The sequence below is a fragment of the Populus alba genome, chromosome 1 (genome assembly GCF_005239225.2).
Source record: "Populus alba chromosome 1, ASM523922v2, whole genome shotgun sequence".
NCBI classification, from domain to species: Eukaryota; Viridiplantae; Streptophyta; class Magnoliopsida; order Malpighiales; family Salicaceae; genus Populus; species Populus alba.
The window spans coordinates 13,382,732-13,437,165 of record NC_133284.1 but is presented as its reverse complement, the minus strand read 5'-3'; the positions used below and the strand labels follow the sequence as shown (position 1 = coordinate 13,437,165).

Here is a 54,434-nt window from a genome sequence, read left to right as displayed (position 1 = left end):
CCACTAGGTTTGCCCCCTTCGTCGCTGTACATTTCCTTGCATTTCACTGTTCACTTCGAATATAATTCACATGAACAGTGAAATGCTATTTCACTGTTCACGTGAGGCCTGCTGGTTTCAGCCCAGCCACGTGGGCCCAGCCCAAAAATAAAAAAAAATTCTTCAAAAATTATTTCAAAGAATTTGTGATTTTTCTGTAATTTTATCACTGTATTTTGATCAATATTGGTTTGTATTTTTATACTGTAAAGATACAAATCTGGTATTAAAATACCCGGTTTTTGTCAATAAAAAAAAAGGTCTATTAAAAAAAAAAATTTTGTTTTCATGCATACGGCCTAGTCTCTCAAATATATATATATAAATATTATAACATCATATTTTCACACAACAAAGAAAATTTCAAAACAATATATGTAGTAGCATGCATTTTGGCTTTAATAACCAGTTTATTTAAGCCATGAGAACTAGGCCAATATTTCAAAAATTTCAAAACAATTATTGTGTTTTCTTTTAGTATTTGGGGTTACGATCATATACATAAAACGTATTCCGAATATTAAATTTTTTTTGTTAACGTCAGAATTACCCATTAAGATAAGGATCCCCTTACCGAGGAGGACTTTTCTTGAACCATACCAAAAACTAGGAAAACACGAAAATACCTTAGATTTTATCAGATAATAAAACAATGCAGCTTACCTTAGGTAAGGTATATTTGGGATGTTAATACCTTCCATTTACGCAACTAGTCCCCGTACCCGATCTCTAAGACTAGTTAGAGTTCCTAGTGAACAAAATACTAGGTTTCAACTCCCATTCCATTTTCCACCAATAAACGACAAGAATTTCTTGTCTCCCCATATTTGCCAAATAGATATAGATAGATTTACATTTTAGATTTAAAATGGGAAGAACATGTTATTTTCGCCGCGATGCTGCACACGTGCGACAATTGTCATCGATTCTAACAAAAAAAATGATTGATTTTTATGTCAACAAGTTTTATTTCATGAGGGGAGTTTGATCTAGGTGTTTTTTTTATATCATTTTCTTTGCCTGGGAAGGTAGATCTGACCACATGAGTAGTTTTATCTCTAACCTAATTTTAGTTCTTTAAGCTGTTTTTTGTGGTCATGGATAAATTTATTAAGATATTTAAGGTATTTTCTGCGTGTTATGGTTCAAAATGGGTTTTTAATAAAAAACATTGAACCCCTGTTTTGGAATCTATATAAAACATATGACACATTATCTATTGTTTTTTTTTTTAAAAGAATGATGTTATTTGCCTTTTTATAAAATAAAAAAAACAAGTACACACAAGCTGGTCTCAAAGGCCCTATGTCTAGGCTATATATATATATATATGCCAAGATTATGCAAGTGGGACCCTTTTGGTTTTTTTAAAATTAATAAAATAAATTATTAAACCAAATTGAATTTGTAGGTTTAATGGTTTAATCAACAACATCTGGCTATCATTTGTTTTTCTTTTCTTGTTTAATACTTTTTCTATATCCCAATTTTTGTAAAAAAATAAAATTCACCATTTGTTATCGATATTTTTTTTATTTAACTCAAACTTAAAAAAATATAATTTCATTATTTGTTGTCAATGATCTACCTTTATTATCTCGACCTTAAATGCATGTTATGGTTTTTTCACTTTAAAAAATATTTTATTTCATACAAAAAAATATCATTCTCTTTATTATCATATAATTAAATAAAAATTAATTTCTGGGATAAATTTTTTTATTAAATCTAATAAAATACATGACTTTCATCCCGAGTTTGTTTGGCTGAGTCGAGTTCACTTTGTTTTTTACTAATTTAATCCTTCATCATTGAGTTAATTCAATATTAAGCATTTTAATTTATTTTTTAAAAAATTATTTTTATGAATTTCATAAATTAGCTTAAGTTAATCTAAATTGATTAAATATTTTTCGATCTTAATATTAAATCAAAATATCATTTAATTTATGGTTAATTTTTTTTTAAAACATGTTTTTAATGCTTAAATATTTTTTTAAAAAGCTTTAAAATATTTTTTATTACAGCCCGCGGCGTAACTTTGAACAACAGGGCATGTCCCACTAGATACAAGCTCGTGTTCGTGCAAGACTTTGCACCGTAAATATCCTTAAAACAAAGCAGAACCTTTTGCACTAAACGCATGAAATTTTCAGCAGTAGGAAGTGTAATTTATAAAAAGAAAAAAAGAAAAAAAAAAAGGGAAAGAGTAATAGAATTTAATTTTTGTTAAAGATTTGTGGGAATATTCACTTTGAAAGGAGGTTAAAAGTGGTTTTTGAGCTTATGGAAGGCTTTTCTTGCATATTCTGTGGTCTGCAGACAACCGAAAGCAACTTTTTACAACTGAAGTACCCAAAAAACCTACAAAAGCAAAAAATCAAAATCAAAATAATAAATCAAAACTCTGCCCTACAAAAGTCACAGAAGCCCTGTCACAGAAACCGCACTTAAACGTATCTCTCTCTACCCTTGAGGAGTTTTGGCTGTGTATACTCTATATACGAGCCAAGGCAGAAGCTGTAAGAGAAAGAAAGAAAGACTTTTCAGTCAAGAAGAGACCTTCTCTATCATATATGCTGTGAGTAGTAGTACTGTGCATGCACAATATAAAAGCTTATGTAGAGATCAAAGTATATATATGATGTTTTATTCCATTTTGTGTTTTTGGAATAGCTGAGGTATGTTGCATTCACTCTGATGTTTCGTTCATGTGATCTACTGGGGTTTTGTGATGACTTTGTTGCTACTGTTTGCATGCATGTCCGGTTTTAGTTTATACATAAATAGCATCTTGTCTCCCCTTAAAGAATTCCCAGTTTTGGTTTCAAACTTTGTTCCCTTTCTCTCCTTGTTCCTTCCTTTCTCTGTCCATGCTTTGGATTTTCCAGTGTTTATTGCCGAGATCTTACATGGTTCTTCTTGTTTATGTGTTGTTTTATAGAACTAGCACAAACCAAGAAGATCTTGATACTTTGAGCAATCTTTCTGTACTTATAGCTGATACTGTAAATGGCATGTGCTGTCTTCTACCAGTTCTTTTATCCGGGTCTTTTTCTAATGATCTATATAGTGGTGTTAAATATATGATCCAGCCATCGCACCATGACTGATCAAGATTCTTTCTTGATTTTTTTTTTTCTTTGAAGTCAGGCATTAGAGTCTGAACATTGTTCTGTTTTCAGTGGAGACTTGTTATGTGGGGTTTTTAAAATGTTGAATTTCTTGGGTTTTTTTTAGTTCTCTTCAACTTGAGTTTTTTGTTGCTTAAGCAACAATAATAGTTTCAATTAAGGGGCTTTCTTTGTTCTTTTTTCTCTTACATTAATTACTCAGTTCTTTGTTTGGCTTAACAGTATAGTATACCAGATCAAGTAGCGATGAATTTGATGTGTAGTTCATGTTCATGTAGATCGTGCAGAATTGGTTTTGTTGCTGATAAGGAGTGATATTGGAAACTTGTAGGTGGCCTGAGAAACGATGCCAAGCAAGCTATGGTTTGCACCACTAATGATTTATCAGAATGGAAGGATTTTCCAAAGGGCCTCAGAGTCCTTCTCCTTGATGAGGACAGCATGTCTGCTGCCGAGATAAAATCGAAACTGGAAGCAATGGACTATATTGGTTAGAGATTTTGTGACTCCCTACTTTCTCAAACCATTTGTTTTTCCTCGAATAGCAATTTCGACGGCATTGTTTAACTTTCGTTTCATCCTACTTTTCTAGCTAAACCAGTCCCCATCTTTATCGAAAAATCAAAAAGGCATCTCGAGTGGTCCATATCTTTAGATAGTCTGTATTGAAATATGGTTTCGGGATTTATAAATTATAAAACGGATACTAATTAATTGTACAGTTTGAAATGACAGTGACTGACATCTGTAAATGGAAACCATTTTCTTGCAATGATCAAACGTGTTACCGACAAACTGGTTTCTTTTTAAATGAGGGACAAAAGCAAGAAGTCCTCTTTACCTCTATGGAGGAGCTTTTTCGGACGGTAAACAGAAGCAGTAAGATTTAATTATGTTTAGGCATTTTCATTGCCAGTGTTTCAGAACTTTATAGATCAATTAGTGGAAATTGGAGAATGTTTTATCGTAATTTTTTTTTCAAAATTTGGTCAGTTTGTTATTGCGAATTTCAACATCCTTCAACCAAAATTTTAATTTGGATCTTTTACAATGCAAATTACAACTTTAGGATGATGTTCATACCGCATTATATGATATTAAAGCTACATCATTTAGACTCTAATCCTTTAAATACTTAAAACTTGTTTGTTTCTTGCTCTACTTTAAATGTCTTATCACTTTTGTGTCCTTTTTCAGTGTTATGTTACAGTGATGCGTTCTCTCGTGTTTGAATCTCTCTGCTTAACCTCACCGTACCTTTTTCAGTTTATACATTCTGCAATGAGACTGAAGCGCTCTCTGCAATTTCAAATGAACCTGGAAGCTTCCATGTTGCTATAGTGGAGGTAATTCCCTTTAATCTAAGCCGGAAGTTCTAATTTTTGGTGAAAATTCAAATTGACTGCACTGCTTTGAGAAAACTATAACCCTTGAAATGACACTGCTGTTTCTTTGATAATCTCGTGTCATTCATTAGCCTAATGTGACCAATTATCATCGTTTTCGCTGTAATCACTTCTTCTAAGTGCGTTATTGTGGATATAATATTGGTTAAAGGTGGTTGGATTGGCCAAATTGGAATGATTATCTAATAGAACCTATGGTCACAGGTGAGCATGAGCAATAGCAGCAGGAGTTTCAAGTTTCTAGAAACTTCTAAGGACTTGCCAACCATTAGTAAGTTGATATAAAACGTCAATATTTCATATACTTGAGAGTAATGCTTTTAACATATACATCTTTTAGCTCTTCATGTTTTGTTTGCTTTCCCATGTGTTCTGTCATTTTCTTCAAGAAACTCTACTATATCAACTTGGATAGATTTTCATCAATATAATTTACAGCTTCTAATACAGTATGAAATTGTGTTCCTTTTCAGTGACTTCGAGCATTGATTGCCTGAACACCATGATGAAGTGCATAGCGGTAAGAATTTTACTAATTAGTGTCATGTACTGTAATGGTTGAAGACACTAAGTTTTCTCAAGTTCTAACTGTCTGCTTTGGTTCCAATTCTTTTTAGTTCAGCTATTGAAGAAAACTCCATTCAACTATTAGCGCTTTAATTGAATTTTGACTTGAGTTTTTGCTCCGTTCATATAAAGAGAACCTGGAGGCATTCACCATTTGCCATTATCATGTAATGTATTTATGTGGCAATTTATTTTCAGCTTGGTGCAGTTGAGTTCCTTCGGAAACCACTGTCTGAAGATAAACTGAGGAATATATGGCAGCACGTGGTTCATAAGGTTTGCTTGATTTTTGTTTACTAAACACAGGAACTTAATTTTATGATCTCAATGCTATGAAGAGAAAGTTTCTGACATCATGGATCCTGAGCAGGCATTTAATGCAGGGGGGAGTGTTCAATCCAAATCACTGAAGCCTGTCAAAGATTCTGTAGTTTCCATGCTGGAGCTCGAAGATGGACTTGAAGAAAATGAGAATGAGAACATGGAGAAAACAGAAAATGTGTCTCAGGCTCAGGAAAGTAATGAGCAGCAGTCACCAGCTAGTGACAAGTATCCGGCTCCTTCAACCCCTCAATTGAAACAAGGAGAGAGACTGCTGGATGATGGAGATTGCCAAGACCATATTAACTGCTTAATAGAAAAGGAGAGTGTGGAGCAAGAGGGAGATTCTAAATCTGTTGAAACTACTTGTGCCATGTCTGAAGAAACTCTACAGGCAGGGGATCCTCAGAGCTTTACAGAGACTGTGATCAAAGAGGAGGATGACTCAACTGATGGTGTCAAGAGTGAGGATAACATTTGTCCCAATTCACAAAATAAAGACACTCTTAACCACTCAACTGGTCCTGCTGAAAAAGCTTCTAGCCTTCATAATTCACATGGGACTAGAGCTAATAGAAAGAAGATGAAGGTGACTGATTATTCTGTATATCAAATACTTTTGATGTTCCTGATCCTCTCCTGAGGCATTATCATATTACCCTTTTCCCCCCTTCAAATCGTCTTACATTTATGAAATGCTTTCTCCACTTGTATGCTACCTCAAAATGCTCAAAATTTTATTCTCTCTCTCTCTGTTTTTGTTCCTTCGCACATTTCCCTCCAGTAAACACTTTCAATTATTTGTTGATTTTCATTTGTTTATTCTTGACTTGCATCAGAAGTGTGATGTCGCAAGCATTCACTTTTCCCATGTTTGGATTTCTTTATTTACATAAGGCGTATGTTTTTCCTAATTTCATCAACTTGATTTCTTTGTGGTGATTGTTTTTTGTTCTGAGTTTCAGGTAGACTGGACACCAGAGCTTCACAGAAAGTTTGTGCAGGCAGTAGAAAAACTAGGTGTAGATCAAGCGATTCCTTCAAGAATATTAGAGGTAATGAAAGTGGAAGGCTTGACGAGGCATAATGTAGCAAGTCATCTGCAGGTTCGTTGTGGGCTTACCCTAACCAAATTTGTTAGCTTCTGCTCCGACAGAAGTCATTTTTTATTTGTTAGTTAGAAGTCATTTTTTATTCGCTGTCCTTGTAAAATCTGTTGCTAGCTTCTAGCAGCAAAGACATTTTATAGTTGACTTTCTCTCGTTCATCTCGTGGTCTGATCATTTTGTGACTAGTTGTAGTAATTTTCATAGGACTTGCGCAGGGAAGAGGGTAAAGATGCATTTCCCATTGTCATTGCGTGTTTGCACTTTGAACTCTGTTTCATAAATCCATGAACGTTGTTTTACAATTTACCTAGTGCAGTTCAAAATGAGCCCCAGTTCACATAAATTCATACTCTAGTTATTAATTAAATAGCATTGCCTGTTTCCTAGCAGAAATATCGAATGCATAGGAGACATATTTTGCCCAAGGAAGATGAACGGAAGTGGACGCAGCATAGAGATCAAGTACAAAGGAGTTACTATCCACATAAACCTATCATGGCGTATCCTCCATATCATTCTAACCACGCTCTTCCACCTGGTCCGGCCTATCCTATGTGGGGAGCAACAGGCAGCCACACAGCGGGGGTGCATATTTGGGGCCCACCCGGCTATTCCCCATGGCCCCTGACAGAAAGTTGTCATTGGAAGCCTTATCCAGGGGTAGCCCTTGTTATATACAACACCTTGAATTTCTTTTAGCGTGCTTTAAAACTGATGGTTTAAGCATTTTCTGGAGAGCTTTGAATGCGGCTGCTTGATTGGATCTCTTTTTTATGTTTCAGATGCATGCAGATGCGTGGGGTTGCCCTGTGATGCCACCACATAGTCCTTATTCTTCCATTCCTCATGTAAGTATACCTGTGTATGGGTCATAATCTGTTTTTGTTCGTGTACAAGCCTCTTATTGTATGTTCTTTGTTTGGAAAATGCAGTATGCATCTGGGTTTCAGAGTGCCAGCATGGTCAATAACAGCTGTGGCATGCCACAAAAACTGTTTGACGTACAGCCGGTATGGTAACATCTTACTGCACTTGATTTTATCTGATTTTTAGTGAATTATTTGTATAGTTGTAGATTGCATTCAAGACCAGATGTTTTAGAACTTGATCATAAAATGTGGTCTAGTTTATGTAGCAAGAGCATGACAGTATGACTGAGGTGTCACATTTCCTAGGAGCTTTTGGGATTTCTTGTGATTACAGAAAGATAAATTGTGGAAACATATTCCATGAAGAAAGCATTTTAACCTAGCAGCTTCAAATCCTTTTGGTAATCAATTTTAGGACAGTAGTGAATAATTCGTGCTTCCCGATGCCCATGCAAAACATAGTAGACGTCACACACTTGAAGGGCTATTTTGTTCTAGCAATGTCAGCAAAAGATTGCAGTCGTTGGTTTCAGATGTTCTTCAGAAAAGTAGCAGTATGTCGTTTGCATGTCCAAGTTCTTAATAGTACCCACGTAATAGCAATAGTCATCGTTTCTGATCTTCCACGCAGGCCGAGGAGGTAATCGACAAGGTAGTGAAAGAGGCAATCAACAAGCCATGGCTACCGTTGCCCTTAGGCCTCAAGCCCCCGTCAGCCGACAGCGTCCTAGCAGAGCTCTCCAGGCAAGGCGTCTCGTCAATTCCTCCCCGCATTAATGGCGGCTCTAATTCCTTCTAATGTGGTGCCATTTCATCAGATTATGCTAATAAGCCCATTCCAGTTCACCGGTCCTTCATCAATCAAAGATAGACTCTACCAATCATAACAAATTTTTCGACCTGTATAATTTGACAGTACACAGCAGATTCTCAATTGGTTTGAGACCATCAATGTTCAACAGACAAGTCACGTGTCTTCGAAGTGCATGCGCAGGAGCTGACATCAGGCCCCATAGCCAGCAAGGTCTCACCGATCCCGTCAATGGCACAGCAAGCAGTCATGTCCGTAGAGGCAACTTAAACGGCTATGAAAGAGCCATGTAGATCCACCACGCACCTCATGTCAAATTTGTGGTTGTGAATGGATCATCCTAAGAAAGGGCGCGTTGCCCTTCTGGGTGCTCTGTTTTCTTGTAGATAAAAAGCCTGAGAGCTTCGATCCAGGAGTGGCCGGTGGGGTCTTTGTTTGGTGCCTGCTGTAATAATGGGAAATGAGGTTGATTGAGATAATGCTCTGTGCTCCATGGACTTTTCAATAAAGTTGAGAACTTTGACATGGAATCTTTAATGCTTGCTGGCCTGTTCTTATGTCAGTATCAGTCTTGATGGAGTTTTAAAAGACGGTACCAGTAATTTGATGAGAAATCAGAGTGACTGATGCAATCACAGCCGTACCAAAGGTGGGATTTTGTTTCAAAATGTCCTTTTAAAAAAAATATATATTAAAATAATTTTAATATTAACACGATTAAGACATGTGAGTGATTATTGAGCAACTTTTGGGTAGGAGGTGATAACCGGATAAGGTATGATCTACTCTATCTTACTAACCTCTCACACGTGCCCGTTTACCAGCTTTTCTTGATCCTTGAGAAAAGTCGTTTAACTTTATTTCTTTTTAATTTTTATCTTTACAAGTTATATAATAATGTTTTTATGTATATCGATTTGTCTTTATTTGTATACTCGAGTCATAGAATATTCATTTTAGTTCTGAACTTTCATATGGGAATTTTAGTTTTTTGTTAAAAAAAAAAAGAATATCAAAATTAAACAAATTAAAGCATTTTTTTTCAAAAATCCCAGCAAGCATCAATTTCCTATCTCGAAATGTAATTTATTTGTTCTTCATGTTTTAGTCCCTCAATCTTTAAAGAGGAGATTGAAAAACATTGACAAAAAAAAAGAGAGTATTTGAATGATCATGTTTCGATGATAAAAATTATTGAACTTGGTGTTAATAAATTGTATTAGAGACAAGTGTTCGACAGAAGAGGGTTTGCGCAACGGAAAAAAATAGATCAAGACAAGCAATTTTTTAATTTGATTTGATTTGATCTTGGATTTTAGTTTGATTTGAAAAATGGTGTTTTTTTTATGCAACATGATTTTATAGCCGACCGGAAAATGCTTCCGCAAACGACACAATGTTTTTCAAAAATAGATGACGTGTCATCCGATAAAATAAAATAAAAAAACACTGAAGCAAACATTAAAAAAATAAAGTGTTCCTAACATTCATATTTTTTTTACATTGAAAATTAACTAAAAATCATATTCATCAAAGTGAACGTAGGTGCACTGGCTAGTTATAAGATTTATAAAATTGTTAATTTTAAAATTTATAAAATTAATTAAGGTATATGTAAATTAACTTGATATTTATATTAATTAAGGTATAAATTAAGGTATATGTAAATTAACTTGATATTTATATTAAAAAAAAAATTACTGTCGTTTTCAGTTTTGAGCCAGGATTTTTTTTTTATAAACGTTGTTGGCACGTTTTTAGTTTGCTTTCTAATACTCCGAAAGAAAATTGTATCTGTGTTTGCAATTTAGATTCAAATTCCAAAAGCTGGTTGTGGTGAATATTATTTACCTACCAATCATGCTATTTCCACTCTTAGCTTATCTTAATTACATTTTCTTCTATGAAATACTCGTAATCAAAGACTTCTCTCACCAACTTCTTTCTCGTAGGTTTTTTTTTTTTTTTTTTTCTACTCTCACTATTTTCTATTATTATTTTTTGGATATATTATGATGATTGACGACGGGCACATTTTGCATCTCTCATTTTTTAAATATTATATTATACATATAAATAGATTTTCTTAGATTTTTTTTAATAATTGACATATTTATCATTTTACACTTTATCTATTTATTACTGTTTTTTTATCTTTATTTTTTATATTTTTTTTTGGTTTTTTTTTTCTTTACACCTTTTTCTTTTTAAATATTATTTTTTATTCATTACACTTAGAATATGTATCACTATACACTTAGCCTCTTTATATATATATTTTTTTTATCTTCATTCTTTTGTAAATTTTTTTATTTATATTTTTAAAAAAAACATATTATACAAAACTAAAAATAAATGGTGTTTCACTGTAGCAATTAGAACATTGTCTTATTTTTCTACTGTATTAAAAATTAATTTGAGATTTTACATGTTTTATGAATGAATATAATCATTGTTTTATTTAATTATATATAAGTATAGATTTTTTGATTCATGGTTAAATTTTTTAATTAATATAAAAAAAATATTAAAAAAAAATAATTTATGACTTTAAAAAGACACGGTTGGAGCAATGAATTTAACCAAAAAAGTCAAACTCCAAACTAAACCCATCTCTAACCCTCAAATAAAAACTTTAATCAATACCCTAACTTCAAATCTCAAAAACAAGCTCTAAATCCCTACACTAATCACTAACCCTAAAAAATAAAATTGCCGACCGCATTTATTAAAAAAAAAAAATCTTTGAATGATGTTGGACCACGACTTTGTCAACAACCGCATTTATTTAATTGCCGACCAATCACTAGCCATTGGTTCCATTTAATCCAGTTATATTTTATTTTTTTCCAACACTTATCCTTGCACGCCGACTAGTTATACCTGTTACTATGAACTGGGATTTTTTTATATGATATTTTATTGTTTATATCTGAGTTTCTTTACTGTTTATATAAATAGTAAATTATTTTAATTATTTTAGAATAAATCCAACCGTCAACTCATAGTCTTGAGGTCACAAGTTTGAGCGCTGGTTGTTGCAAATTGTTTTTAAACATGACAAATAATCTGTCATTCATCACATTCTTTTCAAAAAATAAAGAAGGGTTAAATGTACGGGCCTCGTCTGGAAACGTGAATGGACCTAGCCTGGAAATACGAGTGGGCCAGATGTTGGGTGTGGCCCCTTACTGTTTGTTTTTTTTTGTTTTTTTGACAGTTTAAAAGATTTTTCAAATTCACTTATGTTCTTAATAGCATTTTGGAGAAGCTAAATGGAAAGTTAAAAATAAAAAATTAATATTTTAGCTTTTTTTTTTGTTTGTTGTGCACATTCCAAGAGAAAAGTCAAATAAAATGCTAAAATGTCTTTTCTCTCCCACAAATGCTATTTCTACATATCTTTTCAAATAGCCAAAACCAATAAAGTGGGGCCACTAAAAAAATAAACCAATTAAATATAGCCACGTGGAAAAACAAATAACATCAAATTTATTAAAAAATAATAAAACATTTGTTTCTTCCACTCTAATATAAATGGCTCTTCAAATAGCTTTTTTCTATTGGAATAGATATGGTAAAAAAAGCTATATTTATACTATTCAAAATATTATTTTATTAATTTATTTTTTTAAAATAGCATTTTGCATTTACTATAATAAATTTTATTTTGATTTTAATATATATATTTTTTAATTTTATCTGATCTTAAAATAATAATACTAATACTAAATTGTTCATAAAAATTCAATTGAACTTAGTTTTTTATAAACATGTATAATGATTTCAATTAAAAATATTGTACTATATAAAATAAATAGGAGATATATTAATAAAAAAATTATCTTGATGAAGAAAATATTTCAAAAATAAATATATTTTTAAATTTAATAACAAAATCAAAACATTTCCTGGGATTTATATATATTTTATATCTAAAAAAACTTGAATCTCCCGACAATGCAGCGTCGGTACACAAACTAGTAAAAAACTAAAAGAGCCAGGATTTTCTTATTCAACACGCACGCAGTTACATCATGGATTGGAGCTGTACGGCTGAATGACGTACCTCTTCTTCTTTTTTCAACATTTTTTATTCCAGGCAACAATCCATTTTTTTTTTAATTTCATCCTCTCATGCTACAGTCCCGCGAATTTACATGTCATAATTTGTTTTGTGAAGCATGCTGTTGGATTTTGGTGGTGTTGAAAAACATCACGGAATTGAATCGACGCTCAATGCTTGATTTTGCTAATTAATAATTTATTTTTAGCAATATAGAATAATTGATATTGTTTTTGGCTTTGGTACATTGAAAAAGTTTTTATGTTTCAATTATAACCTTTATTTTATTTATGTTTAAATCCTTAAATTTAGGAGATTGAAGAGAAAATGTTTGAATATAGAAGAAGAGAAAAACAAATGGTAAATTAACCATATTCTAACAGCAAAAACAATAAAATTTAATATTAATAAATTTCAAATGATTGGAGAAGTATCGCTGAGATACTTTTAATCTTTCATCTTATTAGAATACCTAGTTAAAGGTTAGAAATGTTTTTGTTTGGAATGATTTTTCATTATATTTTTTTTTATTGATTATAGGATGTTTTGAGCCTAAAATAAGTTTATATAATTTTATAGAGTGTTTCTTAGGTATTTTCGAGTGAAAATAATTTTTGGAGTTAAGGGCATCAGACATGATTTTTTAGCTACTAGAGGTAGCCAGAGATGCACTTATTGGTGACATATCACCTGATCTCATTTTATTAGATAAGAGTGACATGTCATTCACCCAGTTGAGAAGAAGAAAAACCTTGGGCATACGTGGTTAGTCTGCAGGCCCATGTGTGATTGACCATTTTGGTTATGCCCCTGATAGCATCTCTAATAAGAAATGTTATATTAAAGAGCTAAATTAATAAAATAGTTTTTTGAATAGTATAAATATTTTTTTTATTATTATGTGCATTCCAATAATAAAAGGTTATTTAGAAAAGCCTATTATATTTCAATATATTTCATGTTAAATTAAGCCTATTATAATTATAGTTCAGGGCTGGAAATGCTTTTTGTTTATGATGATTTTTCATTTTTTTAATTGATTATAGGATTTTTTTGAGCCTAAAATAGGGTTATAGAGTTTTTTAGAATGTTTTTTAGATGTTTTTAAGTGAAAATAATTTTCAGAGTTAAAGGCATTGGACATGATTTTCTACTAGAGGTGGCTAGAGATGCCCTCCGTATCGGCTGATCTTATTAATGACATGTTCATTCACCCATTTGAGAAGAAAAAAAATGCTAGACATGCATGGCAAGTCTTGTAGGCCCGCATGAGGCTGGCCAATTTGGTTATGCCTCTGAAGCATTGGCCAACCTCTGCTCGTGCACTTGAGATTTTTTATATGAAAGTTTTTTTTTTTCTTGTTAAATTCTAATTAGACATGATTAAAATAAAACAGTTGCAAAACATAATTATGCATTGTTTTTTTTAATATTATTAATTTTTGCATTATTTTTAAATAAGATTATAATATTTTTTTTCATGGTGTTATCAAGCATATTTTTTTTTTGTACAACCTTTGTTTTTTTTTCATTGTTTTTTCTTAAAAAATGGTTCATTGTCTCTATTACGAGTACCTATTTTTATTATCATATAATTAAATAAAAAATTATTTCAACAAGTTTCATTAGTTAACATGTAATTAATATATTATTTTTATATTTATTTTACTGATTTCATGAAATATATATTTTTTGTTTTTTACATTAAAACTTGCTTTTGTGATTATAATAAATTATTATTTAAAAAATAATTTTTTTCTTTGAAGAAATGTGGAATAAAAATAGAAGCCCATGAATAATATAAATGAATTTTGAATGTAGAGATACCTTCTTTATTCTCATTTTTTATATATATATTTATTATAATTGGTGTAAGTCTTATAGTGTAGCAACCTGGGTTGGCTCAAGGTAACATAAAAATACAAAAAAAATATTATTATCACAATTTAAAAACTCAACTTGAAGGTTAACTCGAGGTAAGATCTAAGTCATGAGTTGGGAGAGTCAACTCGGGTTGATCTGAGTCAATGCAATGATAAAAATATTTATAATTATAGTTTTAACTTTTAAAATCTAATTTAGAGGCCGACTCGGTATAAGGTCCGAGTCACAGTTTGGAAGGGTAAACCTGAGTTAACCCGAATCAATATATGAATAAAAATTATTATTATTATATTTTTAAAACATGACTTGGTGGTCGACTAAGAGTAAAGCCCATATCATAGATTATAAGAGTCAATTTGAGTTAATTTAAATTAAAAAAATAAAATGAAAGCAACCTTATTTTAACAATTTATTTTTTAAATACTCGATCTTTATTTTATATCGAGTCGATTGGGCTGTATGTTGACCTAGATTTTTTATCGTTAAGTCAAATCAATACTCCTTTTTTTTTTTTTTTTAACTCAAACTAGCCAAAGACTTGGGTTAGCTAGATATCATCCAGTGTCTACCGATTATAAAACAATATAAATTATCTAGTCTAGTTGAAAGCATATCATAGCGTGTGTGTATAACATTTACAATTTAGAGATATTTAAACAACAGCTATACCGTGGCAGAGATTTAGAAATATTCACGAGTGAAATTCACTATGTATATGGTCAATTTTTAATCAAGGTGGAAAGAGGAACTTAGGCTTGATTTGTGAAGGATAGATAGAGATACTTTTAGTATAAAACCTAAAAAGAAAAAGAAAATCTTTTGAAATTATATATCAAGGCTCATCGAATAAATAACAAAGATGCCTTATGGGGATTGATTTATTTTCTTTTTTAATCGTATAATAAATTCTCAAACATCCGTTTTAGGATTAGGATGGAAGCAAAGGCATTGGATCCCACTCAACGGTGGTTTTGAGAAGAACATTCTCCTTCTCCAGCGGAGTAAAAGAACACGCAGCCTCTGGTCTACGTCGTCGTTTCTTGCCCCTCCAGGCTCCAAAGCTTTTTGCCGCCTCCTCCGCACCGAACGTACAAGGCAGCAAGCCCGGAAAATTGACGCTTTTACCCCGCACCCCTTTTCTTACAAAAACGATAGAATTCCCATCCGGCCGCATTCAGTCCACACTTTCACTACGGTAGCGTATACGTTATTGTCATTTTATTAATGATATTAATTCTACATATTATTTTAGTTATTAGTATTCATGTTATCATTTAATAAATACATCAATATTTGATTAACACATATAATTTATTATATAAATAAAAAAATAAAAATAAAACACTAAACTGTGAAGCACTCTGAAAATTGATTTATCCCGTGTAAAAATGAAAATCAATTTGATATTCCTCGGCAACAGTGATGACGGGAAGGGCATAGATGTCATTCCAGAATCTTGTAAAGAAAAAGAAAGAGGGGACAAGCTGCCAGCTCACCCACGAGGAGCAAAAGAAGTAAAGGTGTCCTCCCCTCATCCTTCACCCTCCTCTGATCCTCTCCATCTCCATTTCTCTGTGTTTCTACCAAAATTAAAGCTCCCCAAAAACAATCCACCGGTCAGTATTCTAAAACTGTTAGTTGTTATTTTCTTAAAATAATCCTACTATCGCAACACGATTCACGCTGATTTTACCTCACCTTGATCTTCTTTCTATCAAATAAATTAATTGGTAAGGCGGATTTTAGCTCTATCATTTTGATGGTTATGCTTTTTTTCATTGACGTTTCTGTTTGGTTGCTGAGAAACGATTAGAAAAAAAAAGAAATTTTCTTTTCTCAATTGTATATCTGGTAGTTGACAGAGCAAACTGGTTTGTGTATCCTTATAATTTCTTTTGACAGAGCAAACTCTCAAGTATTGGATCTACCTTATAATTTCTTTTGATTTCTGATTTTTTTTATCTGAATTATTTCTATAATCTGTGATTTTTTGAAGATTTTTCTTTTCTGATGTATTGACGAAAATATGGTGTTTTAAGTAATTGTGTTGTTAATGTGGGTTTCGATATTGAAGTTAGAAGGTGAGTGAGCTGATGATATAGAAGACGAGATTCAGTGGAAGTTCCAGGGATTTGATACGGAAAATGGCGTGTAAAGGGTGCTTGGAATGCCTACTGAAGCTCCTTAACTTCTTGCTGACTCTTGTGGGTCTGGCTATGATTGGTTATGGGATCTACTTGTTTGTTGAGTATAAAAGAGCGGATGACAATGTGGGACTAGTGTCGACGCCGAGTGATGGTCAGGGTTTGACGCTTCTTGGCCGCCCCATGCTTATTGCTGTGTCTCTTTCGGAAAGCATCTTTGATAAGCTTCCAAAAGCTTGGTATGTGGCTTTTTTGTTTCTGGTGATTTTGATTTGCGCTTTAAGGTTGTTGTTGATAGCGTAATTGTGCTTGAATTTGTGGTTGATAAACCTGTTGCTTGGTTTGAATCGTAAAAAGTAAGTTCATAGGAGATGGGTCATTGAACTTTTGACGGGTTTGATCCTTGTGTAAGCTCCATCGGGCTCTTGAAAAGAATCAGGGAACATAGTTGAAGTGGTTGAAAGTCTCTACGAAGGGAAGCCACTTTCAACAAGTTTTAACCCTCTTCCCTCTCATTCTCTTGAAGATTGACAGATAGTTAAATTCTGTTTTCATTATGTAATTTTATTGATGTGAAACATCATGAACTTAGTTTCTTTTATGGCTTGTTTTCCACTGATCTCTTGCAAAGCATTGCTAGATTTTGTTCCGGGGCTTTTGTTACTAGGTCTTGGTTGAATTGTTGAAATGTGGGTGGATCCTAGTTTTGATTTCAATAATCAGAAAAGTTATTTGGAAATCCAGTTGGCTGCCATCACTTAACTCAACTGTAGTGCAAAAAGTATGTTTCTTAGTTTGAAATTTACAGTTAACAAATATCCTACAAGTTTCATTAACGCCATACTATTTCATCTTACCACACTAGATTGTTTGTTGCATCACATAATTGATACAGACCCTAAATCAGCAAAAACCATGTATAGCATAGGCGATAATCCTGGACGATCGAAGAATTAAATTGTTTTGATGGTGTTCAAGGGACTGTGATGCTGGTATGCTATTGATAGTAGTGGTGCACACTGTAGTGATGGTGATTGTATAATAGTGTTGTTGGAAACTGGAAAGTGGTGGTGGGGCAGTTATGGTGATGATTATAATATTGGAAAGCAATAACATACCATACCCATCTATCAGTTTTCCATCCCAACTCATTATTTCTATTTCTGATCCCAGTCCTCTGCATTTTGCACTTGGTTCTCAGCACTCTTAATTCAATCAAGAATAGGACTCCCAAAAGAGTAATACAAACTTATACTACTTTGGCTTGAAAATATCATTATTTCCATAAGATGTGCCCTTTACAATTAAAAGTCTCTCAGAAAATGATGCCTGTAAAAAGATGTACCTTTTTTCCCCTTCTCGAGGTTAGTTGTCAGGGTATTGCTAAATTTTGTTAATTAAATGCAAGTTTAGTCAATAGGTTTTTCCTTTACCAAGCGCAGGGGAATTGTTGGCAATGAAGAAGAGAACCTGCAAATTCATTTGCACTAGCTAATTGAATCTACACTGGCTGCTGAATATACTCATATTTTTGCTTATTAGTTTGTTGACTGAAATCTCCAAATTCTAATTTTGTATCCATTTCTTATGCAGGTTCATATATTTATTTATTGCTGTAGGAGTAATTCTCTTTGTCATCTCTTGTTTTGGTTGTATTGGAGCTGCAACACGGAATGGATGCTGCTTGACTTGTGTATCCTAATTACACATTTATTTTAAACTCATCAGTAATTAGTTAGTTGTGCCTAACAACCATTTTTTGATTCAACAACAATTACCTGCTGGAAAGATAGATGCATAAGATGCATCTTTTTTTTTCTTTGGTTCTTGCCAAGTAAAATAGCATCAGAAGTGATCTGTCCATATCTCTCAGACCCATAAAGAGTGTCTTCTCATTGTCTTTTCACTGAAAAGTAAAAGCATTATGATTTTGTTTCTTACAAAGAGATTGGAAAACATTTGCTGCTTTAATTCTGTTCGTTTCTTTTGGCTGGTTTTGCAGCTGAATGTGTCATTCTCTTCCTTTTCTCATCTCTTCTATCTCATTAAAATCCCTTTTTTTTTTTAAAAAAAAATGTCATCTTTTAGTTTTCCTTGTGAATGCTACAGTAGTTTTTAGTTTGCATCATTTCTATAATTGTAAGAGTGGACAACTTACTTGTCAATAAATTAAATCCTAAATATTAAGCTTATCCAAAGGTCACATGTTTGAGGAATAGTTTATACGATCTCCAGATTTCTGGTTTATGAATATGATGATTGGTTTCCTTAAACCAACATAGTATTCAGTGTTGATCATCTTGTTGATATTGGTAGAGTTGGGATGTGCAGCCTTCATATTCTTTGACAAAAGCTGGAAAGAAGTGAGCCTTTTATTTAACTGATTTTTAGAAGTTTAATGCGCATTAGTAATCTAATTTGTGGTATAATTTTTGTCCTTCAGGTACTCCCAACTGACAAAAGTGGTGATTTTGACATGATATATAAATTCCTCAAAGAAAACTGGAACATTGTCAAATGGGTTGCTCTTGGAATAGTTATTTTGGAGGTAAGCGTGAAATGTCACCTTTTGTTTTTGTGAGGGTTTGGTACTTTCCAGAGAGACAGAATCAGAAACTGGGCAGCAGGCTCTGTGATGTTAACATTTTTATGAATTTCTTACACAAGGTTGGGTTGAGAGAAAGTTAAACTTCATGATACGGTTATCTTCCCTCGTGTTCAAGTGCTAACCATGTCCCAAAGCATCTTTTCTCTGTATTTATGACTTTATATATGTGCTCAATTTGTTTTGAAGTTAAAGCATGATGGCTTTCTTTAGTTAATTGATGCAAAGTATTGATGGCAAATCAGTCACTTGAACTAATGCCATGAACTTTTCTTTCGCTATTGAAATAAATAATTTTTTTTTAAAAAAACATAGTGTAAGAAAATCAGATTTCAGGTAAGGAATGCTGAAACAGGAAAAAAATTCAAGAGAATCTAGTATCGAGGGGTAGTTTATGTTTGGAGTTTCCATGGAGATTTAAAGATTCTCATGGACATTTCTATGTGAAAGTGCACTTAATTCTCTACGACATTTCCCTCCACTGAAAATGAATGCTCTATATTTTCATGAACCATATAATTTTCTTTTGGTAAGACTGGGATTGATTTTTTCAAGACTATGAACTGGGAGATGGTCTTTGATGTATCTGTTTCTGTATGATTTTGAACTCTCTCTCTCCCACTCTAAAATAATCGAAGAGCTTCTTAATAGCTTGTTTACAATGAATCATTGTGTCTTTGCAGGCTTTGATTTTCTTGTTAACCCTTGTGGTTAGAGCAGTGAACAGGCCTGTAGAGTATGATAGCGATGATGAGTTCATTGCTTCTAGACAACAGACCCGGCAGCCTTTGCTTAACAGGCCACCAGCACCTGCAACAGGAGTGCCTGTTACCGGAACCCTTGATCAGCGTCCAGGCAGAAATGATGCTTGGAGTACACGAATGAGGGAAAAGGTTTGACTTTCCTGAAATTTAGTTTAGTGAAAGTTGTAAATATTGCATGTTTCTATTGCCGTTAGCCATATAGGTCATTCTATTTAGAGACACCATTTAATGTGATATGTGTTGGCAAAGTTCTACACTATAGCTGGATTTTCTTGAAGCTTTGGGAATTCAGTTTTGTGACATTTTGAGTAAAATTACAACAATTTCAGACTATAAGAGAACTATTAAACATCAGTTACACCTTGATCCTGTGTTTTATTGCATTGGTTGTGATGTGTTTGCTGCAGACATGATGGAGTATAAACAAGCACATCTTCATGTTACGTAATCATCCTGATTCTTGAATGTTCATATGAGATCATTTTCATGGTTTAACTTTTAGATTGTTTTTTAGTAGTGCCATTATGTATCAATGGTGAATCCCATCATCTTGTTTGTTTTTTTTTTTGTTTTTTTCCTTCTAGTAGCGTCATTATGTATCTATGGTAATTCATCATCTTGGTTTTGCATAAAGTACTTGTAGGTCTGATGTCTTTTTTTTATCACTTGTACATATATGTTATGTATCTATCAATCTGTTTTGCTTTCTGGCGCGTATTCTGATTCTACTGCTGTTCTCTGCTGCATGGAAACCAGTATGGGCTTGATACATCAGAGTTCTCATACAACCCATCCGAGCCACACAGGCTCCAGCCAGCGCCTGCACAGCCTACCGAGGAAAGGAGTCGTTGCACCATCATGTGATGACCTCTTGGATCTTGCCGAGTTGGTTTCTGCTGGCCATTTTCCTGGACAAGGGTGTGAGAGTTTTGTATGAGTTTGTGTACAATAGACTTCCTTCAGGAGTTCCTTTATCACAGCCTTTCCCACTAGTTGGTATCTTGGAAAGTCTTGATCTAGCAATCTACGGAAACCAGGTCTAAGAAGGACATGATTTTTGAGATGTCAGCACTAGTTTCCTTCCATTTCCCTCTATTTACTGAACTGTTCGTGCCCTGAGAGATGTATGATCCACCTTAATATTTTTTTTTTTTGAAGAAGAACCCGACTGGAAATCTCTTGTGCGCGTTGAAACATGGGTTGGGGAGAAGGGTGTCTGGTCAAGGTTTTAAACTTTTTAGACAAGGGTCGGGAATTCAAGAAATCTTGGGCAGTATTTGTAATTTCGAAATACTCGAAGGAGATTCACGCAATATGTCCGTACGGTAATATAACAAATTAGTCCACCGAAATTAAAATCATCTATTATATATATTAGGTGTTAGACAACGGTTATTAATTACTTGACTTGAAACTGCGAAGTCACCATTTTACTGATTCATAATATCATCGCCGGCCACTCTCTCCCTCTACCTCGATATTGGCCTCGCTGTTTCTTTCTACTTGAAGAATGCCCATTTCCTGTTCATTTTTAACCATCTTGAGCAGCAAGTAATTATTTAATCCTTTACTTAATTTACATCCAAAAAGGAAGATAATCTTTCATTTTACTTCGTTTCCTTGTTTCCGAGCGCAAACCATTTGGAATTGAATTGCTAGCCTGAAAAGCATCATTGAAGCGTCGGTTTATAATAGTTGGTATGATTATCAAATGGATTTCTAGAAGCATATTCTTTGCTTGTGATTTGGGTTATTGGAATCTTCTTGTAAGGTACATGGAAGGTGAGTCAATGGAATTTTGTGCTAACAGGTCTTCATTGATTTATTTACTTTTTTTTTTCTTTTTCCGTAGGGAGTAGATAAAGCTAGCTAGTGGAATATTGACCTTGACTTAGTTTTTATAAGATTAATGGTAGTAGCAAGACTATTTGTCATTAGCAAACATGGAGGATCAGAAGACAGATTGTTCCAGCATTATTTCTGATATGGGCGCAAAGGGTCTCGTTTGCCATTATCGATTTGAAGAAGGTTCGTCTCAGTTTGTTTTTCTAGACATTGACAAAGAAACAGGAGGCGCCAGTATCAACAACTCCCTTAGTTTCTCCACCAGCACTTATCTGCATTTTATCTCTTCATCTAATGGCTTGCTTTTATTGTCTAGTTTTGGGGAGAGTCAGCTCAACTATCATGTATTCAATCCCTTAACCAGGCAGTCTGTGGCTCTTCCACCGCATGGTATTACCAGGCAAGTCATCAGGTCAGGTCTCGCTTTTGATGGAAAACAGTATCAGGTTGTGCTTGTACATGCTTTCAAAGATGAAAATAATGGCTTGGTCCCGCTTCCTGATGATATTGAACTGGAAATCTTCTCTTCCGAAACTGGGGCTTGGAGAAACCATCAACCCTTCAGTTTGTCTTTGAATGTTGAAGTACCTGTCTGTGAGTTTCCTCAGTTGAACGCAACCACACTTTTTTCCAATGGAGCTATTCACTGGGAAATAAGTGGACGGTTGCTTGTTTATCATGTTAAAGATGATTACTGTGAAGTAATTGAACTGCCAAATGTTTTTGAAGATTGGTCCTGGCAATCAACAATGACTTACAGGCGATGCTTGTGGGAATCTGAGGGGAGAGTACACTACACTTACACTGATTTTGATGGGGTTCATACCTGGAATCTCCTCAAGGAAAATGAGCATGACGTCTACTCACAAAATAATGTCTATGACAGCGAAAAATTCAGGTGGGCATTAGTATATACTATCGATCATAAAGAGTTGGCAAAAGAGGATCTTGATATTCTCTATATTGGTAATCAGTGGGAGCCTCACAACATATCTCCTTTTGCTTATGTTGAAGATTCCGAGACCATGTATTTGCAGCTTCCAGGAATTGTTGTAGCATACAGTACCAAAAATCGAGTTCTGCAGAAAGTATGCAGGTACAAATTTCCAGACATCGATTTTAATTGCTGTTTTTTCTTCCCCTTCATCCACAGCAACGAGGGCCACCAGAAAAATGCAAGTAAATCACTACAAGTTGGAGAAGTAGTTGATTTACCTATAGAAAAAGAGGTGAATTCGCTTTCGTTTTAAGTGGAGTTTTATTGTACTAGCATTCCACTTCTCTATAGCTTCTTGCATCGTAAAATCAATTTGATTTCCAGCTAATTGTATCTGGTCTTAGCTCTATTTGTGTCTTAATTATGTGTTTCTGGGCTTCTTTTTCGCATGAGATTTGTGAGTCTCATATCAGTGAGGAGCATTATTTATCATCTAGTTTTAAAAATTGATTAAAGATTCCAATTCTGGCTTAAGGGCTTCGCCATAGACATTGGAAGATCACATATTCATTCCCCAGATAAAGTTTTTCTATTTCTATTAATCATACAAATAGAAAAAATCAATCACTGCAAGCTCTCATAACCAGAACTACTATCAATTATTGGATTAGAACTCCTGGCCTGCACTCACAGGCAGGACCCTACAAAAAAAGAAAGAAAGAATTAAGTAATTGAATATCCCGAGCTTGCTGGGCTAGTGTTGAAATCAATCAACAAGGAATCAGATCAATAAACCATCGAATGACATTCACAGGCAACTTCACCAGGCTCACTGCAAGATTTGCGAGTCCAGCACAGCAAATGCAACAAGGGCAGAGGCAACTCAGCACAGAACTGTCATCATCAAATCATTCATTGCCTCAATGGTTATTAATCAACAATAATTTCATCAAATCTATTTAATAAACAGAAAAACAAATCGTCAATAGATTATGAGATTTATTAACTTGGCATAAGATCCAGTTCTAAGGAACCGGGGACAAGGAACATGTCTAGATCAGTAGCAAGGAAAATATAATGCGAGAAGCACGAACTAATTAAAAGGAAAAAGAAATGAAAGTAAATTCCTTTTTTTCTGTTCTTAATTGGTTTATATGTATATCAAAGATACAATGGCATGAAGTACATGAGAAATGCAGAGTATATTCATAAAAAAAAAATTAACAACGCAGATGGGAATGGAAGGGAAGACTCACCCGATAACCCAAACAACAGCTCCGATGAGAGACAAAACCAAAGCAATAAGAGCAAAGGGCAATCCAATCAAGAAACCTAAAGGCCTGCAATCATCCATAATATATAATCTTCTCTTCTCTTTTTCGTCTATTTTTATCCTTCTTTCTTCAGGTATCAACAACACAGGACAAATCCCTTTTCGCCAACAAGGATATATTTGGTGTTTGGCGAGAGAAAGGGATCCAAAGCAAGAAAGGTTAATTACAATCATTATCTTCCCAAGCAAATTTTAATTTTATAGTAACATGCAAATGAGTGCAGGTTGCACGCGGAAACCTTGGGTTCTGTAAGATTCTAGGAGATAGCTGCAAAACAAGTGTCCAGATGGCCCTTATGAGCTATGGTATAAATGTCCATTAGTTTTGCTGGCTTGAAGTAAAATACGACTCTTATTTATAAGATAAGAGCAGAAACAAATAAATCACAAGTATGATACGCAGAGAGAATTGCAAGTTTTAATGAGCTTGCTTTGCATCTTAGACATTTTACTTGTATCTGTGGCAAAGCTAGTGACAACTTGACTAGAGCAAAAGATATGGAAGGAAGATGTATAGAGATTCCTCTCTCCAGGGATCTAATTCTGCTTTCGGAGCCAGTCTCGTTCCCTGCAAACATAATTTTCTGTTTTTGTAGGGCAGAAGGACAAACAGGGTCCTCTGTCCCTCAATAATCACACATATTCAAAAAGTTTAGCTTGCTGATGAGCTCGAGGATAAGTTGCTATTAGGTGGTTCAACACATTAGAACAACATGGCAGAACCACCAAAACCATCTTTAAGGTTTGGTAGGTTGTCTGAATCGTCGAGTTCTTCTGCATCATCTTTTCAAGTTCCGTTCTATCTAGATCAGTATTTTTCCGTCAATATTAATCTTATAACATATTTTTCCAAGCTTAAAATAAAAACAATTCTCTGTAACCGAGTGAACTTATTAAATCTGAATTATAAAATTAAAATAAATTTATAAAAAAAATAATAATTATAAAATTAAATTCTCAATCAACCAAAAAAATAAAATAAAAAAAATTATTAAAAAAAAACTAGAATCAATTAAGCTAATCCCGAAACTCGTGATCTGAATTATAAAATTATGATAGTCTTATGAAAATCAAATAAAAAAAAATAAAATTTAATTCTCAATCAATTTAAAATTAAAGGATAAAATTAAAAAAAAAATAAAAAATAACCTTTATCTATCCGGGTTAACCTGCTAAACTTGGATTATATAACCAGAATAATTTTATATAAAATAAATTGAAATAAATTATAAACATTAAAGATAAAACTTAAAAAGAACTAAGTTTGAACTTTACAAATAAAAAACACAAACAATCTCTAGAATGAAATTAAAAAAATCTAAAACATTTCATTATTTATTGATAGAGTGAAATAGTAAAACGCCAAAGCCTTAGAGTACATGTTAGTAATAATAATAATATTTAATGTCGGAGGTCAATGACATGGATGCTACTGAAAGGCACCTCTTTTCGAGTCATGTTTTTTGGTTTGATGCTAGCCTTTAAGGAAGGTGCTGCTGCCTCCCTTGTAGACCACTGATGTGTCCTACTAGACTACAATATCTTAGTGCCAGAAAGCTGTATCGCCGGTGGCCACTCCCCCCCCACCCCCCTCTCCTTTGGTTTATAGCTCTAGATGACGATTTTTTGTGTTTGATTTGCTGTCCAAGAGCTCAAGTAGGTAATGAAAGCAACCGTTTTGTCTTCAACTTGTTCTTATTTTCATCCCAATTGCTCTTAATCTTCTTATTGTTCATTTAAGTGAGATTAATTCAACGAAATTATCGGTTTACCTTGGAAAAGAGAATCCTCCGACCGTTTGATTGAAATCACACGTGAAGCACTCCCATCTCCTTTTCTTTCTTTAAATTGAAGAATCCCTTGCTTATGAAAATGCTCAAACAGCTGGGGAATTCTTTTTGGATGGTAAGGTAATTCTTCTTCGTGTGGGTGTGCATGGATTTACGTAGCAACAAAAACAAATGGAAATGATGGATCATCAAGATTTTTAAAAAAGAAAAGGAAAATGGAATGAAACAGGGATACCATACCACCTTCTCTAAACAGAGATTTAGACTTTGATATAAACATTTTGACACACAGACTAGGAATCTGTACAGAGATTTAATTATATATTCTGGCCAAATAGGACGATCGAGCTGTAAAGGTCAATATCTACCCAAGCAAGATCAGGAGCTTTGCGGGATGCTGATGGTCTTTTGTTCTTGCGCCAGAGGAAGATGCTTGCTGCTTTCTTTTCTGTTCCTCATGCCTATCTTCTGCTCTCTCATGTGCTGGGGCAACTTTTGGATTTTTTTTTTAATGTGCGTGGCTGTCATGAAATATATTAAAAAAAAGGCATTAAGAGAAACCATCTGGGATTTTTAAATTTTTTGTAATTAATTCTCTTAAATATCAAATTAATTAGTACTCCAATTTGGAGAGATTTTTTAATTATATGGAAACCTAATCAGTTAATTTGCTAATATTTTTGTTAAAAATACTAAATCTTTTTTTATTTTTATCTTAAAAAGAAGCAATGTTTAATTTGATGTGCCCATCTCTGAATCCAAAACATTGCACTTACCAACAACAACAGGGACAGGCTACCGGACGTCCACACGGCGAAGTTCACCAGCCAAAAAGGAAAGAACCCTATCAGCACACGGCTGGCTCTTAATGATGATTCGCGAGAAAGAAAATCTCACCTTCCTTAACATTTAAGAATAATTGTTTCTTTTTTTTTTTTTTTTAAAAAAAGAATAATTGTTTCTTCCATGAAGAAAAACCTTACCTTCCTCCAACAACCCCATTAGCATGCAATTAACAATATTGATTTATAAAATGGTTGGCTGTCGTGGAAAGGAAGCGTTTATGAATACGACTTTACGTGTGTTTCCAAATATCTTAAATTATTTATATTTTGATGTTATTTAGATGTATTTTTAAACAGAAAATATTTTAAAAAATAACTATTATAACAATATCATAAATACATCAAATCTTCTTCAAATCCAACCATGAAATCACTATCTAAATTAACCCAGACAAGGAGAAGTTTTTTTAACATCAATATTTTAAAAAAATAAAAAAATATGTATAAAAAATTGATTTAACGCAATACCAAACAACGAATTATAACTGATGCATATGTATGGTTAATAAAAGTTTAGGAGAGTCTGATAGAACACTACCTTTTGACTTTTCCCTATGAGTGAAGGAAAGTCTTTATCAACCTCAGCCATAGACTCCTTATATGTATTAATTAGTATTACCCTAAAAAAGAAAAAGAAAAAAGAAAAAAGAAAAAGAAAAAAACAGTTGGAGTTTTAATAATAGTTGAAAGTTGAAAAACATGGGAGAGCGCTTCGTCTTCACATATAGTGCGCTGAACCCATCTTTTGTTGTCCACTTTTGCATCAGTTCAAGGGTCATTTCTCTTACACATGACATCTGTGTCTCTAAATATCATGCAATATAAAAATTTTAACAATAAAAAGAATCACTGTCCTACCAACGAGTCACAGTTGTCCTTTGAATATAATATTTTCTTAATTACTTATGGATTATCTGTTTGACATAAAACTATATTTTAGTGTCAACCCCCACTTCCTTGGCTATTAAAATATTTGCATGTTTGAGGCTGTCTTGTTCTGGTGCGTTTCAAATCTAGGCTGTGACTGGAGGTATGCTCAGTTTTGTTTATGTATGGAGCCTAATTTGTTTGTTCTCTATTAATTTATAGTCACTCCTCTTGATCAGCTTTCGTCCATAAACTTTATTAGATTGATGTGGGCCGGGGCTCCCACCTTGATTTGGATTTATGATGTGATTAAGGATCAGTGATTTGCATTATGGAAAATTCCCTGTTGGATTTCCTCCAGGTTTGATTAGGATCTGGGGGCAATGTGTATTTCTTTTATGCTGTGTTTAACTGTCACTTTAGTGGCCTACTTGCCTGTACGCTTGCAGTTGTAATGGCAGTGACATCAATTGATTTCAAGTGTGCTTTGTAGCACTGTATTGTTAAAGGAGAAAGTGACCTTTCGATAGAACTTGATTTTAGATATGTTGAATTTTCTATAATATCATACAGGGATGTTTTTGTATCAGAAAATCTAAGACGTGTCCGTGGACCATTGAATTATTCTTATTTGGCAACTTGAGATTGTGGATTGCTGTAAATATGTCCACACTTTTTCTGTCCTTTCTGTTTGCACCTAGTATGAATCTTTTTTTTTTTTTTTTTGTGGTTGGCATCACAAGAAGCCTAGCATTAGGCCTTGTTGTTTTATAATGGTCTTTAAATCTTTTATTTTAATGCTAATCTCCTAGGATGGTGACAATCCCACGCCTGTTCCTGTTCCCTTTTGAAGGTCTTGTTTTTCTTCGAAAGTCTGCTATATAAATTGTTTTGCAAATCTTTGTTCTTGATTCAGAATGAGGACCAGGAGAGGGAAGCGAGCTGAGGTATGCTTAAATGCTCCTTGCCTTGGCACTGCTTGCATTTCTTTCTCTTTTTGTTTCTTTAGATGGTTCTGCATGTTGTTTATTTTGGAGAGTTGCATTTGGTTGCAGCCTTTCTGGCCTTCACTTGTGATGAAGAAATGGTTGAACATAAAGCCCAAGGTTTATGATTTTAGTGAAGATGAATACACTGAAACTGAGAGTGAAGATGACGGTATGGTTTTAGTGTAAACTTGTCATCATTCTTTATTAATTACTCTAACTACTACGTGCTTGATCATGTTCTGTCAATTTTTATACAGCGTCCCCTGTTAAAGATGAAAGAGTTAATGTGAATGAGGATCATGCAAATCGGACACATGGGAACCCATATGTGTTTCAGAGTCGAATTTCAGGCAACAATCCTTTTCTTTATCTGTTATTGAGCCTCCTTTTGTCATTTTCAATGCATTCAAGCTTAATGGCATATGTTGTCTCTTGAATGTATCACTCGGTCCTATTGCCTGTCACCAGTTTCCCTTTTCATTAAGATTTTTAGAAATTTGAGCTTCCCCAAGAGTAAGATTTCGAGGTTTACTTGCAAAAGTTTAAGCTTTTGAAGTATTTGTAATTGTGGGTCAGAAATTGAGCTATACTGGTCATTCAAAGTCTTTTACATTGTGCAACTCTCATCTATGTGATGTTGCTTTTCTTTTCTTTCTTGTGTGTGAGCAAGGCACTTTTTGTGATTTAAGATTCTGTTGCAACTTGTTATTGACAATTTGGTTTCTTGAATTTGGAAGAAAGCTGTTTTGTTATGGTTCTGCTGAAACATAAAGAAATAGTTGATTATATGCTTCGTAGTGGACTTGCGAATTATGGAAAGATCATTTTATCTCATCTGATTACATACAAGGCCGGTTTGTGATCATCTGTTGTTTTGATGTTTAATTGATCCAGATGCACCTTCCAAGGGCTATCCATCAAGACACAAGCGAGGGAAATCCGAAACTCTGCGTCTTCAATACATAAATATGAAGGATGTGAGGTTGGCTGTAATCTGCTTATTCTTTGAATATTAGGCTAAGGATTTTAATTCTTAAGAATACTGTGTTAAACATTTGGTTATTGTAGGGTGACAATAGGTACTTGGAATGTTGCTGGAAGACTTCCATTCGAGGATCTTGATATTGATGATTGGCTTTGTACAGAAGAACCAGCAGACATTTACATCATTGGGTGAGTATTTCATCGCTTTGATTTCTCGTCTTGATGACTGGACTTGTTGTAAGAGTTTATATGTACACATATCCAATGCTTTTTTTTGTATCCAGAAATCTTTACAATCGTTCTCTCTATGTCTTCATGCATGCATATGCCCTACTTTGTTTGCGAATGTGATTGCTTCTGTGTTCTCTGATCTGTTTGATTGCAATGTTCAGAAAATCTTTGGATCTATTTGTTAAGAAATCCCGCAGAGGATTTTCCTTGTAGAGAATCAGATTATAAGTACATAACTAACAAAGCTGACTTTATTTCTTGTTATGGTCTAGCCCTCAAAGAATCTGGCATCAATTGGTCAACTATGCATTCCAGAGTAAGGAACTGATTGGAAATCTAAAGCTTTAATTGAATCATCTGCAATCCAAGCAGCATCTGGTTGTCACTTGTTTCTAGAGCATACACATGAAAAACTTAAGAAAAAATATGCTAATAACTCATTCTGTATTTCTGGGATTTGCTGTTTCTCAGCAAGTGGATGGCAGCTGGAAATCAGAGGGCCAGTTGTACATCTTGTGGCCCACACCTGATCAGTCCCTCAACCAGAATTATCCCAAAAAACCCACCCTAATAATTATCAGACCCCAGCTGCTTGGGTCCAGAATGTACAGTTTTAGAAGCTACTCCAAAAGAGGATACATCCATTCCTATAATATTCTATGTGCTTGTTAACATTTGTATACAATAGATTTTAGCGTTCTTTTTATTTTTTTCCTTGAACAGTTTCCAAGAGGTGGTCCCTCTGAATGCTGGGAATGTTCTGGGAGCAGAGAGTAACAGACCAATTACAAAATGGGAGGAAATCATTAGAAGGACTCTGAACAAATCGCTACAACCTGAAAGAAAATACAAATGTTATAGTGCCCCTCCCTCACCAGTATTAAGAACTTCTTCAGTTGCTGATGAACTTGCAGATGAGGTTGATTCTCTACCATTAGAGATGATAAATGAGGACTATATAGAAGCTGCTGATGGTTGTGAATCCAACATACTGGAGTTTGGCAAAGCAATTGGTATAGGAAAGAATTTGCACTTAAAGAGAGTATATGGAATTGACTGTGAAAGTAGATTAGACTGGCCTGAACATTCATTGGCTGCCACCCCACAAGAAGTCATATCTTCCAATTCCAAGTTACGGAGAGTATCGAGCAGTTCTGCAAGAATAGGCTTCAGTTGGACAGAGAATCCATCATTATTTAGTCCTCAGAATATTGCTCTGAACAGGAGTGGACTGAAAAGATCTCACCACAGTTTTGGAAATTTAGGCTCAATGTGGGTGGAGCAACAACAGAGGCACAAGGTTCCTGAAGTCCCTGAAGTTATTGATTCTTTCTCCGAGGTCCCTGATTGGTTATCTGAAGCAGAGGATGACACTTTCTTAGAAGTACCAAGCGATCAATGTTACAGTGAAATCATCAAAGATAATGGCAGGCCACTCACTAAGTATGTGCGAATTGTTAGCAAGCAAATGGTAGGAATATATGTATCAATTTGGGTGCGCAAGAGGTTGAGGAGACACATAAACAATTTGGAGGTCTCTCCTGTTGGAGTTGGTCTGATGGGCTATATGGGAAACAAGGTACTGCCTGTTCTTCCATTTTCTTTGTTCATCACAATAGTCGACAAATATGTTTTATTTCTACATGCATTTATATGAAGTATATAGACTTTTTCACTAGGATATTTTTGTGCAACTCAAGTATGTAGACAAAAGGAACACAAAATAGAAAAAGAGAACTAATAAAGCAGTGTCATAATTGTACAACATGCCAGCTGTAATTCCAGTCGTTGCAGCAGTGCAACACATCAGGTTGCATCATGCTATGGAGGCTACTGTCTTAATTTTGCTATAATTGGGAGTAAATGTTTTATACATTGTTACCTTTTGTATGTTAGATGGGATGAGATCACCGCCTCCATATTGTGATGTAATGCTGGGGGATGGTTTCATACTGAAGAGTATTGCATGGAACATAGAGAAGATAACATTTGCATTGATCATAGTTGAACATGCTTCCCTTTGCTTTGCCAGCATCTTATTAGAGGCTGCTGCTGATGCAGGGATCTGTTTCCGTTAGCATGTCTCTTTTCCAGTCAAGGCTGTGCTTTGTTTGTTCTCATCTGACCTCAGGTCAGAAAGATGGGGCTGAACAAAGGCGTAATGCTGATGTCTATGAAATTATACGACGTACCCATTTCTCATCTGTCACGGACGCCAATCAACCACAGACAATTCCATCTCATGAGTAAGCAACCTTTTGATATTAAACTTCAATATGCACTATGTTTCATGACTTTGCTTTTTTATTGTATTTCCAAATAATACTTCAGCAGAGAATACTGAATTGCTCAAGTACTAAGCATCTTTATGCTAATTCATTCCATGAATAAATTTGTGTGATGCATGTCTAGATGCTGTGTGTTATTCATAGCACTCAGCAGGCATCTTTATCTTCTCATGGATTATCTTTCCTAGCTGGTTACAATATGGTTGTCTTGAGCTCCATGCTCATGCTCAATAGTTTTCATGATTTGCCTAGGAAATTAAACTGGTTGGAGTAACCTAGGAATTCAATGGATATTCCCGTTTTATAATCATAGTGTGATTTCATTGAGAAACCTAGTTCCTGGAAATAAATAACTCAACTGCACCAGAGTGCTATACTTGTGCCTTTTCTGGTCCTTGTGTAGGTATCAAGACATTTACTTGCAAGAACAGAAAACGCACACATGAGTTGTTTCTGCGTAAATTTTCTTACAGTTATCATGTGATGACAAATACGTGTTGATTTATGATAGTTACTGGATGTGTTATCAATGACTTAAAATCCCTTTTCCTTTTGTGACTGTTCTCTATAATTTTCCTGGTCAATGTATTTATAATTGGGTGCTTCTGTACAGTCATATATTCTGGTTTGGGGATTTGAATTATCGTCTCAATATGTTGGACACAGAGGTCAGGAAGCTTGTTGCTCTGAAGAAATGGGATCAACTTATCAACAGTGATCAGGTTAGACTCATAAACAATCAAGTTTCCACTGCCTTCTGGAATTGTTTCAGCCTCTTTAATCAGTGACACCTTTTTTTTTCTTGAGAAGCATGTTGTTCTAAGATCTAGATGTAATGTGGATCATAAGAGAGTGATTTAAATTTCATCCTTCCTATAATAACAATGACAAAACTCACCAAATCACCTGACGAGGAAACTATTGCTTTCTGAATTATTGGATCTGTAACTGTAAATGTTCTAATAGAAGATTTATATTAGAGTTTTGAAAGATGGTACAGGGCTTATCTTTGAAGGAGACATTTGTAGTATTCTAACTGGTTAAGTTTTCTGGATAGATTTAAACCAACTGTGATCAAACATGTCAGGAATAGCTTCCTCACACATTGATTTGTACTTTTAGAAGTGATAGCTTTCTCACGTTTGAGTAATGTAATGGTTTGCACTTTCTGCAAACAATGCTCTCTATTTTCTTCTAAGCAGCATCTTGCTTGCTTTTTTTTTTTTTTTTGGAGGAACTGTTAAAGATTCATCTTGTTTGGCAGCTAAGCAAAGAACTTCGCAGTGGGCATGTATTTGAAGGATGGAAAGAGGGAATGATAAGCTTTCCACCAACTTACAAATATGAAATAAACTCTGATAGATATGTTGGAGAGAACCCTAAAGAAGGCGAGAAGAAGAGATCTCCGGCATGGTAAGTACAGGTTATTTTGAAATAGCAGTTTGCCTTTGTTTTCTTATTTCCTATAATCATAGTAAGGAAAAAGAGATTGGTAGGAAGAAATCCAAGATTTCTGGTAAAAAAAATTTCCTTTTCTCTTAGTTTGGATGGTTCGAAAAGTAAATCTATCTAACATTTGAATGATCATGCTCACCTAACTATGTAGTTGACATCATATGCAGGTGTGATCGAGTACTTTGGTTTGGAAAAGGTATAAAACAACTTTTGTACAAGCGGTCAGAATTAAGGCTCTCGGATCATCGACCAGTCAGTTCAATGTTCCTGGTTGAAGTTGAAGTCTTTGATCATCGAAAGCTGCAAAAAGCACTCAATGCCAATAGTGCGGCAGTGCATCCTGAGATTTTCCTCGATTAATGAGGGAATCATAGTAGATAGAAGGTAATTATATAATGGTTTGTAGGTTAGATTGGTATACTGATTTACATGAGAGTTTTAAGGCCTAATTGTGACCAAGCTGGTTTTTTGTTTTCCTTGGAAGGTATGCTAACTTTGCTGTCATATTCTTTCAAGCAGGGAATTGCTGATCAATCTAACACGCTGAAGATATAAATAAACCTCGATTTCATTGGAACACCAACAATGACGAGCCTATATTATACATGCAAGAAACACAAAAGCTTTTTTGAATTTTTTGAAGATGATAGCAGGAACAGACGTAGTTGTCTGGGTCCTACTTGTTAGGAATGGAACCTGGTGAGCTGAAATGATGGGGTCCTCCCGCCTTTTTCTAGAGAACCTCCAAAGTAAATCCTCTTAGTTTGGTTCGTTGGTAATGTACATTAAACTGTAAAAATTAGGTGCTCTGTTTTTGCAATTGAAATTTTGGAGTCAGTCAGTGGACATCGCGTGATTAATTCATGACAAAACTTACGATCGCAATTTCTTTTGTTCATGTTTTTCTCTCTTCCTTTCTGTTTTATTCTGAAAGCAGAATACCACTGAGACAACCAGTTTAAAGAACAAATCTCATTAAATTTCAAGCTCGCTCAAATTATGCAAGGCGCGGATGTCAGCAACATAGCAGTTCATCTGTTACTTGAATGTCCAAGTTAGCTCAAATTTTGGCAAAACAAAGTTGAGTGAAGCATTCAAGACAAAGACAGGTAATTCTGGATCATTTATTTTCTGTCTCCCGTTCGTGTCAGATTGTTAAATTTCTTTCGTGATGCACAGTTTTATCCTCGAGAAAAAAACAGGGCCTCCCCCGAGTGATCCAGAATCAAATCTTTGCCTTACATCAGATCAGGGATGAGAAAGAGGGAGGGTGTGTTAAGCAGTCCACTATCAAATGGACTTTCTGATGAAGCCACCATTTAAAACACATCAATAAACAAACACCTATTCCTCTATATCTTAATTAATGGTGCAAAATCATAGTCATCAACAACCTGATTAATAATTATTCTGATAAAGCGTATCGTAATTGCAAAAAAGCTACTACTATTTTACAAGAATTAAATATTGTCTCCAGAAAATGAAAGCATACGATGCTCGATTAAATTAAAAGGGTTGGCCTTGACATGGCCAATGTATTCCTTCAAGAAAGGAATCACGTCCCAGAGGAAAACAAAGCTATAAAGTTAGGTTCAAGTAGTTGTATCAACTTTGATTTTTAGGAGATAGCAAAAGAATCCCATTGCCACTTTATTAGGATAAAGTTGGTTTGAAAACATTAGAAGGAACATGGAGAACGGTCCAAGGAAACGTCATTATCACCTGAGCTTGTTCCTATAAGTAGGAAATGTTGGTCCAACATTAAGCAATCTTAAACTAAACCATCTTTCTGGTGCGAGGTTGTCATGTCATGTGGTTTCTCAATGAATCCCTTTACAATAGTCTTTATCACTTTACTGGTTTTGGTCTTGCAAAGCTTGTCGACCTTCGGTGATGGACAACTTTTGGTCCGTGACTATTACAAGGAAACATGCCCTGTGGTTGAAGAGATTGTGAGGTATAATCTTCAGTTTGCCGTGCTTAAAAATCCAAGAATGGCCGCCTCTCTGCTTCGCTTGCATTTTCATGATTGCTTCGTTATGGTCAGGCCTCTCGTTTTCTCTAATTCTGTGTCTCTGTTTCCTCGTAATGAATATTGCACTCCCTTTTCTTGCTTTTTTTCTTTTCGGAAAAATAAATAAATAAAGAATTGCTAGAGAACTGAATACTTCTTGCTAACAGATATAATTCTCATTAATTTTGTAGCATCATCATTCTTTCTATCACAAATTCACAATTCCAAGTCTTAAACTCACCAATCCTGATTGGTTCTGGTATTAATCAGGGATGCGATGCATCGGTTCTTCTAGACAGCTATGGAGGCATGGTCAGTGAAAAGCAGGCAGTGCCTAACGTGAACTCATTGCGTGGATTCGAAGTCATTGATAGGATCAAGTATCAATTGGAAGAAGCATGCCCTCTCATAGTCTCATGTGCTGATATCTTAGCCATTGCTGCTCGTGATGCTGTTGCAGTGGTAAGTGTGCATACACACACACACACACACACACACACACACACACACATATACATACCTCTCTCTTTCTGCCTTTCATCTCACTACTGTCTCATTATATATAAGCTCCATTACAAGGTGGCTTCAATAACATAAATGTTAAGAAAGCTGGTGATCATGTCGTATGTCACATGATTAATTCCTTGATGACATTTGGGATGAAATAATGTAAGTAGTTTCTAATTTTCCTTTTACTTTGGAAGAGAGGTGGCCCAGGTTGGGAGGTTTATCTAGGCAGAAAGGACTCCCTCACGGCAAGTTTTGATGGTGCCAATCAGTTTATACCCGCACCAAATTCCTCTCTGGAGACTCTCATTGCCAATTTTAAACAACAAGGTCTTGACATAGGAGACTTGGTTGCTTTGTCAGGTAAAATCCACAACATTAATTATCTCATGTAAATAATTACTTATTTATTTATAAATCTTTAAGAAACACCACTAAACACGTAGTTTGTAATGACATATAGTGCTTGCCCATAAGCGTCTTGGTTTCACAGGTAGCCACACAATGGGAAAGGCAAGATGCTTAAGCTTTAGGCAACAAATACACGATGAGAGTGCTGAAGAACATTACGATATATCCAAGAGATACACCCCCTTTCGAAGAATCCTACGGTCCATATGTCCAAAAACAGGAAAAGACAATCAATTGGCTCCGCTTGATTTTGAAACCCCGGCTAGATTTGACAACCACTATTTCCTCAACATTCTTGAAGGAAGAGGGTTGCTGGGGTCCGATAACGTGTTGGTGACGGAAGATCATGAGGGGGAGATAAGAAAGCAGGTGTGGGCTTATGCCGCTGATCAAGAGCTTTTCTTCGCCTCGTTTGCCAATTCTATGATAAAGATGGGGAATATTAACGTACTTTATGGGAATGAAGGAGAGGTCAGGAAGAATTGTAGGTTTGTCAACACCTAACAAGTTTCTCATTCTGGACGAGTTAAATTGTGGATCTTGGTTACTTAATTTATGGACTACTGGATTGCTTCTACTCTTCTGTGATTTGATTCGGAGATGTTTAATATGTTTGTTGTTGCTCTAGAACAGTTGAACGGCATTTTTTAGCAATATCACAATGACGTGTAGAGAGAGAGAGAGAGAGAGAGGAAATTTAAATCCAAAATGATAGCTTTTACGTGCACAAGATTTTGGCTTAGATTATTTATTTTAGAGACAAGAAATTATCAACTGGTGACGCCTCAAAGACTTAGGAACAGTACCTCTGATGGCCAAACTAAGTTATAAACCCTACATAAAAGAGAAGGAGAAGATGTTGGATTTTTAAAATAGATGAATCTGGATTAAAAATGCATTGATAAACAGGGACTGGATTAATTTACTCTTAAGAATATGATCCTGAGAGAAGTGCAGTCACAAAAATGGAGAAGGTTTACAGAATTGCAGTCCATATACAGAGTCCATTATTTAGATAGAAACCAGCAAATGCATCCCTTACCTCCCATCATGAATTCTCCATATCATAAATGAAGATTTTCCGATCAATTTCAGGCATTGAAACACTATTTTTCCTTTCCTTCTTATGAATAATATTACAATGCTTATTCTAATAAATAAAGAGTCTTTCAGAACTCAGAAGTGCCATATAGTAATAGAATTCGCGCCCCATAAAAGCCATGTCATTCTAAACAGACAATTGTTCTTTCATTCCTGGTTCGGTCAAGAGCATGGATAATTAATATGATTAATTATCATGCCCGTATGCATAATTCCTTAGTAGGCAATCGATTTTTTCAAAGTAATATTAAAACAGTGGATCCAGCTGCTGCAGGCGTCTTGCCCGGCAACCTTCGCGCATGGCGTGCATCTCTGTGGACTCTGCTTACCACACTTGAACTCTTGTATCTAGACAATACACGCTTAGACCTGCTTTTTACCTGTAACTATCTTCATCCACACCCTAAACATATATTTTCAGTGAAAATAAAGCATAAAGTTAGCATATTCAATAGACTCTAAATTTTAATCATTATTTAATTTAAAATCTAATGAGTCACTTAAGTAATATTTTTCTACAACCAACGGATTTATGACTTGGTGGTTGTATGAACAAGGCTTGGACAAGTATTCATCAGAACTTCAAAGAGCTGCCTATCTTTCCTGAGATCGATGGCCGTGACCTTGGGAGTTGATTCAGACGAGCTTGCAAAACTATTTAAATAAGATGTACAACGGAAAAGAGTGAATTATCACCCACCTTGTGAGCAGGCAAAAAAGGTGATGGGTCTCACACCGCTCTCTGATGCAACTGGATTGACCTCGTTACTTCAAGAAAGTGAAGTACAGGGTTCACAAATCAAGAATAAAGGCAAAATGGGTACCAATTAAACCCGTTCCGGGTGCATTTATAGCCAATGTTTGTGGTATAATTGAGGTGCTATAGCATATGTTTGTGCTGTTGCCATGTTATATAAATGAATATTTTGCACTCTAATAGGTCATTTGAAAGCAGATAACGATGAATGAGGAATATGAGATCATAGAGCTGTTTCGAATCCAGAAAAAGAATTGACTTTCAGTCCAATTATCGAGGCCATGGTAGGGCCTTTGCCAGAACTTGTCAAGGAGAGGGGAGCGGAATACATTAGGCTTGTTATTACAAGCAAACTTGATGGTGGGTCACATGAAATTGGGGGAGTACAATAGTTTTGCAAGATAAATTTTATTTAGAAGCTCTGCTTTCCGGTGATAGATAGAGTCGCTTGAGCTCTTCCCAGCTTCATTCCATTCAGTTCTAAAACCCTGAAACTTCTTTTAGTATAAACATTATGCAAAGCAAAGAATGATAATGACGGGAACATCATTCTTGGTCTACTTGTCAGTTTTTCTTGAGGTAGCTTCAAACCCTAAACTGCTATGGACGTCTTCTGTTTGAGCTTCAAACCCTTGTGATTAACCATAAGAACAATAAAATTGTTGATACAATATGATTGTACAATTTGGCAGCTCCAATTCAGTGGTGGTGGAAACAAACAGTTTCTCGCAATGGGTACACACTGATTCATCAAAGCAATAAAGCATAATAAATCAAATGGCAACGGAAGAATCGACATGAACAAGATAAACAAGGGCATTAGGTCTCCAAGGTGTTACAGCATCAACGATATTCAGATGAAAATTACTCATTATAGCACATGATTCATCTGCCCCCAAATAAAGAAAAGCTTCATTACACAAACTGACAGTAAATAAAAACCTGCCAAGAACTCGAAACTCTAAAATCACCAAATTAAGACCCGTTTAGTAATGTGGTAAAGACTGTTTTTTGAAAATATTTAACAATAATATTTTTATTTTTTCAAATTGATCCTCGTATATATATTAAAAACCAACTGATAACATCTACATGACGTTCAGAAGTTTGAGAAGAAATAAAAGGGGAGTGAAGAGGAAGGCATCAGGTCTCCAAGGTGTATAGCATCAAGAAAAATTCAGACGCAAATTACCCATTAAAACATGAGATTCATCATATGCCCCAAAACAAGGAACTACAGAAACAAAAACATGACAAGACTCCAACTTTAGGCTCTCACAAAACAAAACCCATTGTTATACAAACAATGTAGCAGTCTATCAAGATAAATATGAGGTGGTTATTGAGATTATTAAAAAGATAAAAAGCGATCAGAACCTGTCGGGATTCAAGATAACATCACACAGTTACTAAGTCAGTGGATTGACAGACATGAATTTCTATCTTCACCTCGCTTTATATCATCAACAAATCAAAATCGCACAGATATATGTATATATACAGAAAAGGGTAAGCTCAGAACTTCTTAGAGGTTTGTGCAGCCGTCAAAGACGACCTCATCTGAGACCGTCTCCGGAACACAGAGAATTTCATCACAGCATGATTTTTAAAAACTACGAAATAAAAAACACAGATAGAATGAGAAGCAGAAAAACGTGGAGCTTTCAAAGAGGACTGCAATGAAATACAGATATCTAATTGACATTGGAAAGTGAAATAGTGCTGAAGGAAAACAAGCGACGGGGTAGTGGTTGGGGGGTAGTGGTTGGGGGATAGTGTGTATATTTATAGATAGAACAGGTTGCTGAAGAAGCCGAAAACAAAAGGAAAGGCAAACCCTAATTCCTCATGTCACGTGACAGTACGTGACTAAATTATATGTAAACTCAATTATTATAAATTATATAAAAAAAAAAAAAAACATTAAAAGATTTAACCGCACTTTTTTTTATTTGGTTCTTTTACTGGCATTTAATAATTATAATTTGATTTTGCAAAATAATGTTTTTAATAAATGTTTGAAATTATGAAGACGCAAGTTAATACAAGATAAAAAAATATTAAAAAAAAACAATGAAAATAAAACATAAGGGAAGGGAAAGAAAAATTCCACTTTGGGCCACATTGTTTTCTTTCTTTTTTTTCTTTATAATTTAATCATTTCAGATTATATTTTATTTTAATTGATTTTATAATAAGTTATGCGCGATGTTAAAAATATATTTCGACAGTTACCACTCGATTTAATAAAATAAATTTTTTTTTATTAATTTCAAACAATAAAAAATTTAAAACATTTAATTTCAAATTGAAATAAATATTTGATTTAAAAAAAAAATTAATATCTTTATTCAGTTTTCATATTAATTTTTTGTTGACATCAACATAATTATTATTGTTTATTAAAATATATAGTTTTTGATTTATTTTATTAAATGCATGTATAACTTTTTAGTTTGCATTTTAAAATTTTCTTGATGGTAAAAAGACATGAACAAAGCTCGCATCCTTTATTTATGTTAAGAAAAAATATTTCACCCGGTTGCGTGGCACAATGAATCAAACTAGTTTATTCACCAAATAAAACCGGTAAAATAAAATGGAAATGGAAAACTCAATTTAATCCTTTAACTATATACTTCAGCTTTAACTATAAATTTCATTTATTTTCTCTCAATTATTCTAATATTTCTTAATTAGATCCAACAACATTTTCGTCCAAAAAGGATTTCAAATTGATATTTTGTATATTACTTTTTGGTCAATTTTTCCTTAAATCAACACCATTTCAATATACAAAATATACACAATTGACTCAAATGATCAAAAACAAATTTCATAAAACAATGCAGGAAATGTTTAGAATTAAATTGATAAAATAAGAATGGACATGTAGTCTTGGGATTAAATTTAGGTTTCCCCAAATGGAATCCATTAGTTTATTTGCTTTTGCTTCATCCAAAATAAAATAGGAATGACACAAATAATATGTTAAATATCTTCGAGTTTGCATGTGTGTCAATTGAAACTAAATCATTATTCGTACAATACATTTTTTTTTAAAAAAATTATTTCAATATTAACTTCAAAAAATAAATTTAAAGAACAAAAAAATACATCTTTAATCATCAACAAAATCCCTTAGGATTGCACCATAGCTCGCGTCTTCGTAGCTTTTTGCTCAGATTGTTGAAGACTGTTTCAGCTTATAATTAGCGGGACAATATAAATGCATAGAGTATATGGGATGGATTATGTATTTTTATATATTGGGCCGTTTTATGTTCATGGCCTCTCTCCTCTTCCATCATATTTCGGATGATAATGCTATTACGAACAAAAATACTAAAAGCATTAAAAGCACATAAAAGAAATAGAAGAAAATTAAAAAAAAAAAAAAAACCTTAAGAAAAAACCCATGTCCATGAAATGTTGCATATAAAACATGCTCCCAGTTTATATTAGATGCAAACATCCATAAAAACTAGAAGCGTGGAATAGACTTGGTTGCTTATCCTGGATTTTTTCTTCCTGTAATCTCTTCAAACCATTTTTTGCCCAAAACCCAGAAACTCTGAATATCTTAGCAGAAGCCCGGGGAATTATCCATTCTTTCTATTGAATCCCAGTTGACTTGGACAAGTTTTTTAACGACCAAAAACAATAAATACATTCACAAATTCATAAAAAGAGTACACCTAGAAGACCTGAATAAATCCAAATCTATTTTAGAAGGCTTAAGAACAAGAATTAGGCAAAATCTATGTATTTATTAAATGAGACTAATGTAGAGGTTCGTATGCACGACAATCAAAATTTTGCCTGCAAACACCATAAAAAATACACATCCCATGTATTGATTTTCTTGTACTATGAAAGATTTTATCGCCATCTTGCCAGGGAATCCCTGTTTGAACTAAAAGGGTCTACTGCCAATGGATACTCCTTCGCTATTGAAAAATGCTACTTACAGAACAGTCATCATGAACACGCCAAATTGTCTCGCCCAACAGATTTGCTACAGAAAGCACAGTCAACTGGGGGAAGTAGTTCTTCTCCGCCACTGGCATTGTGTTTGTAATGATCACCTCTTGAAACAGGCCACTCGACAACCTCTCAATTGCAGGAGGACTTCCAAGTAAAAGGGGAAAAATGTCAACACAAATATGAATGAGATGGTCAGTGTAGATAGTGAGTTCCGACTTTCCAAAACCACATAGAGCCATGCCAGAAACCACATTGTAAAAACTAATGTGATTTTTTGAAAATACAGGATGCTAAGTCCATACAAATCCAGAACTTTGAGCTGGAAAATCAAAAAGTTTTCTTGCAAGTTGACATCTTGAAATAAAATACCAGAAAAGGAAGAGGAAAAAAACCACTGCTGTCTTGAACATTTCACTTGGGACAGTAAACTAACACTACCTATCTAGTGGATTGACCATTTTGTACTTAATGAACAGTCATAAATTTATGTTTATGATACGTTTCTCAAGGTAATCCAAGAAACTGCACTTAGTTATACGTGGGAAAAGTAGAAATTACTATACACACCATTAAGAAGTTAATCAGATATTGTAAATGAACTGAGTACCTGAAAACAGCATGAGTGCAGCATGCATAAACTTCTCTGGCCCCCTCTTCATGTAAGAGAGCCGCTCCTTTTGCAATTGTACCTACAGTGTATAATCAATTGTTTTAGTTAAATATTAATAAATTTTAAAAGGAATTGGATACAATCATCTACAAAAACCTTTTTTTGAAAAATCTCCAAATCATAAACCAAGTAAAATTGCACTTATCCCCTTTGTCTTGGATTGGAATTTGACATCAAGATTACTCACCAGCAGTGTCAATCATGTCATCTACCATAACTGCAACCTTTCCTTTGACGTCACCGATAAGGTTCATAACCTGCAGCATCAGATTAATCATGGTTCTGAGATTGTGAAGTGGATAACAAACCAAAAAAAAAAATGAAACAGAGGGAACTTCCCTTACTAGTTATTGCGCATAAACAAAAGAATCTAAACTCTACAATAGGCCACACTCAATATCTGCTAATGAAATTGGCATTAAAAAGAGAGGCATGTACATGCAGTAAGAAAATGTCATAGCTAATAAGGGAAGTAGCAGAATTAATAGATAGTCTTTCAAGTGAGATAGCGAAGTAGAAAACTTTATTTGGATGCAAAGATGATAATAATAAAATAAAAATAAACAGCTTACCTAATAGTGTAGTGCAGGAATCAAGATATAAATAAAGAAAATACTGTCAGCACTCAGCAGTGACTTGGTCAGGAGATTACCTCAGCAACATTGTGTCCATGATGCCTTTTGTCCACTATAGCTAAAGGAGCATCCGACAGTTTTTTTGCAAAAGCCCGTGCTCTCGCAACTCCACCAACATCAGGTGAAACCACTACCAAATCACTGGAATAAATTGTCTTGCTTGCAAGATAATCCAGAATCACAGGCTAGAGTCACAGAAGAAGTAGTGAAAAAGAAGTTGGTGAAAATTTGGATAAGTAAAGGTCAACAACTAAAAACTATAGTAATTACCTGACCATACACATGGTCCACAGGAATATCGAAGTAACCCATAGATTGCCCAGAATGAAGATCACAGGCAAGAATGCGGTTTGCACCTGCTTCTGTGATAAGGTTTGCAACAAGTTTGGCTGCAATGGATTCACGACCTTGAGTCTGCCCCCAAAAAAAAAAAAAGCTAAATGCATACACAAGAAGAATATCACTGTTTAATTCTTACATGGTCGTGATAAAACAATTAAAGGCACCAATCATACCAAATGTTGCCTACAACCAAATTCAAACTGTATTGAAGTAGAACACAAACATGAAACAGATGTGTTCGAAACCTAAACCCATCCTTGAGATAATGATGTTCCATTTTATATAGACAACTTATCTAGCATTGATCTTTTCTTCTTGAAAAAAAGGCAATTGAAGTACTTACCTACTCATCTAACCAGGTTGATGCATTACTGGAGTGAACACTTAAATAGCAGCCCGTCAAATAGTTAATTTACATGACCAAGCTTTTGCGAGAATTCCTGGTAATGATTGGAAATATTGCTCTTTATGTAAACCAAACCATAAAACTTGCCTTTCGATCTGCTCTGGCATATCCAAAGTACGGGATCACGGCAGTGATGTTCTTGGCTGATGCTCTCCGACAAGCATCAATCATTATCAAAAGTTCCATGAGATTCTCATTTGCTGGAGGACAGGTGGGCTGCAGTAGAAAAACATCGCATCCTCTGACACTCTCTTGCAGTTGAACATATATTTCCCCATCTGCAAATCGCTTTATGTTGATCTTTCCCAGTTCTAGGCCCATACACCAAGCAGTTTCCTGGGGATGAATGACAAACCGTTACCAGATAGGAATTCCAATCGCATAGAAAACCATGTCACTTAAGAAATACATTTTTTCAGAGTTTCTCAGAGTATGTAACCAAACCACACATCAATTAACACCAAAAAGAATCTCAATTTGATTTTGGAGAATAATCTTTTAATCAAAGGCAAAGACGGAAATGACAGCTTTACACATGAAGAGCTAAATCAAGTGAACATCTTACAAGATTCCAGCACAAGGGGTAACATTTATTACGATTTATAACATGATGAGATTTTTATAAAAGCAAATTCTTAATATTCCACCAGTTTTACCAACAGAAGTAACCACCAATAATAAAGCCATATAAATATAATTCTTCTGTACATGACTATCTAGAACTAAATAGTTACCTGAGATAGAGAAGGATTTGCTGTGCCAGAAAACAACTTCAGCCTGATATCTTTTCTGCTAACAGTTTTCTCCACTCGATCAGATTCCAAGAACTTAGGCAAGATCCGATCGTTAAGGACAGGAATAGCAGGCTTCCCGTTCCCAAAATTCAATGGTTCAGAAATATCGCATTTCTGGCACAATAATAAATAACTGAGAATCAGTAAGAAACACAACTTCGCAACTCTTTTGTCATCCTCTACAAAGACACTTTACATGCACATTTGCTACAAAGCTACTACCATGAAACATAATTTACTTCCCATCTCCTAGTGCTCTGTCTGCAGAAAGCAATAAGAAATCAATATGGGCCATGTATATAGCTAAGGATTTACCCTTTCCCTTTCCCCCCCTTATCCATTAATGGAGCTAGTTTTCACGAAATATCTAAAAGAAACAGGGCCCAGATGATAAATATATAATTAATCTGAACAAATAAAAAACAATCCAAATTCAATTATTAAATTAGAAAAAAATAAACAAAAAAAGGCGAAAAATTATACACGTGCAAAAAAACAAATAAAATAGTATCATTATGAATTTCAACAGGATGAAACGGTCTCTATCTGTTTCATTAATTTTACCAGTTAAGAGGATGGCAATGAGTGCTCACTGATCGCGTTTTTGCTATATATGTACCCTACCCACTACCCATGAAATAAAAGATTTAGATATACTTATTTTATCAATCCAGTTTCGAGCATCCATTATAGGAATACCGTTTGTTATTCATTGAAACATAAAATAAAAGAGTAGAACACGTTAAAGCATGTGTATATTATATTTAATTAAAAAATACATAGGTTTTATATATAAATATATATAATCCTTAAGAAAATATAAAACAAAAGAGTGATGTTTTTTTATTATTATCTGCGCTTACAATGGTGTTCCTAGGAGAAATCCGAGTGCGAGGGCCATTGAAACTCAAACTTAAATGTGCAAAAGAGCAACGAGACAGAGACGAGGAGGACATAAAAAACGAGGCCGTTTGGGTAGGAGATGATTGCACAGCCAATGAAGAAGCCATTTTCTTTTGTTTTCACAATCTAGGGGTTAGGGATTGGCTTAGCTTTTATTTGAAAAAATAATTTAGAGTGGCGAGGGGGGAGAAAGCCCTTTGAAATAGATGGAGGAGGGGGGGTGTCTTTCTCACTTTCATCCTGTGTTTTCCTTATTTGCTATTTAATTTAATTTTAATTATAGCAGGAAGGTAGAGAGGCGACAGATTCACAAGCGTAAACGACACCCCGGTTTTTCCTTGCTTATATATACATGTGCGCATTTAAAATTAATTGAACCTGGACTTTTGAAATAATCATGATTCATTTATTACAATTATTATAACGTCTAAAACGGTTGCGGAGTGTGGATTTTTGCGGAGGTGAGTCAGTGAGTCAAAATCATAGAGTGGACTGGAAAAAGGTTTTGTCTGCCACGTTGACGGTACTCTTAATGTTGCCACGTGTGAAGGGGACAAAATCCAAGAGGAGTACTGTGACAAAACGTTATTATCCTTTTTAATATTTTTTATTTAAAAATATATTAAAATAATTTAGAACATGCTTGGATAAAGGTATGATTTTTTTTTTTTTAATATAGAATACAAAAAAAAAAAAAAAAATAATGTAAACCTTGGTTCTGATGGGGATTTTTCATGAACGACATTATTGTTAAACGATCAGTACTTTTTTTTATTATTATTATTTTGGTCATTCGACTTTATTTAATTATAATCTCATCCCCGCATGTTTACAACTTTACATGCTTTCACCTATACGAAATGTCACCGGAAAGAGGCAACCAATTAACGATCAGTTTTATGAAATTCAATTTAACGTTATAGTCACAGAGAAAAGAAAGAAATATGGATGCATATAAGCAAGGTCCTTATCTCCTTGGATGCATATACGGCCTGTTCTGTCACATTAAACACGAGGACGCATGGAGACAGGAGGATTGCTTAAGTATTATACCAGAGAGTATTAGCAGTTTGCACTCTCCTGCTTGGGCGGGTGTTTGAAAGAGATAACTAAATCAACGGCTACAAAGCAAGGTTATTAATTCCGTACCGTTTTGCTCGGAATGGCCGAAATATTATATACCAATTTTAAAAAAAAAAAATTATTTTATTTTAAATCTCGGTCCATTCCGGATTTTTCGGCTAAATTTTACCCGAAACATTCCGGTTTCATTCCACATGTTTCGTTTCATTCTTGAAAAACCATTGAATCAAATTGAACCTTACTCAATTTCATTAATTAAACCACCTGATTATAAAAAAGCTCTTTTTTATTACTATTTTTAATAGCAATAATATTAATAATAATATTGAAAATTATTATTACTATTTTCATTAATAATGATAGTAATTGTTTAAAATTAGATTTATCACCATATTCATGTTGTTTTCTTTCATGTTTATACTTTGTAAGAATTTGAACAAAACAAGAAATGCTTTAGATTCCATTAGCCACTTGATAACATTAACTTAACTTTATATTTAAAATATTTTTTGTTAAAACATTTTACTTTCATAATATTTTGATTTTTTGTTTAAGTTAAAAAATCTATTTAATCTTGACTATTTAGAAATATTTTAAATTTTAAAATTATATTTGTTTGGTATTGTGTTTGTATTGCATAATTTATAATTAATTTACCTGGAATTTGAATTATGTTTGTTGAATATATATATATGTGTGTGTGTGTGAACAATACAACTCTAAAACGGCCCGTCAAAATAGCCTCGTTTAGTCTTTCCTGCGCCCTTTTATTGTCTTTTTGCAACTAAAACATTTTATTTCAATTGAAAAAACAAAATACCTATCAAAACAGAATTGACAACCTTGCTACAAAGTAGACGATCACTAGAACTTTCAACGTAAAACGTGTTCCCCGACCCTAGGAAAAATCAAAGACACGGACATGTTCTTGGTTTCCTCCAAGTACATAGGGTATGGAATATTTTTTTTGCGTCAAAAGCGTGCTTCAGATGCTTGGGGGCATTGACATGAGAATACTAATAATGGCATGTAGTGTGCAGTAGACTATACAAAGTGGGGCATATTTAATGTACCGCAAGACTGAAAGCATGGACACCGTGTATTGAGACCTTATAGTTATCTCCGAGCTTGGGACTTTGAAGACTGTCCAGCCATGATCTGATGGCTGGTACTGTTAAGCTTCTGAATGACGGTGAAAATTTAGTCCATTAACCTGCCTCTGGAGGTTGACTTGACGGCTCAGATTCCTGAGGAAGGGGAAGGAAATTAAGATGAAAACATGTTACTAGCAGTTTAGACATTCAAAGCAGTCATCAATTAAACATAGTAGTAGATGGGCTATCAATTAGCACATTGCAAAAGGAATCACACACAGCCACAAAAATGCGGGGGTTTGTACTTGTTGAGAGAACTGAGCTTGGGATAGAGTACTAAGCTGGCAGCTCTCCATGTTTGCAAGTAACTGGATTGCAGTTCTCAGATGAGGAACACTGCAAAATTGATACTTAAATCAGCTAACGGAACAGGAAAAATTAAGGGAAAAAAATAAATATCCTCAAGTTGATTGTAATGGTCCTAATGGATGGATTCAGATGATCTCTATTTATAGGAGGAAAGGAAACGATAAGAAATTATTGACATGAAATGACATCAGCAATCCAAAAAATCCAGAGAATAGCTACATTATTATCATTATGTTGCCTTAAAATATATGCAAAAGAAAATGGTTTGAGCTCAACTTGATAGAACTTCAACATTGCTTCACTATATCAAAGAATCCTATCACTCAATGAGTTTCCAATCGTTTCTCTTTTTAAATTCTTAAGTTTACAATTTTTGCTATCATGTCATATTTATAGCATCAAAGACTTCACGTACCCAGACCCAAGCAGGAAATAAAGCATTGTTGAGTTGCTCATATGGTTGTGTGTGCTGTATGCATCGACCAATCCTCATGGATAAAATTTTAACTACCAAAAGCATTCAATTACATGCTAAACACTTACAATTTACAGTTGCAGAGTTTCAGTGACACGTATAAAAAAGTTGAAGATGCAATGGACAATCAAACTAAGCAAATTAATTTATGAGTGCGATCTGCTGTTTTTACAAGGATACGGACGAATCTAGTGTACCAAAAGAATTTATGAACTCAACCTTTGTAATCCACTATCCATATGTGCATCGAGGGATGAGATCACCTTAGGCATTTGGTCTAAAACCTTCAACAAATGAGGGGTAAGAAAACAGATAATTCAACTATAGAGAAAACAGACTTTTCCTACAAAATTCACATTTGTTGACAGAAATACATACTTGTCCAGTGTTCTTGATTGTAGAGGCTTTTGCCAGAAGGTTCTTTGGGAGCTTCATTAGTTTAGCCTGCAAATGACAAGAGATACAAGTTTATTCATAATGATACAGATAATAAATATAACTAATTAGATTCTACTATCCATCTTCAACAATTAAATCATATGAGATTATCTTTGCTTGACTGACAAGAAAAAATCAAAACACAATTTGCAACTACAGATATCATGTACTGGATTAGAGAAAGAGGGCTGCATATTTCATAAAATACAGAAGTCAGCTAGGTGAGTATGAAGAATAAGTGAATCCAACTCCTCAAGCAAGGCTTCACTTACTCTCAACAGAATGGGAAATACCAATACCCACTAATATGAACACTGTTTTTGAAGCCTTAACACCAGCTATGACGAGGCACCATGACTAAAATGAAAACCCAGTTTCTTGAAACTCTTTCACAAAACAAATCCACATGTCAAGTAGAAGGAAAGACTATTAAATGTTATATGAAAATTCTGGAGTACTTTTAAAACTTCACAACTGCTTCTTCTCAAACAAAGAAAGGTAACTGGGCTTTTATGAATGGACTAAATAACATTGTAACCTACATCAAAAAGTTCTTCATAAAGACATTCATCATATAATTTTAACCAAAGACTTCTTTTTTCACTGTCATTAGCTAATCTTTCTTTTTGTAAACTATGTTACAGATATTTAAATCTTTAGCTCATGTCGACTTCAGTGTTTACACTCTTTAACATACAAGGCTTCCAGACACTCTTTATTAAATGTTTTCAAATTTGAATGTAATCACCAAAATCGAACCTGAGTTACTTTCTCTTAAAGTTCATCTTAAACATTTTCTCTGTTTGCATGAAGCAGAATTCTGAAAGTACTAAGCACAGTTAAGCTCCAAGGACTATTCTCCTTTATTTGAAATTCCTCACCCCTTACTTTTTTTCGAGTACACACAAGCAATCCTATACATTTTTCTATTCCACCCACTTCCTCCCAGCACGGAGAGCCTAAAAATGCAGTGTTTGGCTTCCCATCCAAATCTAGAAAAGCCCATTCCACCATTGCTCTTATCTATCCCGCCAAGCCTATGCTCACGTATAATTCCTAACAAAACGTAAGCAAATTGCACTAATAAACCCATAAAATTTTCTTCTTCATAATTCACATAGATTGCCTAAATACACATTCACAGTCTATCAATTTTTGACAAAATAGTCCATACACGAACATAACCAAAAACCCTCAGAACTGTGTTTAATAAAAAACTGAACAAAGCCAATTTTCACAGTGCTCATCAATATCATTAAATTTCAATATCTTGTCTTAAAATCAAACCTCCACGACTTCTAACACACTAACACAGAGACCAAGCAAAGTTCATAAGGTATTAAAACACTCCAGACAGCTGCAGGAATCTTAATAAGCATGTACAATAGTTGATAGAGAATTTGATTCAAGAAAAAAGAAGGGGGGGAAGCACAATAAGCATCTAGAATCTTAATAAGCATGTATGAAGGGAAAGATGGAGGTACCTGGGAAGGAGAGGATTGTTGCATAAGGTGAAGGAGATTGGAGGTCGATTGTACAGCTTGAGAGATTTGATCAGCCACTATTGACTTTGCTGTGCCTTCTCTTGCGCTTGTACCTCCACCCGATGACGCTGATCTTTCAATTGCTCTCTCCATTTGCTTTGCTTCTCCAAGGACAGAAGACATCAATCACTTCTCTTCGAGCATTGTTCTGTGCTTCTTGTTTTTATTATTACTAACATTGTGGACCAGACCAGGCCAGGCCCAGTATGAGACCAGGCCCTATCAAGTATTACTGTACCAGCAACATTAAATTCCAAGAGTTCTAGTTCTAATATTGTCATTACATGAATTCTCGTTGTATTTGTATTTTAACCTGGATTGAATATTTTTTATTCGATTTAATTTTTATATAAAAAAAAGTAATTAAACTAAATTTTTTTAAAAAAATCAAAACTGATTCAAATTATTCGGTTCGATTTTTTTAGAATAAAAACCGATTTCAAATTGGTTTGACTTGATTTTGATTCAGCTTTTCATTTTAGCTCAGTTTTTTTCTATTTCAGTTTGGTTTGGTTTAGTTTTTTCATGTCAATCTTATAAAACCAAAACTAAATTGTTCAGTTATTTTTAAAATTTTTAATCGGTTTTTTTTTTATTTGATTTTTTTGATTATTTTTTTTAATTTTCTTGATTTAATTAATTTTTTAATTTTTAGATTTTTTTATCCACCCTTAATTCTAACTCCATGCGTTTATAATAGATTCTTCTCTTAGAAATTTCATTTTTCTATATATATTAATTGCGATGACAACTTAATGTAACGAGTAACATTCGAGTTTGGAACTATAAATTTGAAATATAAAGTTCAAATCATCAGATGGACGCAACGCTGACAGCAACAATATTCCACATAATTGAAACTAGTAATATCTTATGTAGAGGCAGTCATCAAGGCAAACGTGAATGCTCTTATGTTTTTTAGAAATTAAATTAAAATCCATTCTAAAAAAAGGATGAAATCTTATGTTTACTAACTAGATTTTTTTATTCGCACTATGTTATTTGTGAGGTGAGTTATTATTTTTATTTTTTTATCATAAAAAAAAATACTTTAAACGGTGATAACTTGAATATGAATCAAGGTTAGCTTAACTAACCAGTAATCCAGGATAACCTCAAAAAAAAAAAAAAAAAGTTTAAGATCTAATAAAATAATGTCAAAAGATGAAAAAAAAAAAAAAAATTAAATCGGACTAATTTTGAAACAATAACTCTCGCTCATGAAACTAAGATTACCATATAGAATACTCAAAAAAATCTAGAACAAATTTCTTAACCATCAAAAAATAAAAAAGAAAATAAATAGTAATCAAGATAATAAGGATAAAACTTGGTATAAAAACTAATAAAATAAAATAATGAGGGACTTAATCGAGAAATAAAATAAGAAAAAGATTTAAAAAAACAATTAAAAGAATGAAAACAATGTTTGGATTAAAAAAAAAAAACAAATGAAATAAATGTTGAGGGACAAAATTGAAAGAAAAAAAAAATTAAAAAAATGAGGACTAATTTTAGAAAATAAAATAAAATATTGAGAAATAAAATTGAAAAAAAAAACAAAGAAAGAAAAGGAAAAAAAAAAACAATGAAGAGAATGAGTATCATATTTGATATATAAACAAAATAAAATCAAATGAAAACGGATGAAAAAAAAAGAATTTAAAAAAGAATCATAAACAAAGAAAAGACTAGTAAAAAAAATATCATAATTGATTTTTTTTCTCCATTATTTTTTATTAAAATAATACCATTTTTAGTTTTTTGTTGAATAAAAAATCAAGCAATTAGCTAGGGAAAAATCATGTCAACACCCTTTGATTTTTTCTTTTACCATTATTTTTTTATCAACATAATGTTATTTTTTACTTTTTGCACAATAAAAAAATTTGAATGACCCCAGTAAACCCCAATCATTCGATCCAACTTGTGATCTAAAACATAACAAGGGTTGATTTCGAAGTCGGGTTTTAAAAGCATGATAAAAAAATAAATAACAAATATGATATGAAAATTCAGTGAAATTAAATAATGAGGGATGAAATTGCTAAAAGAACAATCAATCAAGAAAAAAACTCAAAATAAAAGGAATTGCAATCATAAAAATAAGGATTAGATTCAACAAAAAAAGAATTAAAATCAAACGATCAGGGATGAAATAAAAAAAAATCTAATAAAAAATGGAAGATTAAAAGAAAAATAAATAGGAATCAAAAGAATAAAGAATCAAATTTAATTTAAAAATAAAATGTCAAATTATGAAATTAAAAAACAACTTAATCAAATTAAATATAATTAAAAGATTGAGGACCACTTTGCAATTTTGCAATGCCAGCACACATTTTGGGTGGAGGAGAAAGAAAACAAGATGAAGAGAAAAATTGTCGCTGAAGCTTCATTGTGTCTTTACAGTTGACACACGTCAACCACTTTTTCTTTTTTAATTTATAAAAAGACAATAACACTTTTGACCTCACACAATAATTGCAAAAAAAAACCAAGGTCTAAAAACCAAAAATACCCATTTACCCTGGGCAAAAAAATATTGACCCCAAGGGCTATAAGGTAATTACATTGTATAAAAAAAGTAAAAATTCAAAAAAGCCTCTTTTCAATAACATAATAGTAATTACATTATGCAATAAATATATAGAAATACAAAATTAACCTTAAGTGTTCATTTAATTATTTGGTTTTTTAAAAAGAATTGTACTGTACATAATTCACATGTCTTTGGGTTTTATTTGGGTATGCTTGAGAGTTTAACTGTGATTGTTTTTTTAAAGTATTTTTTACTCAAAAATATATCAAAATAATTTTTTTAGTTTTCAAAAAATAATTTTTAATATCAACGCATTAAAATGGTCTAAAAATACTAAAAAAATATATTAATTTAAAAAAAAGTTATTTTAAAAATATACTTTTAAAATACAAAAATAAACAATCCTAATAAAAAAAAAAATAGTGCTCGGACAAAGCAAAACCCGGGATGTAAGATTTGTTTAGAAGGAAACAGGAAAAGGATATAAGCAAAACCCATTGTTTAATTTTCACAACGTCAAATACTTACCCTTCTTTTGGTACGTATTTATCTTTTATTACCAAAACATTATAAATTCGTTTTGATGGGTCGAAAAGTTGATTACCTTGACTTTCAATGAAATTATGATACAGACCGTAAAATGATTCCATCAATCTTTAATGAGTGTTTAGCAGAATATGAACTTGATTTGGAGGTTTAGTTGGTTTTTTTTTTTTTTTTATATATAAAATCCACATAAAAATAATTTTATATAGTTTTATTTTTAAAAGAGTCCGTAACATTAATATAAGACTTAGCGTGACTGCTCTTCATTTTCACTTTGTCCCGCATTATATTAATTTTTTTACAGTTAAACGATGTAAAGATTCAATGGAGATAAAAAAAAACGCAGACCCTCCGTACCAAACACAATTTTCTTTGTCCTGTATTTCAGGATATCCAATTAAAGAAGCGATGAAGTTTATTCAATGCCACGGTGGAGGAGCCATATTATCATATTCTGCACAAATCACCGGGATTGGTACATTGATTTTATCAAGATTCAAGCTTTTCACCATATACATTGATTTTATCTTTAG

The 54,434-nt window shown here is 33.8% G+C and overlaps 8 protein-coding genes, 1 long non-coding RNA gene and 4 other non-coding genes across 33 annotated transcripts; 5 read left to right on the top strand and 8 right to left on the bottom strand.

The window, feature by feature from the left end:
- The first annotated feature begins 2,458 nt into the window (after window positions 1-2,458).
- On the top strand, window positions 2,459-8,786 carry LOC118039302 (two-component response regulator-like APRR2). 7 transcript variants are annotated; one of them, XM_035045990.2, is made up of 13 exons: window positions 2,459-2,620; window positions 3,505-3,663; window positions 4,440-4,519; window positions 4,784-4,850; window positions 5,053-5,099; window positions 5,345-5,422; window positions 5,517-6,056; window positions 6,433-6,522; window positions 6,967-7,236; window positions 7,359-7,424; window positions 7,509-7,586; window positions 8,077-8,189; window positions 8,362-8,786. In XM_035045990.2, the coding sequence occupies exons 2-13, from the start codon at window positions 3,534-3,536 to the stop codon at window positions 8,444-8,446; spliced, it is 1,644 nt and encodes a 547-aa protein (XP_034901881.1). In that variant the 5' UTR covers window positions 2,459-2,620; window positions 3,505-3,533; the 3' UTR covers window positions 8,447-8,786. The 7 variants fall into 7 exon arrangements, with proteins under 7 accessions (XP_034901881.1, XP_034901877.1, XP_034901882.1 ...); XM_035045986.2 differs by having other exon boundaries at window positions 6,433-6,573; XM_035045991.2 differs by having other exon boundaries at window positions 6,433-6,573; window positions 8,264-8,786.
- Window positions 8,787-15,663: 6,877 nt separating this feature from the next.
- LOC118039300 (tobamovirus multiplication protein 2A) lies at window positions 15,664-20,894 on the top strand. Of its 5 annotated transcripts, none has more exons than XM_035045982.2 (7): window positions 15,664-15,822; window positions 16,281-16,589; window positions 17,944-18,043; window positions 18,633-18,713; window positions 18,794-18,898; window positions 19,639-19,848; window positions 20,476-20,894. In XM_035045982.2, the coding sequence occupies exons 2-7, from the start codon at window positions 16,351-16,353 to the stop codon at window positions 20,581-20,583; spliced, it is 843 nt and encodes a 280-aa protein (XP_034901873.1). In that variant the 5' UTR covers window positions 15,664-15,822; window positions 16,281-16,350; the 3' UTR covers window positions 20,584-20,894. The 5 variants fall into 5 exon arrangements, with proteins under 5 accessions (XP_034901873.1, XP_034901875.1, XP_034901872.1 ...); XM_035045984.2 differs by having other exon boundaries at window positions 15,673-15,822; window positions 16,285-16,589; XM_035045981.2 differs by having other exon boundaries at window positions 15,683-15,839.
- A 148-nt stretch (window positions 20,895-21,042) lies between these two features.
- LOC118039298 (uncharacterized) lies at window positions 21,043-22,932 on the top strand. 2 transcript variants are annotated; one of them, XM_035045977.2, is made up of 2 exons: window positions 21,043-22,158; window positions 22,294-22,932. In XM_035045977.2, the coding sequence occupies exons 1-2, from the start codon at window positions 21,663-21,665 to the stop codon at window positions 22,812-22,814; spliced, it is 1,017 nt and encodes a 338-aa protein (XP_034901868.1). In that variant the 5' UTR covers window positions 21,043-21,662; the 3' UTR covers window positions 22,815-22,932. The 2 variants fall into 2 exon arrangements, with proteins under 2 accessions (XP_034901868.1, XP_034901869.1); XM_035045978.2 differs by having other exon boundaries at window positions 21,043-22,462; window positions 22,579-22,932.
- A 185-nt stretch (window positions 22,933-23,117) lies between these two features.
- On the bottom strand, window positions 23,118-24,650 carry LOC118039301 (signaling peptide TAXIMIN 2-like). The gene is made up of 2 exons (XM_035045985.2): window positions 23,758-24,650; window positions 23,118-23,395 (listed from the first exon to the last, which is right to left on the bottom strand). The coding sequence occupies exons 1-2, from the start codon at window positions 24,006-24,008 to the stop codon at window positions 23,272-23,274; spliced, it is 375 nt and encodes a 124-aa protein (XP_034901876.1). The 5' UTR covers window positions 24,009-24,650; the 3' UTR covers window positions 23,118-23,271.
- A 2,605-nt stretch (window positions 24,651-27,255) lies between these two features.
- Window positions 27,256-34,168, top strand: LOC118039295 (type I inositol polyphosphate 5-phosphatase 2). 4 transcript variants are annotated; one of them, XM_035045973.2, is made up of 12 exons: window positions 27,256-27,499; window positions 28,149-28,283; window positions 28,392-28,494; window positions 28,583-28,675; window positions 29,220-29,307; window positions 29,394-29,498; window positions 30,264-31,119; window positions 31,602-31,786; window positions 32,442-32,550; window positions 33,093-33,241; window positions 33,451-33,667; window positions 33,803-34,168. In XM_035045973.2, the coding sequence occupies exons 2-11, from the start codon at window positions 28,254-28,256 to the stop codon at window positions 33,641-33,643; spliced, it is 1,911 nt and encodes a 636-aa protein (XP_034901864.1). In that variant the 5' UTR covers window positions 27,256-27,499; window positions 28,149-28,253; the 3' UTR covers window positions 33,644-33,667; window positions 33,803-34,168. The 4 variants fall into 4 exon arrangements, with proteins under 4 accessions (XP_034901864.1, XP_034901865.1, XP_073267904.1 ...); XM_035045974.2 differs by lacking the exon at window positions 27,256-27,499 and having other exon boundaries at window positions 28,014-28,283; window positions 33,800-34,168; XM_073411803.1 differs by lacking the exon at window positions 27,256-27,499 and having other exon boundaries at window positions 28,014-28,283; window positions 33,768-34,168.
- Window positions 34,169-34,251: 83 nt separating this feature from the next.
- Window positions 34,252-36,792, top strand: LOC118039296 (peroxidase 20). Of its 3 annotated transcripts, XM_073411812.1 has the most exons (5): window positions 34,252-34,392; window positions 35,160-35,325; window positions 35,568-35,759; window positions 36,002-36,167; window positions 36,268-36,792. In XM_073411812.1, exons 2-5 carry the CDS (start codon window positions 35,278-35,280, stop codon window positions 36,717-36,719), a joined length of 858 nt encoding a protein of 285 aa, XP_073267913.1. In that variant the 5' UTR covers window positions 34,252-34,392; window positions 35,160-35,277; the 3' UTR covers window positions 36,720-36,792. The 3 variants fall into 3 exon arrangements, with proteins under 3 accessions (XP_073267913.1, XP_034901867.1, XP_034901866.1); XM_035045976.2 differs by lacking the exon at window positions 34,252-34,392 and having other exon boundaries at window positions 35,089-35,325; window positions 36,298-36,792; XM_035045975.2 differs by lacking the exon at window positions 34,252-34,392 and having other exon boundaries at window positions 35,089-35,325.
- A 1,513-nt stretch (window positions 36,793-38,305) lies between these two features.
- On the bottom strand, window positions 38,306-39,831 carry LOC118039297 (uncharacterized). Its single transcript, XR_004685902.2, has 2 exons — window positions 39,451-39,831; window positions 38,306-38,815 (listed from the first exon to the last, which is right to left on the bottom strand). It is a non-coding gene; the product is annotated as an uncharacterized lncRNA (long non-coding RNA).
- LOC118039318 (small nucleolar RNA Z101) lies at window positions 38,885-38,971 on the bottom strand. Its single transcript, XR_004685905.1, has one exon. It is a non-coding gene; the product is annotated as a small nucleolar RNA Z101 (small nucleolar RNA).
- Window positions 39,209-39,298, bottom strand: LOC118039317 (small nucleolar RNA Z101). Its single transcript, XR_004685904.1, has one exon. It is a non-coding gene; the product is annotated as a small nucleolar RNA Z101 (small nucleolar RNA).
- Window positions 39,440-39,527, bottom strand: LOC118039321 (small nucleolar RNA snoR14). Its single transcript, XR_004685908.1, has one exon. It is a non-coding gene; the product is annotated as a small nucleolar RNA snoR14 (small nucleolar RNA).
- On the bottom strand, window positions 39,585-39,674 carry LOC118039320 (small nucleolar RNA U61). Its single transcript, XR_004685907.1, has one exon. It is a non-coding gene; the product is annotated as a small nucleolar RNA U61 (small nucleolar RNA).
- A 1,992-nt stretch (window positions 39,832-41,823) lies between the features above and the next one.
- LOC118039294 (ribose-phosphate pyrophosphokinase 1) lies at window positions 41,824-46,073 on the bottom strand. 2 transcript variants are annotated; one of them, XM_035045969.2, is made up of 8 exons: window positions 45,771-46,073; window positions 44,848-45,021; window positions 44,201-44,449; window positions 43,636-43,779; window positions 43,383-43,550; window positions 42,918-42,987; window positions 42,668-42,749; window positions 41,824-42,204 (listed from the first exon to the last, which is right to left on the bottom strand). In XM_035045969.2, the coding sequence occupies exons 1-8, from the start codon at window positions 45,915-45,917 to the stop codon at window positions 42,024-42,026; spliced, it is 1,215 nt and encodes a 404-aa protein (XP_034901860.1). In that variant the 5' UTR covers window positions 45,918-46,073; the 3' UTR covers window positions 41,824-42,023. The 2 variants fall into 2 exon arrangements, with proteins under 2 accessions (XP_034901860.1, XP_073265995.1); XM_073409894.1 differs by lacking the exon at window positions 45,771-46,073 and adding an exon at window positions 45,130-45,707.
- A 1,623-nt stretch (window positions 46,074-47,696) lies between these two features.
- LOC118039293 (tobamovirus multiplication protein 2B) lies at window positions 47,697-50,965 on the bottom strand. Of its 4 annotated transcripts, none has more exons than XM_035045965.2 (5): window positions 50,754-50,965; window positions 49,210-49,275; window positions 49,051-49,115; window positions 48,246-48,383; window positions 47,697-48,140 (listed from the first exon to the last, which is right to left on the bottom strand). In XM_035045965.2, exons 1-5 carry the CDS (start codon window positions 50,934-50,936, stop codon window positions 48,068-48,070), a joined length of 525 nt encoding a protein of 174 aa, XP_034901856.1. In that variant the 5' UTR covers window positions 50,937-50,965; the 3' UTR covers window positions 47,697-48,067. The 4 variants fall into 4 exon arrangements, with proteins under 4 accessions (XP_034901856.1, XP_034901857.1, XP_034901858.1 ...); XM_035045966.2 differs by having other exon boundaries at window positions 48,267-48,383; window positions 50,754-50,964; XM_035045967.2 differs by having other exon boundaries at window positions 48,293-48,383; window positions 50,754-50,963.
- Between the last annotated feature and the right edge of the window lie 3,469 nt (window positions 50,966-54,434).

What these genes read in the sequence shown, in the direction of transcription:
- LOC118039298 (XM_035045977.2), top strand. Translation starts at nt 21,663, where the DNA reads ATGGAGGATCAGAAGACAGATTGTTCCAGCATTATTTCTGATATGGGC. An exon ending in GAATGTTGAAGTACCTGTCT is followed by an intron (nt 22,159 to 22,293) that starts GTGAGTTTCCTC and finishes ATGTTTTTGAAG; the next exon opens with ATTGGTCCTGGCAATCAACA.
- LOC118039296 (XM_035045975.2), top strand. Translation starts at nt 35,089, where the DNA reads ATGTCATGTGGTTTCTCAATGAATCCCTTTACAATAGTCTTTATCACT. An exon ending in TTCATGATTGCTTCGTTATG is followed by an intron (nt 35,326 to 35,567) that starts GTCAGGCCTCTC and finishes GGTATTAATCAG; the next exon opens with GGATGCGATGCATCGGTTCT. An exon ending in AGACTTGGTTGCTTTGTCAG is followed by an intron (nt 36,168 to 36,267) that starts GTAAAATCCACA and finishes AATGACATATAG; the next exon opens with TGCTTGCCCATAAGCGTCTT.
- LOC118039302 (XM_035045986.2), top strand. Translation starts at nt 3,534, where the DNA reads ATGGTTTGCACCACTAATGATTTATCAGAATGGAAGGATTTTCCAAAG. An exon ending in GGAAGCAATGGACTATATTG is followed by an intron (nt 3,664 to 4,439) that starts GTTAGAGATTTT and finishes TACCTTTTTCAG; the next exon opens with TTTATACATTCTGCAATGAG. An exon ending in CCATGATGAAGTGCATAGCG is followed by an intron (nt 5,100 to 5,344) that starts GTAAGAATTTTA and finishes ATTTATTTTCAG; the next exon opens with CTTGGTGCAGTTGAGTTCCT.
- LOC118039294 (XM_035045969.2), bottom strand. Translation starts at nt 45,917, where the DNA reads ATGGCTTCTTCATTGGCTGTGCAATCATCTCCTACCCAAACGGCCTCG. An exon ending in TTTCTCCTAGGAACACCATT is followed by an intron (nt 45,022 to 45,770) that starts GTAAGCGCAGAT and finishes TTATTGTGCCAG; the next exon opens with AAATGCGATATTTCTGAACC. An exon ending in CAAATCCTTCTCTATCTCAG is followed by an intron (nt 44,450 to 44,847) that starts GTAACTATTTAG and finishes ATTCATCCCCAG; the next exon opens with GAAACTGCTTGGTGTATGGG.
- LOC118039301 (XM_035045985.2), bottom strand. Translation starts at nt 24,008, where the DNA reads ATGATTGTAATTAACCTTTCTTGCTTTGGATCCCTTTCTCTCGCCAAA. An exon ending in GCTGTTGTTTGGGTTATCGG is followed by an intron (nt 23,396 to 23,757) that starts GTGAGTCTTCCC and finishes TGATGATGACAG; the next exon opens with TTCTGTGCTGAGTTGCCTCT.
- LOC118039300 (XM_035045982.2), top strand. Translation starts at nt 16,351, where the DNA reads ATGGCGTGTAAAGGGTGCTTGGAATGCCTACTGAAGCTCCTTAACTTC. An exon ending in ATGGATGCTGCTTGACTTGT is followed by an intron (nt 18,044 to 18,632) that starts GTATCCTAATTA and finishes AAACCAACATAG; the next exon opens with TATTCAGTGTTGATCATCTT. An exon ending in GTACACGAATGAGGGAAAAG is followed by an intron (nt 19,849 to 20,475) that starts GTTTGACTTTCC and finishes CATGGAAACCAG; the next exon opens with TATGGGCTTGATACATCAGA.
- LOC118039295 (XM_035045973.2), top strand. Translation starts at nt 28,254, where the DNA reads ATGAGGACCAGGAGAGGGAAGCGAGCTGAG. An exon ending in GGAGAGGGAAGCGAGCTGAG is followed by an intron (nt 28,284 to 28,391) that starts GTATGCTTAAAT and finishes ATTTGGTTGCAG; the next exon opens with CCTTTCTGGCCTTCACTTGT. An exon ending in GCAGACATTTACATCATTGG is followed by an intron (nt 29,499 to 30,263) that starts GTGAGTATTTCA and finishes TTCCTTGAACAG; the next exon opens with TTTCCAAGAGGTGGTCCCTC.
- LOC118039293 (XM_035045965.2), bottom strand. Translation starts at nt 50,936, where the DNA reads ATGTCTTCTGTCCTTGGAGAAGCAAAGCAAATGGAGAGAGCAATTGAA. An exon ending in CAATCAAGAACACTGGACAA is followed by an intron (nt 49,116 to 49,209) that starts GTATGTATTTCT and finishes CATTTGTTGAAG; the next exon opens with GTTTTAGACCAAATGCCTAA. An exon ending in ATGGATAGTGGATTACAAAG is followed by an intron (nt 48,384 to 49,050) that starts GTTGAGTTCATA and finishes TCAATTTTGCAG; the next exon opens with TGTTCCTCATCTGAGAACTG.